General features: G+C 39.1%; 2 protein-coding genes across 3 annotated transcripts in view; both read right to left on the reverse strand.

The window, feature by feature from the left end:
• Positions 1-10,728: 10,728 nt before the first annotated feature.
• VPS26A (VPS26 retromer complex component A) lies at positions 10,729-47,014 on the reverse strand. 2 transcript variants are annotated; one of them, XM_026504357.4, is made up of 9 exons: positions 46,889-47,014; positions 40,998-41,147; positions 30,706-30,781; positions 29,390-29,546; positions 28,630-28,794; positions 26,232-26,338; positions 17,668-17,736; positions 14,539-14,681; positions 10,729-12,595 (listed from the first exon to the last, which is right to left on the reverse strand). In XM_026504357.4, exons 1-9 carry the CDS (start codon positions 46,889-46,891, stop codon positions 12,482-12,484), a joined length of 984 nt encoding a protein of 327 aa, XP_026360142.1. In that variant the 5' UTR covers positions 46,892-47,014; the 3' UTR covers positions 10,729-12,481. The 2 variants fall into 2 exon arrangements, with proteins under 2 accessions (XP_026360142.1, XP_026360143.1); XM_026504358.4 differs by lacking the exons at positions 30,706-30,781; positions 46,889-47,014 and having other exon boundaries at positions 40,998-41,105.
• Positions 47,015-62,960: 15,946 nt separating this feature from the next.
• The window catches only part of SRGN (serglycin), an 11,542-nt gene continuing 2,413 nt past the window's right edge, over positions 62,961-72,089 (reverse strand). Inside the window, exons 3-4 of the mRNA XM_026504356.4 lie at positions 67,094-67,241; positions 62,961-63,855 (exon numbers count right to left, since the gene is read on the reverse strand). Coding sequence (XP_026360141.1) covers positions 63,618-63,855; positions 67,094-67,241 — 386 coding nt within the window. The 3' untranslated portion in view covers positions 62,961-63,617. The remainder of the gene's footprint in view (positions 63,856-67,093; positions 67,242-72,089) is intronic.

The following is a 72,089-nucleotide window of genomic DNA, read 5'->3' on the forward strand; positions in this document are numbered from 1 at the left end:
GTAAGCAATTTGGTTATATTTTGTCATGATCTGAAATATAGACACAACACTCCGCTTCAGTAATGGCACATGTTTCTCCTTGTGCTGCTGTCAAGACATCTAATACCATTCTGTTTTGTAGAACTGCTTTACACACTTGGGTCATTTCAGTGATTAATAATGTAATGCTATTTTGAGGGGCGCCTGGGTGCCTCAGTCAGTGAAGTGTCTGCCTTCGGCTCAGGTCATGATCCCAGGGTCCTGGGATCAAGTTCCATGTCATGCTCCCTGCTCAGACGGGAGTCTGCTTCTCCCTCTCTGTCTGCCCCTCCCCCTGCTCGTGCTCTCTCTTTCTTTCTCTCTTTCTCTCACTTTCTCTCAAATAAATAAATAAAATCTTTAAAAAAATAATGTAATGCTATTTTGAGAGTCATTTAATGTCTTTGTTGTGTATTTATCAAGGACCTCCATGTGCCATATGATGTCTTCTAAACCTACTGATGGAAAAGAAATAGATGGCAGATGGCCATACCCATGGAACACAGATCTTGTCCATCATTGTTTTAGATGTGGAAGATTAGCTGGACTTGTGCTAGTCTTAGTGCTATGGCTGTGCACCCAGACATAAGCTATAGTACATCTTCCAGTCCAGCCTGGTGGACGCCATGGCCACAGATTTGGCCCACATAACCATTGTGTTCCGTTAGGTGCTAGCCATCTGATGCCTGGTTTCCTGTTCAGTCAGCACACCAATTGGTTGCCTGTAAAATCATGGTATGGTCATAGGCTTCTGGGGAGAGCCATCCCATTTGGCAAATACACTGGGCCATGGATCAAGGGTATGGCTTTTCTTCCCAGCATAACAGTGTCTTTTGCCTCAGCTGTCCTATTGTGGGAGTAAGCCACATATATCCATCCCATATTTGATAGAATCCTTCCTAAGTATATCGATGGGAAGTACTACATAATCAGGGAACTTGTTTTCATAAGCCTATCTGTGGTTTTGCATATTCAGTTAAAATTTTGATAGTTTAAGGATAAGAGAAAGGCCTCTTAGGGCCTGGAGAGTTCCATGTAACATTTGACATAGGCCAGCAAGAAACATTCTTTTTTGTAATAGGAATAATCCTATATGTGTTAGTATTGGAGTGATGTATCATATCAGCTATGTATTGATGTAAATAACGCCGATCTATACCTTATGATACAGAAACCCACCAAGGGAGGCCTGAAGTGCTTGATAGGGGCAGTAAGCCACAAATCCGAGGCGAAGATTGGTTTCGTAGCTCAGTGTAGCGTTGTGCCCGTTGTAAAAAAAAGGTTACCATTTAAGTATGGTGTGCATGTGTGCTAAAACTTCGGGTATATTAGCAGAATTGTTTGGGATATATACAAAACATTTAGTCTCAATATTAGCATAGTAGCTCTTTCTTTGACTTGCAGTCAGGATATCAAGGGCCATTAGGTTTTGGAGGGCCACTTTTCTGATTCATGGGTGACTTCATGCTCGGTTTGGTTAAAGGTGGCTGCTGTATGCTTGGCTAAAGTTTCTGTTTGTAATTTCACATCAGTAGAGGTGGCTGCCAGGACAAATACGGCTAAGGGATACAGCCATTAAGAAGCCTTCTTTGCCTGATGTCTAGCCTTGACAATATTCTAATTAAAGCTGTACTCTAGGAAACGCTGGCAAGTGAGAGATGACTTGTCTGGGGAAATAAGGCCATCCCAAGTATATTCTCCAATCTAGTTATAAGGAAGGTGGGGCCGTCCATTATCTCCACAGACTAACAGGCAAGAAGATTGTCTATATATGAGCCATTATGGCAATCTCTGTGAAATTTACTTTAAGTTGTCTAGCTTAGGCAAACAACAAACATTTAAAGACAATTAAAACTAGAATCTGGGGCACCTGGGTGGCACAGGGGCACCTGGGTGGCACAGCGGGTAGGCGTCTGCCTTCGGCTCAGGGCGTGATCCCGGCGTTCCGGGGTCGAGCCCCACATCAGGCTCCTCTGCTATGAGCCTGCTTCTTCCTCTCCCACTCCCCCTGCTTGTGTTCCCTCTCTCGCTGGCTGTCTCTGTCTCTGTCAAATAAATAAATAAAATCTTTAAAAAAAAAAACTAGAATCTAACATCAACAAAGAAATTATTATTATTGAATAACTGAAATTTGGAAATATAATTTTTCTCTCTAAATTCACCCTCATTTCAAGATATAGCCAAATGAAGACTAATTCATTTGTAAAACAAGTCCAGTCTTACTTACATAAGTTCCACAAGAATAGTGATTGATCACGTAGATACCTTAAAATCTACTTTTCTGGAACTTTTCATAAGGAATCTCTAGATTGAACTTTTAATAGCCTTTCAAGGCCAGAGTCAAGCCAAATACTTGTCATCAGACTTGCCTAGAATACCTGTAGATTAGAATGTATTCCTCTTCTCAAGGTCCCCAGAATATCCTGAGGTTCCTGCACCTCCCAGGAAGTGACCTTCTTAACTCACCTGATAAGGTTGCTGGGAACTCTAAGCAAGATATCAAGCCAATATTTCCAGCAGGCTCCATGGGCTCCATAAGGTCAACCTTAATTCCTTAAAGCTGTCTGATCTTACCTGAGTCTATGCATGTCTCAAATATGACATTCCAGTCACAGTGTTGGTGATATAACAAATGTTTCCAATGGTGTCCTGTTATAAGGAGAACAGATTCTTACTGAACTTATGCAAATGACTGTAATAGCCATGAAAGAAAGAATACTCACGGAGAATTTCTGAATTCTGGAGGGTTCAGGTAGGGAGAAAATCTAAATGCTTCAGTTTGTTCACAAAGAAAACCTTTTTCACATTTCTGTAAGTGATGGGTATCTTAAGAGAAAATTTCCTTAAATCTGGAAGAGCAAATGTTAGAGAACAGCAATGTTGAAAACAAGGGGCACCTGGGTGGCTCAGCTGGTTAAGCATCTGACTTGATTTCGGCTCAGGTCATGATGCCAGGGTCCTGGTTGAAGCCCCATGTTGGGCTCTGTGCTCAGCAGGGAATCTGCTTAGGGCTTCTCTCTCACCCTCTCCCTCTGCCCCTCCCCACCTCACATAAAGAAATAAATCTTAAAAAAAAGTCACAAAAACTATAATTATCTTCCTCAATTCATTTAGTCCCATATTACTAATTCTAGTTGTTTGGATGCAGCTTTTTTTGGTTAGTTCTGGAAATTCTTACCCAGTTTAGTTTTATCTTTTTCTGAGTTTAATCATTTTAAGAATATCAAAAACTGCATTTCTTGAAAGTCCTTTTTTATGAATCTCTTTGAAGATAAAACATATTTTGCAAGAGCATCAGAACAATAACTATAAATGACCCAAAAAGCCCTTCAGAAATAGACATGGTTAAAGATCAGATATGAGAGTTAATTCTAATGCAATTGACAAGGAAATCTGGTTATTTCTGTGACACACAACATTTCAATGACCTTATACCAGGACTTATTAAAACTTAAGGAATTTTATGTGTATTTTAGAATGGTTATAGAATTTACCCATATACTACAACCTAAGTCTTATCATCATTGGTTTGACAATGCTTCCCACATAATTTAACATACCAAATGAACAAGCCTTAATAAGTCAAAAGATGTCATTTACCATTTAAATCTCAGGAAGTTTGTTAAAAACCTCAGAAAGTTCTAAAGCACATAATTAGAGGCGCCTGGGTGGCGCAGTTGGTTAAGAATCTGCCTTCGGGGGCGCCTGGGTGGCACAGCGGTTAAGCGTCTGCCTTAGGCTCAGGGCGTGATCCCGGCGTTCTGGGATCGAGCCCCACATCAGGCTCCTCCGCTATGAGCCTGCTTCTTCCTCTCCCACTCCCCCTGCTTGTGTTCCCTCTCTCGCTGGCTGTCTCTATCTCTGTCAAATAAATAAATAAAATCTTTAAAAAAAAAAAAAAAAAGAATCTGCCTTCGGCTCAGGTCATGATCCGGCGGTCCTGGGAACCAGCCCCACATTAGGTTCCCTGCTCAGCAGGGAGTCTGCTTCTCTCTCTGTCTCTGTCCCTCCACCCACTTGTGCTCGCGCTCTCTCTCTCTCTCAAATAAAATCTTCTAAAAAAATAAAGCACATACTTAAGTAGGATTACAGATCATTAAAAATTTAATATTTATATTTAACCAAGGTGACGATAAGGGATTCTATGGGACGTTATATAGTTTTTTTAACAAAACTTAGGTCCTTTAATATTGAGAAGTTTTAACTTCAAGTATTCAAGACCTGATACACACAAAACATAGAAGCTTTGGTTTTCTGGGCAGATAAAGAAAAACTTCATTTACATTTTCTTATCAAGAACAGACCAACAATCCAAGAAAACTTTGTCTTCTTAACAGACAGGAAAGCAGAATTTCGATTTTATACCAGTGTACTTTTAAAATCCATTCATTTCGAGGTGCCTGGCTGGCTCAGTCTGTGGAGGATGGGACTCTTGATCTTGAGGTTGTGAGTTCAAGCCCCACGTTGGGTGTGGGGCTACTTAAAATAAAATCCATTCCAACATGAATTCTTTTTTTTTTTTTAAAGATTTTATTCACTCATTTGACAGAAAGAGAGAAAGCACAAAACGGGGAGCAGCAGGCAGAGGGAGAGGCAGAACCAGGACCCTGGGATCATGACCTGAGCCAAATGCAGACGCTTAACAGACTGAGCCATCCAGGCACCCCTCAACCTTAATTCTGACCACCCATAAAATTCTTTTCCAAAGATTTCCCTTCACAACCTTCTACAATATTCTTTTTTATTTATATTTTGTACTAAGCCTTTTTTCTCTGAACAACCTGTCTCATTTTAAGGCAAAATTACTTTCTTTTTCCCTCAACAAAACATATTCCCATCCCTTATAACTTTCTCATGTATCTCCTACTTTCTTATAAGCAAAGTTGATTTCCTAATCTCCATCAGTCTTAATTACATTTAGCAGAATTTTAACTTTTAGAAACATTCATCTCCAGTGAAAATTAAGTAGTAACCAATTGTGAACTGTCTGTTATACCAGGATTCTTTTAGAGCTGAAATTCACGAATACATTTCATGATTCTAAAAACAGTTTTTCCCATAGTACAATCTAAAGCATAAAGCACATTTGCCAACAGACCCAGGTATCCTCAGTTTCTCTGCAATAAGAAGCCAAAAGCAGACAACCCTAGGTTCAGTAACCAATGCTGTAATATTTTATCTTATCTGGAAAAGACTCAGCTATCCAATGAATGCAATTTGTCATTTAACTTAGCAAAACTTCACACTTTCAGGTTACCAAAGACTTTGAAAGCTATTTAGAAGTTTTATCTATAAACCTTTTTTAGTTAGCCTACTTGGTTTTTTTAACAACTACCCATGAAAACTCAGATGAGACAAACACAATTAACCCTCATGTTAAGTCATTTTTTGCTGACACCTTGCAACAGAGATAACATGAGCTTATTTGAACCTTAGTAAATCTTGGTAGAAGGAAGTTTTATATTTAATGCTGATAACTTTAAAGACATGTCTACCTTAAACTAACAAATTTAAATTAGCTTAAATACCAAATATGCTACACTGGGTCCACTAAAAGTCAATCAATTTGTTCCCCACTGTCAATTTTTACCTGGGGCACCTGTGGGGAAATCTGAAGTGGGCAGAAGTGGGGTGCTCTTCGCTCCTTGATAGTGAGGGCAGGAGCGGCAGGAGCCAATGGCGCCAGAAGCAAGGAGTGTGGTGCAGGAGCCGGTTCTGTAAGCCGGCTCACGGTGGTGCAGAAACGCAAGGGGGAGGGAGAGGGGGAGGCAGAGCAGGTGAGGTGGGGCCAGCAAGACTGGAGGCGGATAAAAGCCCAGAGGGCAGAGAAAGAGGACTCCTGGTCCTAAAGTTCCTCAGCTCCGACAGATGAGCAGATAGACGTTTTCTTTTTTCCACCAACAAAAAGTGAGGGGCACCTGGGTGGCTCAGTCGGTTAAGCATCTGCCTCCAGCTCAGGTCATGATCCCAGGATCCTGGGATCAAGCCCCAAGTTGGGCTCCCTGGTCAGCGGGGAGCCTGCTTCTCCCTCTCCACCTCACCCAGCTCCCTTGCGCTCTCTTGCTATCTCTCTCTCTCTCTCAAATAAATGAAATCTTAAAAAAGGGGGGGGGGGAATAGGCAGTCCATGTTGAATCAGAGAAGACAAGGAACCTCCCCCAAACAAAGGGAGTTTTGGCAGCTGCTTGGGAATATTCCTTGAAGTCCCTGTCCCAAGGTGAACTAACCAGATCGTTGGTTCCAATTATCATAACCATTAATCTGGGAAATGAATGATGGAGAAAACTCCATGTACAACAAGAGTCAGATAACATTCATCCAGTCCTCTCAAGAATATATTCCAGATCTGACACACAAAAGAAGCAGCAAAGAGACTAGTGACTTAGGAAAAACAGGCAGGCATGTAAGGGTCTTGACAGCAACCTGTTTACAAGAGAGCTGCACATCTTGGGAGTTGGGTTTATTTTATAGCCCGATAGCATGCGGTGCTTTTTATTGAAATCCAAATTGACACCAGTATGCTAGGAGACAGCTCAAGGGGGGATCCTTTAGGATCAAGAAAGCTGATCTCATAGTCCATGCCTATAAAACGAAGAAAGTACATTAACTACCCCAAATCCCTTTCGGCTTCTGAATGGTATCCCATCAGGAATATTGCCAACGGTTCCCGGGGTTCAGAGTGGTGAGAGGCATCCCTCTTCTCGACTGCTCTGACACCTTCGTACTACCTGAGAAGTGATGTTGACCTCCCTTCCCTTCCCCATTGCATCCTAGACCACAACAGGGGCTGGTGAATGGGCTGAAACGCCAGAGACTTGGGCTGCCACTTTCCACTTGAGGGGAGCCGATATATTTGGCCACCAATATTAATACCCTTTGAAAGCCTCTGGATCTAGTATTAACGGATGGGGTAGAGGTCCTGGCCTTTGTTAAGAAGGGGCAGCTATTTTACATTAAGTGTCATGTATCTAAGCTAAAAGTACTTTCATTCTAAGAGCAGGACTGAGAATGCCAAATAGCTCACGGGTAAGGACAAATGAGAGACATGAAAAAATGAAAGTGTGGAACCCCTATCCAATCCAGGCAACTTTCTCATGAACGTCATCCATGATCCAGTCCCAAGGGAGTGGTCCCCCATTGGGCGAGTGCCACAACTGGGTAATAGCCCTGGTCCCTTTCAGGAAGCACACGGTCAGACGTGTCCTGGACTTGATGCTCATGGAGGGTTCACACCGGGTTATTTAGGAGGAGACCTTACACAGGAGTCTTAAGACTGGAGGCCACCCTAATGGCATGTATGGTTGTCCTATGCCTGAGAAGAATACAAGTATTAACATGTAGAACAGGAAGGGCCTGATTTCTGAGCCCAACACCATTACGGCCAAGGTACTGGTGTCCCTCCAGCCAGGTGGCAGGAGTTTGTCCCTCCCTGTAGTGTGGGCATTGGCAAGAGGTTCTCTCCTGAGCACTCAGCAAGACCTGCTCCAAAGAGTTGTACTATTCAGGACATCTCTGAAAAGGAACAAGTAAGAAACAAAGACTGGGGATAAAGAAGACTTACCAAGCCGCATCAGGGCTCTTGGATTCATTCCATAATCCCCGTCAGGCCACCAAAATTGTGGGATCGTTGAGCTTGACAGTCAAGAAGTAATTCTTGAGACGTTTTAAGGTGCAACTTAGTAAGTTTAAGTAGCTCAGGGACAGGACCCCTGGATAGAAAGAGCTGCACTTTTGCTGTATGACGCTGGTGGTAATACGCTTAGTGTTCAAGGGGGACATGCAGGGACTATTAGATCCTAAGAGTTTTCCTTGAATTTCTTCTCATAAAACTACTTTCATAAGATTTCTCTGTTGGTTATCATTCAGCAATATTAACTTGGTGAGATGTACAGGCAGTCATGAGACTTTTTTTTTTTTTTAAGATTTATTTATTAGGGCACCTGGATGGCTCAGATGGTTAAGCGTCCACCTTTGCTCAGGTCGTGATCCCAGGGTCCTAGGATCAAGCCCTTCATCGAGCTCCCTGCTCAGCGGGGAGCCTGCTCTCCGTCTCCTTCTACTGCTCCCCTTGCTTGTGCTCTCACTCTCTCTGTCAAATAAATAAAATCTTTTTTAAAAATAAAGATTTATTTTTTTCTCACTCTGTCAAATGAATAAAATCTTTTTTAAAAATAAAGATTTATTATTTGACAGAGAGAGTGGGCAGAGGGAGGAGCAGAGGGAGAAGCAGACTCCCCACTGAGCAGGGAGCCCGATGTGGGGCTCGATCCCAGGACCCTGAGATCATGACCTGAGCTGACATCCAGAGTCGGTTGCTTAACCAACTGAGCCACCAAGGTGCCCCTGTCATAAGACCTTTTAAGAATGTAGTAACCAGTACATTTTTTACCCTTATTGAAACTGTGCAGGCTATAGGTCAGCCTTCTGGGCTAATGGGAATTTTTCTGTTTCTGTCCCTCATCAGAACTTTTCTAAAGGAGGACACCTAATTTTAAATAAGGTTCACTTATTTATTCAGATGCTGAGTGTATATTATGTCATAAGCACAAAGTACACTAAAACAAGCCTGAGCCAAGCAGCTTAAAATCCGTACACTTGAAGTCTTTTATAAAAGTGTGGTAAGCGCAGTGCTGGAAGTGTGCACAGCACACCCTGGCAGCACGACAAAGAACTTCTAGCTCTTCGACTTGGAGATGGAAATGGTGTCTGGCAAGACTGGCCAGCTGAGCCTTACACAAAGCTGGCTGGAGGGCAGGCAGGCAGGAGAGTGGGCATTCTCCAAGGGGTCTAGAAGAACTGGAGCTGTTTGGTAGTATGAAATTTAAGCTTTCTCCTGGAATGGAGTGACAAGAATTATGCTCATAGAAGGCCCCAAGCCTTAAAAAGGATTAAAGGGTGCACAATTTCCTCATTATGCCTTTATTTGATTTGAAACTTAAAATATGTTCTATTCCAATCCAGGCTAGTACGAGCCCCTGGAGAGTGCCTTTATGTCTGTTCAACAGACTCTGCTGAATATAAAAGGAATGAAATTAAGACGTTACTGACTCACCTGGTACTTAGAATTGAGTATTCCAATTACTTGGTCCATATTGATGGAGGAGTCTGGAATATGGCACTGCGGCATAAAAATTTTGATTAGAAGCACTTGAGTTACTGAAATCCTCTAATCTGCCTAAAAGCAAAGCCTCCCAAAAGAACTCAGTTGTCATAAACCCCCTCTCAGGGAGCAACCAGGAAAGATTATCTCATCACCAGGTACTGTGAGAAGTTGGCACCACGCCTAAACAGACTTTGTCACAAAACTATTATATCTACCATCAATTCTCCTAAGGGCCTATTCATCTTTCTTAAGTCATCTGCTTTCCCATAAGTGCTCTTTCTATCCCCAACTTCCCCTATTAAGAAGTCATGTGTAAGTGTCCTTCACCCCCTTTCCCCTATCAAGATGATATATAAGGCCCCAAATTCTAACTACCCCTTCAAGTCACATTTTTGTGAACTCCCTCATACTCTTGAAGTCAGTCTTTTCTCTTGCTTCTCTCTTGTCAGTTTAATCAGCAGGCTCCCAAACACAGAATCTAAGAAAGTAGAGGAAAAGTTTTTCCTCCCCAACGATTCAAAACACTGCCTGCCGCTTATTTCTAATTATGTACTTTCCCCCTTTTATGATTTCAAAATAATAAAATTCCTTTGGGAGCTGCTTCTCAAATTTAATAGAGCCTAAGATAGAATTGGTTAAGTGTTCTAGTTTTTAATCTCATGATTGCATTTAAAAGGAATTGTGATCCTTGATTTCTGTAATTTGTCACTGTGGTTTCTTTAAAAGCTCAGGGTGCTGGATTTACAAACTCTAAAAACCTTATTTTAGGTGCTTTTTATTTAGAATTTAACATATTTTGGATGTTAACCTCCGTGTTTATGTATAACTGAAAAACCTTGAACATGACAAATTAATGCTTTTTGGTTGTTAGAATTGAGAATTACAAGGTAAAGTAGATAGGAAATATGTGAGTAGGGAAAGTAATTTACCAATAACTCTTGAAAGAAAACTTAAGAGGGTGTAAATTGAGCATGACTGCCTGATCAGAAAGGTTAAGAATTGCTAAAATTCTAGTTTTCCTAAAAACTGATTTGTTCATGTTTGTTTGTTTTTTAAGATGTTATTCAAGAGAGAAAGCACAAGCGGGGGTGGGGGGGAGGTGGGGCAGAGGAAGAGGGAGAAGCAAACTCCCCACTGAGCAGGGAGTCTGACGTGGGACTCGACCCTAGGACCCTGGGATCATGACCCAAGCTGAAAACAGAAAAATATAAGTGAATATTTAAAAAAAAAATTCACATGCTCTACCAATTGAGCCAGCAAGGTGTCCCTGTACTTTTTATTAAAGACACAAATTTCTTTTCCAGTTTATTTCTCGTTAACTGGCCAAGTTTTTACTCACCAAATACTGATTTCAAGTTTTTATTCTTCAAATTGGTTATGCAACAGTCTTAAGCAAAGTGAATAAGCATCCTATTTGTGACAGTGTTTTAAGCCACCTAATTAAAAGCATTATATAACTATTTGAAATTGAAACTGACAGTATTTATAAAAACTTCTTGTCACAAATATAGCTTCCTAAACTATGAGCAATCCTGTCCTCAATGATAAATCTGACAATGATATTTGAGAGTAGAAGTATTTTAATCATTCCAAGAGCAAGCTCGGTATCATTTCAAATTCTTTATTATACATCATGGTTGCACAATTTGAGGCTGGTTAAATACAACTGGTTTTCAAAATTTCTTCGAATAGTTTCTAGATTACTACATGCAAGTGACCATGAAAATATTTGGCATTTTTAAATTCTGAAACTCTGAGCAGGCACTTACATGAAGGAAAACATTACCATTCACAGATAGCCACATTTAAAACAGATGCTCCAGCACAGGGTACATGGAACCTTTTGCCAGGAAAGAAGTTGGTTACCGACCATTTTATCAAAGTGCCGTAGTAGTAAACAGGTTTAAAGAAATGTAATTCGGGTTACTTAGCTTACTCATAAAGTAAGGTTAACTGACAAGACTTGCGCTGAGGTGTATAAAAAAATATTGGTACAAAAACCAGTGAACCCTAAGTGAAAGTAGTTTCACACAGCAGGCTTCATTTTAGTTCCTTCACCCCATGTTTAGTGTATCTGAGATCAGACCCCATGCATATGAACAGATGACTAAAACCTTCTTTTTGGAACTTTGAACAAATGACTTTAGTGTTAACAAAATTTAAACAGCGTGGGTGAAATTACATTTGAATTTGAACTAGCCAAAGTTCCAGTTTAACAAACATGAAATTGTCCAGATGTAGATAACCACATGCTTCACAGGTCCTCCTGAGTTCCCCATCCTCAAATTTTCCCCTGGAAAGGGAAGAGAGCATTTGTGAAGTCAAGAAAATTATATTTGTATGTATGCGGTAAAAATATGCCTTAATTTAAAAAAAAGTAGTTACAGAAAAGTTATATAGTTTTAACAAATTCTAAAATGCCAACAGAGAGTCAACTCTACGTTGCAGAAAACATACAGTGGTACCTGCTGGACAGTGGTAGTGAAATAGTTACTTAATATGGCAAAAAAAGAAAGAAAGAAAGAAAGAAAGAAAAGAAAGAAGAGAAAGGAAGGAGGAAGGGAAGGAGGAAGGGAGGGAAGAAGGGATGGAAAGAAGGAGGGAGGGAGGAAGGGATGGAAGGAAGGAGGGAGGGAGGGAAGGAAGAAGGGAGGGAGGGAGGAAGGGGAAAGCTAGCAGGCCACAATGACATGCCACATAATCTCAGGGAAAAATTTTAACATTCACACCACAGAAGACTTCAAAGAGGATACAATTCAGGAAGCCATGGAATGGCAGAATCAAAAGCACCTACAGTGAAACACTCCATATGTATTTCTCAAATACACCTATAGAAACATAAACGTATTTCTCAAAAATATTGAGATACCATGTTTTAAATCTTTGCAGGATGTAAGGCCCACTCAATTTCTCTATTTTTATTTGAACACAAAATATTTAATTTTTTGCATGTAGAGAATAAGAGGTAATTATTAGCATGAAAAAGGAGAAAAGTATTTATAATCAACATTACGAAGAAAAGCAAAATTACAAATACCAGCCTACTCACATGAAAATCTTTAATGTTTATGTTTATGCATATCTGAGTACTTATTATCAGGTCAAAGTGTGCAGTAAAAAAAAAAAAAGGAAAAAACGGCAGCTTAGGAAAGTTCCAGTGTTTCAAAGAAAGCGCTTTTTTTTAATGTATATACATGAAGAACATTTAGTTGTATCATAAAATAAATGCAGCACTGTAAGATAAAGGAAGACTATCATAAATGGAGTTTTGGCCTTTCCCCCCCTACAAGCTGCAACCATCTTTAACCTGCTGAACTTGATATAGGAGGTTTTTGTTTTTCTTTTTTTCTCCTATTCAGTTCACATTTCAGGCTGTTCAGCAGATGCCTGTGATTCTGGTGATTCAAATCGCTGGTGAAAGTTTGTTCTCTGTTTCCTCAATTTTTCAGGAGCTTTTCGCCATAAAATGATCTCCTAGTAAAACAAATGCAAGACATCAACAAATTAATATTCTCATATTATGCCTTAAATTTTCACCATGGAAATAATGCCCCTTCAATTTAACTATAACAAAATGAAATTCTTCCCAACAAAAGTTGTTCTCTTTGCTGAATGACCTACTTTCTTCCAATTCTAATCGTGGACCCCTCCCTCTGCCTACCCTCCTCCCCTCTCATCAGCACCTATGCACACCACCACCACCAATCCAATCTGGTGCAAGATTCTAGCTACTACTGCTTTCATAATTCCTAAAATCTGTCCTTAGTTTGCTATTTTGCCCCTATTCAAGTTTAAACCTTTGTCACTTCAACCTTAGACCCTAAAAGCACTGTTGGTAGATGGCTCTGCCTCCAGTGCCTGAGGCCCCTTTCTAACCTATCCTTCCAATCATTACCAGAGTAGTCTAAAACACTGCTTGGATTGCACTTCAGTAGTTCTCAGCACCTCTAGGATAAATCTCAAACCAGGCATTCAAGATCCTTCATAACCTTTATCCAATTTACCCACATCACTCTGTTCCGCCACCAGGCAAACAGTTAACTTCCTGCTCCCAATGCACTCCAAATAAACTTGCCCTACAATTTCTCCTATATATGCTTCAAATACTTATTCCTCTGCCTATCCAAATCTTGTTCCAACCAATCCATCCTGAAATCTCTTTTAAATTCCTAAAATTTAAAAAAAAATTCTAAATTTGCTTTACAAAGCCACGACAGGCTGTTGATGTTGGTGACCAAACATCCAACTGAATGCCTGTGGGAAGCGATGTATTCACGCAACAGGGCTACAATGTGTGACTGATTTGGGAACTGTAAAGTTTTTATCATCTATTAATCTACCTTTTCTGGGGGGGGGAGAAGGGGCAGAGGGAGAAAGAGAATCCCAAACAGGCTCTACACCCAGTGCAGAGTCCAATGCGGGGCTTGATCTCATGACCCTGAGATCATGACCTGAGCTGAAATCAAGAGTCAGGCACTTAACCGACTGAGCCACCCAGGCGCCCCTATAAAATCTATCTTGAGTTACAAATTACCTATGTTTAATTTTACAGCATTATGGCAATATCAGCAGAAAAGGTTTTCTCTCTTCTAAGTTATTGTCAAACTGTAAGTTTTCTGTTAATTAGCTTTTATAATTTTTCTCTTTCCACATATATGCAATGTAAGGACCTTGAGGACAAACTATGTTTATAAAAGGTAGTTTTTGTATTCTTCGCAATACTCAGTGCGGAATAATTTCTAATTTAGTTCTGAGTACTCAACTGACATTCAAATATTTATTAATCTGATTCATAATACAAAAGACCATTCCAATCAGAATCTTCATTGAAAATTCACCAAGGCTTTTGATTTTCAAATGAGAACTAGTTTTATGATAAACATTTTATATAAAAAAAGTATTAGATATGGGTCACCTCAGGTAAATTTACAACAGAATGGAAAGCCAGAATCCATCAAGTTACTGAAATCATCCAAAGTGATAACGGAAATCTACCTTTGTTGATCAAGGAAAGATAGTCAAGACACTACTGAATGAAAAACCAAATTAAAGAACACACATATGATCTAAATACACATATACAAGTTTGTCTGCAAAACTAATCACAATGGCGGTGGAATTTTTGTTGACCTGTTCTTTATTGCCTGATATTTTTAACAAACAGTAGGTATTATTTTTATTAAAAAAAAAAAAAAAAAAACTTCAGAAGAAAAATAAAAGCTCTGCCAAATTACAGCCCGTTCTGGAGTCCTGCAGAATGACAGGGAAGAGATCTATCACAACACTATTCCATTCACACCTACTTCCTTATCATAGAAACTCCCACGGCTCAGTACTGTAAAGCTTAGAAAAAGGAGTGCTTTCCAGGTGATTTAGAACTGCCATAGAACAAAACATCAGCCTTGGTGGCACCATACCTGCTGCTTGAAGTACCTTCTGTCTTCCTCATCAACAAGGACTAGATTCAAAAAGTACCTTACTGAAAATTTTTTGTTCACATCTCTCATTGTTGGAGTTGGGTCATATCCCGCTAAAAATAGTCTTATTGGAATTGATTCACCTGAAAGAAAAGCAATTTCCATTTAATTCTAAAGATGATTAGATATGGTCACATAACATCTTTAGAACTAAGCATTATAGAGAAGACACTAACACTTTAGTTCTTCACGAGATGGCAGCCTAACAAAAAACTTATTTATTTTTTTAAAGATTTTATTTGTCAGAGAAAGAGAGAGAGAGAGAACAAGCAAGGGGAGCAGCAGGCAGATTCCCTGCTGAGCAAAGAGCCAGATGCAGGACTTGATCCCAGGACCCTGGGATTATGACCTGAGCTGAAGGCAGACCCTTAACCGACTGAACCACCCAGCCATCCCATCATAACAAAAACTTTACACCAGGGTTTCTCAGCCTTGGCACTACTGCCATTTTGGGCCTGATAATTCTTTGTTGTGAGTAAGGTCCTATGCCCTACAGGAAGTTTTGAAGCACCCCTGGCCTCTATTCACTAGGTATCGGCAGCATTCCCCAAGGGTGGCAACCAAAAATAACTCCGGGCAACAGCAAATGTCCAGGGGATGGTAGGGGGAACAAAACCGCCCCTAGATGAGAGTCTAGAGTCAGAATGCCTGGATTCAGATGACAACTCTACAACTAACTGGCTGTGGGACCTTGGCCAAGTCACTTAACCATTCTGTTTCAAGTTCCTTATCTGTGAAATGGAGAGTAGCAATAATATCCATCTTGTAGAGATTTGTAAGGACTATATGAGTTAATATACGTAAAAAGCTTAGAATAGTGCTAGCAGATAAGTGCTGTTTTAGTAGTTTTGTTACTCCTTCATGAAGTTTTCATAATTTCTAATCATGTATATAAGTTCTTCAATACTTATTAACTAATTCATCCAAAGCAACAAATACGTTCTGAATGGTTATTCTTTGTTACCAAAAAGACTACTATTCAGATTCTTGTGGCTTCTTCCTAAGGGTAACTATTTGCATATTCTGTTTTGAATCTTTTGTATGTAATACTTTTCTTGTGCACATCCATTTCCTGAAAGATATATGACCCGTTACTTTACATAAAACTTTGTGGCTGCTGAAATTTTACAAAGTAATGTTGCATAACAGGAGTGTACACACACACACACACACACACACACACACACACACACGTCTTGAAGTTAGAAAGACCACGGGGCGCCTGGGTGGCTCCGTCCTTAAGCGTCTGCCTTCGGCTCAGGGCATGATCCTGGGATCAAGCCCCACATCAGGCTCCTCCGCTAGGTACCTGCTTCTCCCTCTCCCACTCCCCCTGCTTGTGTTCCCTCTCTCACTGGCTGTCTCTCTGTCAAATAAATAACATAAAATCTTTAAAAAAAAAAAAAAAGACCTGGCTCCAACACCAATTCTGCAATGATTAGCTATTAAAGGAAACCAGATTATGTCACCACAAAATCTGCCTCTTTGACATAAAAATTATTTTGAGCTGAAGGCAATTAAGCAGCAGCAAAGAGCAGAAAAGGCTCCCCATCTTCTGCCTAAAGGCAGGCTATAAATTCTCCCTTTAATGAAGATAGTCTCATCAGCCCAGGGATGGCTGATCAGGAATCAGCAAATAAACCTTTTTCCATTTGTTTCCTCCCTTAGATTTATTTACCTTCACACAGCTTGCCACACCTCTGGAAGCCTGCAACTACTTTCCTTTGTCCGGCTAGATCTCGAAAATTATTGTTCTTTTGAAGATGCTATATACGCTGAAAATCTAAGCCCTGTTTTGAATTATTTTTTCTTGAGATTTTTCCCACATGATGTGCACTGCACGCATTAATAAACTTTTTTCCCCTTTATTAATCTATCCTTCTGAGAGTCCCAGCTGAAAATCTAAGATGGGTAAAGTTCTGCCTCTCCTACACTTTACCATTAACAAGTTTTTTAACCTCTTGTATCTCAGTTTAATCTGCAGAATAAGAGATACGTAGTACAATGCCTCATCTATAGTTGGCACTCAGTAAATGATAGCTACTTTTTGAAATAATTACTAACAGAGTAAGAAAAAGCCAAAGATATAATGTAAAATGATAAATACTGGGGCACCTGGCTGGCTCAGTCAGTAGAGCATGTGACTTTTTTTTTTTTTTTTTACGATTTTATTTATTTGACACAGAGAGAGAGAGAACGCGCACGCGCGCACCCGCACACAAGCAGGGAGAGTGGCAGGCAGAGAGAGGGGGAGAAGCAGGCTCCCCACTGAGCAGAGAACCTGACATTGGTCTGGATCCTGGAACCCTGGGATCATGACTTGAGCCAAAGGCAGACGCTTAACTGACTGAACCACCCAGGCACCCTGAGCAAGTGACTCTTGATCTCAGGGTTATAAATCTGAGCCCCATGTTGGGTATAGAGAGTACTCAAAAAAAAATTAAAAATCTTTAAAAAAGTAAAATTATAAATTCTGGCTTCATTATCTTGGATACTGAAGATAATAATGGAACTGCTTGTTTTCTTGGGGACAAGAAATCCCACAGAAATTAATGCTCAACTATACAGCGCCTTGTATTCAGCATGAGAAAAAGGCTTACCAAGATAAACTATCATAACAGAAGACAATCAAAATATTACAAATTCAGAACTAAAGAAGAAATAATATATAAATGTCTCTTCTAAATACTAAATTTAAAATTTTCTTTCTTTCTTTTTTTAAAGTAGGCTCCATGCTCAGCACGGAGCCCAGTGCCAGCCTTGAACTCACAACCCTGAGATCAAGACCTGAGCTGGGATCAAGAGACAGAGGCTTAACCAACGGAGCCATCCAGGCGTCCCTAAATACTAAAATTAAAACTGAGTAAAAAATTAAACCTTATCTCAGACTAGGAAGTACTCTTACAGTTTTTTAGTATCTATACAAAGATGATCTTAAAAACACTGTTAGAATCATTTAAGAATTCACAGATACTTTTACACTGCAAAAATACTTTCAAACTAAACTGCTATGAACACTGCCGTTTGTACTACCTATCACACAAAAGAAGTAAATGAAAAGTATGTTACCTTTTACTGGTGCACCATCCATTATTTCATATTTAGCAATTGTTTCTGTTTCTGTGGTGGTACTGGGTCCTAGCACAATAATGTAAATGACATTAAAAAAAAGAATGTAAATGACATTAAGTTAAATATTTCCAGAATATAATTTCCAACCTCGTATCTTATTTTCCAACTACATTATTTTAGTAAATTTATCTTCCCATTTTGTGAAAATCATTCTATTTCTTGATACACACCTAACATACTTATCACTTGACTGAACGTTTCACTCTCTTACCAAATATATAGTTCAGAAAGAATCTTCTCCATTGAGTTCCTTCTTTCTAGTATCTACTAAAACAGAAACTAGCAATACACGTAAGAAATAACCACTGTCATGCTAGTTTTCTCTGCAACACCCAAAATGTCTTCTTTCAGAGTTAGTTAACTCTAACATGGAGAAAACATCAAACTGAGTACTGGACTGACATAGTTCTTTTAAATTTCGGTGTTCATCTTCTAAGAGATTATCTGACCCCAGACATCTGTAAAAAGTCAATGATATGAGAAATAAAAAAAGTATACCAAAACATACATTAATGATCCCAATGTTGTAAAATATATAATATGCAAAGACAATTAAACTCTGTTCTGAATGATGAGTACAGATTATTTTTTATTTAAACTTTTCTAGAATCAGCAACATTTTTAACCAAAAAAAATGTTTAACTAATTTCCTTTTAAACAAGAAAAAAGAATCTGACATTTGATTTTAATATCTTTAAATCACTTAAACTTTTATTAGCAGGTGAAAATGGAGAATAAGAAATCACAGATGTTTCTAATTATGTTTCCAATGATAAATTCTTAAAACGTGTTGCCTAAAATTATTTTCAGCAAAAATCCAACAAATGAGACAAATTAAATCTACACACTAATTAAAATTAAAAAGCAATTATAAATAATTCTGGGGCAACTAGTCATCTGGAAAAAACTAAAGTTGAATCCATAACAAGACAAATTCAAAGAAATTAAAAGTTTAAACAAAATCCCCAAAGTATATTATTTTAGGAGAATCAAGCACAATTACTTTTAGAACATCAGTGTGAAAAAGGCATTTCTGTGGCACAAAACCTAGAGTCTATAAAAGGAAAAACTGGTAAATTTGATTACACAAACAAAAAGAACTTCTACATGGCAAAAACCATAGTAAGCAAGACAAACTGGGGAAATTTTTGCTGCGTTTATTTTTTTTTATGTTTTTTTATTATATTATGTTAGTCACCATACAGTACATCCCTGGTTTCTGATGTAAAGTTCGATAATTCATTAGTTGCGTATAACACCCAGTGCACCATGCAATACGTGCCCTCCTTACTACCCATCACCAGCCTATCCCATTCCCCCACCCCTCTCCCCTCTGAAGCCCTCAGCTTGTTTCTCAGAGTCCATAGTCTCTCATGCTTCATTCCCCCTTCTGATTACCCCCCACTTTCTTTATTCCTTTCTTCCCCTACCGATCTTCCTAGTTCTTATGTTCCATAGATGAGAGAAATCATATGATAATTGTCTTTCTCTGCTTGACTTATTTCACTTGTGGCATTATCTCCTCCAGTGGCATCCATGTTGCAGCAAATGTTGAGAACTCGTTCTTTCTGATAGCTGAGTAATATTCCATTGTATATATGGACCACACCTTCTTAATCCAGTCATCTCTTGAAGGGCATCTCGGTTCCTTCCACGATTTAGCTATTGTGGACAATGCTGCTATGAACATTGGGGTGCATATGGCCCTTCTCTTCACTACGTCTGTATCTTTGGGGTAAACACCCAGTAGTGCAATGGCTGGGTCATAGGGTAGCTCAATTTTTAACTTTTGTTAAAAGTTTTCCAGAGTGGCTATACCAACTTGTATTCTGACCAAAAATGTAGGAGGGATCCCCTTTCTCCACATCCTCTCCAGCAATTGTTCTTTCTTGCCTTGTCAATTTTTGCCATTCTAACTGGCGTAAGGTGGTATCTTAGTGTAGTTTTGATTTGAATTTCCCTGATGGCTAATGATTTTGAACATTTTTTCATGTGTCTGTTAGCCATTTGTATGTCATCATTGGAAAAGTGTCTGTTCATATCTTCTGCCCATTTTATGATTTATTTGTTTCTTGCGTATTGAGTTTGAGAAGTTCTTTGTAGATCTTGGATACCAGTCTTTTATCTGTAGCATCATTTGCAAATATATCCTCCCATTCCATGGGCTGCCTCTTAGTTTTTTTGACTGTTTCCTTGACTGTGCAGAAGCTTTTTATCTTGATGAAGTCCCACAAGTTCATTTTATCTTTTGTTTCTCTTGCCTTTGAAGATGGGTCATGAAAAAGGTTGCTTTGGACAATGTCATAGAGGTTGCTGCCTACGTTCTCCTCTAGGATTTGATGGATTCCTGTCTCACATCAAGGACTTTCGTCCATTTGGAGTTTATCTTTGTGTATGGTGTGAGAGAGTGGTCAAGTTTCATTCTTTTGCATGTAGCTGTCCAATTTTCCCAGCACCATTTATTGAAGAGACTGTCTTTTTTCCACCAGATGTTTTTTCCTGCTTTATCAAAGATTAGTTGCCCAAAGAGCCGAGGGTCCATTTCTGGGCTCTCTATTCTGTTCCATTGGTCTATGTGTCTGTTTTTGTGCCAGTACCATGCTGTCTTTGTGATCACAGCTTTGTAGTATAGCTCGAAATCCGGCATTGTGACGCCCCCAGCTTTGTTTTTCCTTTTCAACAGTTCCTTGGCGATTCGGGGCCTTTTCTGGTTCCATACAAATTTAAGGACTATTTGTTCCAGTTCTTTGAAAAATGTCATTGGTATTTTGATCGAGATAGCATTGAAAGTGTAGATTGCTCTGGGTAGCATGGACATTTTAATTATGTTAATTCTTCCGATCCATGAGCATGGAATATCTTTCCATCTTTTTGTGTCTTCTTCAATGTCTTTCAAGAGTGATTTATAGCTTCTAGAATATAGGTCCTTTACGTCTCTGGTTAAGTTAATTCCAAGGTAACGTATGGTTTTTGGTGCTATTATAAATGGGATGGATTCCCTAATTTCTCTTTCTTCAGTCTCATTATTCGTGTATAGAAATGCAACTGATTTCTGAGCTTTGATTTTGTATCCCGCCACATTACTGAATTGCTCTCTAACTTCTAATACTTTGGGAGTAGATTTTTCTGGGTTTTCCATATAGAGTATCATGTCATCTGCGAAGAGAGACAGTTTGACTTCTTCTTTGCCAATTTGGATACGTTTTATCCCTTTTTGTTGTCTGATTGCTGTTGCAAGGACTTCTAGTACTATGTTGAATAATAGTGGCAAGAGTGGGCATCCTTGTCATGTTCCTGATCTTAAGGGAAAGGCTTTCGGCTTTTCCCCATTGAGAATGATATTTGCTGTAGGCTTTTCATAGATGGTTTTTATGAGATTGAGGAATGTACCCTCTATCCCTACACTCTGAAGGGTTTTAATCAGGAAAGGGTGCTGTATTTTGTCAAATGCTTTTTCTGCATCTATTGAGAGAATCATATGATTTTTGAATTTTTCCTTCTCGATAAAATCTAAGACACTGATAGATTTGCGAATGTTGAACCACCCCTGCATCCCAGGGATGAATCCCACTTGGTCATGATGGATAATCCTTTTAATGTACTGTTGGATTCTATTGGCCAGGATCTTGTTGAGGATTTGGGCGTCCATATTCATTAGGGAAATTGGTCTATAATTCTCCTTTTTGATGGGGTCTTTGCCTGGTTTGGGGATCAAGGTAATATTGGCCTCATAGAATGAGTTTGGTAGCTTTCCTTCTGTTTCTATTTTTAGAAATAGCTGTAGGAGAATAGGTATTATTTCTTCTTTGAATGTTTGATAGAATTCCCCAGGAAAACCGTCTGGGCCTGGAGTTTTGTTTTTTGGAAGGTTGTTTATCACTGATTCAATCTCTTCATAATTAATTGGCCTGTTTAAAAAATCAGTTTCTTCCTGTTTCAGTCTTGGTAGTTTATAGGTTTCCAGGAAGGCCTCCATCTCTCCAGATTGCTTAATTTATTGGCATAGAGCTGTTGATAAAAGTTTCTAATAATCCTTCCAATTTCATTGGTGTTGGTTGTGACCTCTCCTTTTTCATTCATAATTTTATTAATTTGGGTCCTTTCTCTATTCTTTTGGATAAGCTTGCCAGTGGTCTGTCATTTTTATTAATTCTCTCAAAGAACCAGCTTCTAGTTCTGTTGATCTGCTCTACTGTACTCCTGGTTTCTAATTCATTGATTTCTGCTCTAATCTTGCTCAACTGCTTCCTCGTGCATGGATTAGGCCTGTCCCTCTGTTGCTGTTCCAGCTTCTTGAGGTGAGAATATAAAAACTGCATTTTAGATTTTTCTATTCTTTTGAGTGAGGCTTGGGTGGCTATGTATTTCCCCCTTAGGACTGCCTTTGCAGTATCCCATGTTTTGGACCGTTGTGTTTTCATTCTCGTTGGTCTCCATAAATTGTTTAAATTGATTTTTGATTTCCTGGTTTATTGAATCATTCCTGAGCAGGATGGTTCTTAGTCTCCAAGTGTTTGAGTTTCTTCCAAATTTTTCCTTGTGGTTGAGTTCCAATTTCAAAGTGTTGTGGTCTGAGCATATGCAGGGAATAATTTCAGTCTTTTGGTATCGGTTGAGACCTGTTTTGTGACCCAGAACATGGTCTATTCTTGAGAATGTTCCATGGGCATTAGAATAGAATGAGTAATCTTTGGTTCTTGGGTGTAATGTTCTATATATATCTATGAGGTCCAACTCGTCGAGTATGGCATTCAAAGCCCTTGTTTCTTTGCCGATTTTCTGCATGGATGCTCTATTTCTGATAGTGGAGTGTTGAGGTCCCCTACTATTAACGTACTTTTATTTATATGTCTCTTTATTCTGGTTAAGAGTTGGCTTGTGTATCTTGCTGCTCCCCTGTTGGGGGCATATGTATTTATAATTGTCATATCCACTTGTTGGATACATCCTTTAAGAATAATATAGTGCCCTTCTGTGTCTCTAACTATAGTCTTTAGTTTAAAATCCAATCTGTCTGATAACAGAATTGCTACCCCAGCTTTCTTTTGAGGTCCATTGGCGTGAAAGATGGTATTCCATCCCTTGACTTTCAGTCCGAATGTATCTTTAGGTTCAAAATGAGTCTCTTGTAGACAGCAAATGGATGGGTCATGTCTTTTTATCCAATCTGCAACCCTGTGGCGTTTATGGGAGCATTTAGGCCATTTACATTGAGACTGATTATTGAGAGAGATGATTTTAATGATGCCATGTTGCCAGTAAAGTCTTTGTTTGTATTGGCTGTGACTTTCTGTTCTGTATCACTCTTGGGGACTTTTTACCTTTATAGAACCCCCCCTTAATATCTCCTGTAGGGATGGTTTCATGGTTACAAAATTGGTCAATGACTGGCGATTCTGGAAGGTCTTTATTTCTCCATCAATTCTGAATGACAGCCTTGCTGGATAAAGGATCCTTGGCTGCATGTTTTTCTGTGAAAGAGCTTTAAAAATGCCCCCCCAACCCTTCCTCTCATTCCAGGTCTGTGTAGACAGGTCTGACATAATTCTGATACCTTTGCCTTGGTATGTGAGAAATTTCTTTTCCCTGGCCGCTTTCTATCCTTGGATCTAATATTTGCGAATTGCACTATGACGTGACGTGGTGTAGGTTTGTCGTGGTTGAGCTTGGGAGGGGTCCTCTCTGCCTCTTGGATACGAATGTTTGTTTCCCTTACTAGATTAGGGAAGTTTTCAGCTACAATTTGTTCAAATATCTCTTCTAGACCTCTGTTTTTCTCCACCACCTCGGGGATGCCGATGATTCTGACATTGGAACGTTTCATTGAGTCAGTAATCTCCCGTAACCTACATTCTTGAGCATGGATTTTTTTGAGTCCAGATTCTATTTTAGCTTTCTCTTCTACTAACCCATCCTCCAATTCGCTGATACGTTCTTCTGCCTCATTTACCCTGGCCGTCAGAGCCTCTAGTTTTGACTGCATTTGGCTCATAGAATTTTTAACTTCTGCCAGATTTGCTTTCATTTCCGCCCTAGAGATTCTATATTCTCATTAACATTTTCGTTAATACTTTTTTCAAGTCTACACATCATCTTGACCATTGTTACTCTGAACTCCATTTCTAATAATTTGGTTATATCCATATCCATTAGTTCTGTGGCAGAGGCCACAGACTCATTGTCTTTTCTTTGCTGGGGGGGATTTCTCCTTCTCGTCATTCTGATGAGGAGAGGTTGCAGGGTTGTCCAGAGCCCAAATTATTGACCGCGACCCAGGCCGTGCACCTTTGTTTTATAGGGATCTTAGGGATGTGGGCTTCTTGATGTTTCAGCCTGCCTTCTGGGGGAGGGGCCTGCCGCACTGATACTCAGGCAACCCTGTTTGGGTAGAGTCTCCCTGTCCCCTGCAAGGGGGGATGGGGATGGGCACACTGTGAGCCGGTGTTTCCAGGCTTTTGTTCTCTGGTGGCTTTCCCTGGCGGTTTGCTGTGCCTCTTCTGAGAGTCAGAGCAGCAGTGGCCGAATCTCAGCCTCTGTCTCAGAACAGAGGGATCGTGGACCGTTCTCCACTGATGTTCTGGCCACTTTAACTCTGTTTCTGTTGGTACTGCTCAAGCCTGCAGCGTCCCAGCATGTGCACCCCACACCCAGTGTCCCAGCCCTCACTTCCAGGGCCTGCGTGTCTCTCTAACAGGCGTGTCTCTCTAACACCGCCAGCCGCCAGCTGCCCCCCGTGCGCTCCCGGAGCTCCCGGTCTCAGTCTGTTTCCAGTGAGCACACCAGAGCTCCGGTTTTCAGTCTGGTCGCACGCGTTCCCCAGCCCACGGTTTCAGTCTGCTCTCTAGCGGATGCCGGTCCACGAGTCCGCCCACTCCGCCGTGCAGGTGGCTACCGCTTCCCGGCGCCCAAACGCAGCGGCTCCCTCCCCCTTCCGTTTATCTTCCGATATCTGTGCACGGTTTCACGGCTCCCCGCTTCGTACCTCAATACTCAGCGGTGGAGATGTTCATTTGTAGAGATCCAGATGTATCTTCCTGCGTCTCAGGCTGATTCCGTGGATGTTCAGGATGGTCTGGTACCTATCCAGCTCGACTCAGGGGACCGGCTGAAAAAGGGGTCCCCTACTCCTCCGCCATCTTAACTCCTCCCCCGTTTGTTTATTTTCAAAGACTTTATTTATTTGACAGAGAGAGCAAGCAAGAGAGCACAAGCAGGGAGACCAGTAGAGGGAAAGGGGGAAGCAGGGTGCTCAACGCGAGGCTGGATCCCAGGACCCCGGGATCATGACCCAAGCTGAAGGCAGATGCTTAATCAACTGAGTCACCCAAGTGCCTCTTTTGCTGCTTTTAATACAGAAAAAGGAACTGATTTCCCTAATATATAAGGAGTTTCTACAAATCAGTAAGAAAAGACTAATAATCCAATGGAGATGGAACATAGGATATGGATAGGCAGTGTGTACAGAAAAGAAATACAAATAGCTTTTAAACACATGAAATGATACTTACCTTCATTCGGAATGAGAAAACTAAATTAAAACTACAACAAGGAACTTTCTTCCCCTACCCATCAGATCAGCTAAAAAGTTTCTAATGCTGTATTGATAAGAATAGGAAGAAAAGGGGCGCCTGGGTGTCTTAGTTAAGCGTCTGCTTTCAGACCAGGTCATGATCCCAGAGTCCTCATCAGACTCCCAGTAGGGAGTCTGCTTCTCCCTCTCCCTCTGCCCCTTCCCCCTGCTCATGCTCTCTCTCTCACTCAAATAAATACATAAAATCTTAAAAAAAAAAAAAGAGTAAGAGGAAAAAGAGGCATTCTTCTACATTCCTTGCTGATATTAATACAAATTGGTACAACCCATAAAGAGGACAAACTGATATGTATCAAAATTACAAATGAATACACTCTTTTGAAATAACAATTGTACTTTTAATATTTTTAACTCACACACACACCTACCTGCACACATGCAAAATGACATTATTAAGTGAATCACTGTTTGGAATAGCAAGTGAGTAGAAACAACCTGTAGCAGACTGGTTAAATTCTAGTATATGCATAGAAAGGAATACTATAAAAAAGATGATGAAGCACTCTACACATTGATACGGAAAGATCTCTATGATATATTAAGCGAAAAAGCAAAATATATATTGTACATACACATTTAACTTAAAAGCAGGGGGAAGGGTATAATATAGAGATAGTTATTGCATACATATAAATATCAAGAAGCATTTTAAAACATAAACATATGACCTATGAGTAGCTGGAGTACACAAATAGGATACTTTTTACTATAGTCTTTTATACTTGATTTTTGAACGATGTGAATTTAAAACCTATTCAAAAATTAATTTTTAAAAAAGCATAAATATTATGCAATATTAAGTATCAAAGTTAGTATCTAATATGTGTATGTATTATATATCTAAACAATATTTTAAGATTCAAAAAATTTTAAAACAGGAATTTTAATTCAAATACTCTTTTTGACTTACCAATTCCTGTGATCTCTTTTTTGATCAGTTGCAACTCCATATGTTGGATTTTTATTCTTACTAATAAAAAGTAAATTTTTCCAACAATCACATCCTTTAGATGATACCTTTGGGGAAAGAACATAACTCATTTACCAAATATCAGTTTAAAAAAACAAAAAAAAAAGGGGCACCTGAGTGGCGCAGTCAGTTAAGCCTCTGACTCTTAGTTTCGAATCAGGTTGCAATCTCAGGGTCTTGAGACTGAGCCCCACGTTGGGCTCTACGCTCAGTGTGGAGTCTGCTTTGGATTCTCTCTCCTTCTCCCTCTGCCCCTCCCACTCATGCTCTCTTCCTCTGTCTATAAAATAAATAAATAAATCTTAAAAAGAGTGAAACAGACATCTTTATGACAGTAACTATTTAAGAATACCATTTTGGGGGCAGCTGGGTAGCTCAGTTGGTTAAGCATCTGCCTTCAGTTCAAGTCATGATCTCAGGGTCCTGGGATCGAGCCCTGCGTCCAGCTCCCCATTCAGTGGGGAGTCTGGTTGTTCCTCACACTCTGTCCCTCCCCCTGCTCATGCTCTCTGTCTCTCAAATAAATAAATTTAAAAATACCATTTTGACTATTCATATTACTTAATGTTCTTTTTTTTTTTTTTTCAAAAAAGTATTCACCATTTTACTATAAAAATAGGAATCAAGATTTTACTTGGCTATCAATATACCTCAAAGGGGAGAATTAGCCTGATTAACTTTACTTAGAGGTTAGTCCTTTACTTAAGGGTACTTTACTTAGAGGTAAGTTTCCAAAGAATTTAAGCACAGAAAATTAAGACTGTTATGCTTGCAATATTTATTTGGTGTATAAAGATGTTTCTGAACATTAAAACTCTATACAAGAGTTTAGTGTCCTTATTACTCTAAGTGCTAGAACAGTGCAGCCACCAAAGCACTTGCCCACAAAGAGAGACTCCACAGGTTGAGTTTGTTGCTATGATATCTAGTCATCAAAGTCCTTTCCCATGTACTCTGAAATGACATGCCAATAAACCCAGAAATTACTACAATCCCCAGAGGGCTTTTTAACCTTCTTCCAGGTTTTAATCTCAAAATAATATTCCAGGAGTTGATCAAAGTAATTATGCCGGCCTGAAGGGAGGCTTCCAGTGACAAGCATTTAGGTCCTAAACAATTTGACAATTTTATTAACAATATAATTTAAGACTCTGAAGGCATGCTTATATCCATTTTTAGGGATATAAACTGGTGAGTGACAACTAATAAAAGTCATGTAACAGAAGAGTACACAGGAAGGGGATAAAAGAACATATATCCATTTCTTCAACAAATAAACTTTAGTGGAAAAAAGTAGGAGGGAAACTTATAAATTAAAAGAAATTTAAGAGTCAAACAACCAAATGCAATGTGTCCGGATGCCCTGGATTCCAACAAATATTGTTTGGATACTGATGTGAATAACATGCGTGTGGGGGGAGAAAAGACATTTTATGAGCCAATCAGGGAAACATGAACATTGACTGTATATGTACAGGTATTAGGAAATTATTAATATTTTAGATATAACAGTATTATATTTAAAATGATACACAAGTTTTATGGACGAAATTCTATGTCTGGAATTGGCTTCAATATTATCTATTGGGAGTGTGGGGGCTGGATCCAGATAAAACAGATCTGACTGTGTACTGACAAGTGCTGGAACTGGGCATTGGGTACCTGAGGATTCACTGTATTGTTCATACACTTTGGTCTATGCTTGAATTTTTCCATAATAAAGTTTAACAAGGCATTAAACAATAAAAACAGGAGCCCGTTTCTGTAAAAATACAACATACATAAACATAAATATATACCTTTCCCTCTCTCGTGAAAAGATACGCAAGAGATATTGTGATTAAGGGGCAAAATTAATTTAAAAAATAAAATTTAAAATGTAATCTTTTACACTGCCAAAGACCTGAGCCAAAGGCAGATGCTTAACTGACTGAGACACCCAGGTGCCCCGTCATTGCCAACATTTTCAATAATGAAAATGTCCTGCTGCTTATGTAGTCAGAAAAAAGTATTCTTGTTTAGCTTTAAAGAGATGACTAGGCTAAAGTTATACCAACCCAGTAAGGAAAATTTTTACAGACAGAAGGGATTAGTTGCCTTCTGAGATGGTAAGATCCTCTACAAAAAATGACCAGGCAGAGACTTAATAGGAATTGAATATGAAAGACACCTGTACTGGGTCAAGAAGATAGTCTTTCCACTCAGAGATTTTGTTGGGCTGTTAACATCAAATTAATGTCAATTCTATCCCTACTTTGACCAATTTACAAAGACCTGAAAAGCTTATTTCTTAATTTTCCCTGAACATTTAAAGTTATCTGTTTTTAAAGGTACTTACTTTGATTTATTATATTCAAATTCTATGTGTAGACAATCTTCAATGCCCACTTCCATCTTAATAGAATTGTTAACGTCAGGGTATGTGGCAAGCTGGTGAACAATAAGATCATATTCTTTTATCAAATCTGTCAGTCTTCTTACTATTGTCACTTTAAGAAAATACCTACAAAGTCAACAGAGAGAGAAGTTAAATCTCCTATGATAAATTTTAGTGTTTTAAATAAGCAAACATTAACTGCAACTCCAGCTTTCTCCCTCCCGATCCTTTGGGATCAACTACTTCATGAAAGAGTTCTAATCTTTAAACGCCCCCACCATCAAAAAAAAAAAAAAAAAATACAAAGTGCAATTTTAAGAAGAGCGTATGTACTTTTTAGATGCATTTGAAGTGCTATGGTCATGCCTTCCTGAGGAAATCTCTATCACTTCTTACCATATACCAAATGAGATTTGCTGGGAAACTAATGGATTTTGACGTAATTCTGTTTACAAGACAAAAGGAAGTACCTAGGGGATGAGTCATACAAAGGAAGTATATTACTAAAACTTCCCATGATGGCGTTCTCTAAATCTATGATAGAAGGCTCTTATTACCTCAGGTGAACATTAGCTATACAAAACAAAATATTTGGCAGAATTCTTAAAAATCTGAAGTCCATCAGTCCAGAATTATAATGAGAAGTTCTAATAAGACATTCAATAGTAGCCATTACTTTCTGGTTTTGACACCATCTACAGTTGTTAATACACATTCATACCTCAAGCGGACATTGGCACCGATGTAAGATTCATATGGCTTTTCAACTTGCATAAATTCAAAATCATAACTTCTGCTCTGAGTCAATTCTCCAGGCAAGGCTAGTTCTTTGACTAGGTTTACAAATTCATGAGTATTACTCTTGTCATTGAAAAGTTCTACAAAATTTTAAAAAGCAAAAAAGACCAATTACAATTAATATCTATTTCATTAAAACCCAAACTTCTACCTCCAAAGCAAATAATTTTTACCAAAAGAATTAGCTGGATTTGTCTCTAATATACTACACCTATGATATAAATTCCATTATCTTCCTCATTATGCTCCACCGAGGCACAAAAATATTCAAGCCACACAGCACAATGAAAATTTCTATTATAAAAGATGTATTCATTCCTTTAATGTAGTTAGGGCTTGCCCAAAATGAAGCTACTTTAACAGACACATTTCCAGCAATTATTTGAACTTCCTCCCTTCAAGGCAAAAACCATTTGTTGTTTTGCTTTAGTTAGGCAAATATATTACTTTGATTAATACTATAATATACAAAAGACTTATCAACTACAGTGAATTAGTATAGCTTGCCCCTCAACTATAATCTCATCTAGAATAAACACATAAACACGTATCTACTGATTCCAATTTTGATACTTTAAAAATGTATAGTACATCTTAGAAAGCTAGATTTAAAACCTAGCTACATATACTATATTAGAAAGACCCATTTTCTTTTCTGTTTTTCAATCTGTAGTACCAAAAGATTTATACAGTTTAACTCCTACTAAACCAAGAATGCCTCTGAAATATATGTGTGGAAATGTACACAAGCTGATCTACGTCAAGTAGAAATTACACCTTTCCTTTTCACATGGAATTTTTTGACAGGTGAGTCTGGCTACAAGCACACACTAGGTTAGGAAGACAAATGGCATGGGTAATTAGAAAGTGAAGGATGAGGTGACACTGGTAATTGTAAAGCTGGTGAAAAATGTAGGCAGATGGAAATTTCACTGAGTCAACTAATTTACTTGAATTCTTTTTCAAGGCTCGTAATTTACATAACTCCTTTCATTTTTAGTAATTAAGTTTAATAACAAATAAAGGCAGGATGAGTCAAGTATCATTTAATACAATTCAAAGAAACATGATTTAATGTTTATAAAATAAATCTTCTCTTTTATTATGTAAAATCGATTCCTTCCTTCCACGAAGCTGATCTCTATAATTCAAGATTTTAAGTGCCAAATCCAACCCTTTCAAACTCAGTTATCATTTAAAAAAAAAAAAAAAAAAAAGTAATACTATTTTAAAACTCACCAATTTGACCTACAAATTCAATTCTAATTCCTTGGTGCTCTAGCCTCTTTCCAGGTTGCTTAAAGGCTAGGTTTACCTGCCAAAACATGAAATTGTAAAAGATGTTAACAATCCTTTGAGTGGGCCTACTAATAGATTCCTTCCAGATGAATACAATATATAAGTATTTCAGGTATTCATTTCTTAAGTTTGAGACACCACCACATACCTAGATCATTACGACTTTACAGCACCAGAGAAGGTATAACTTACTCGTATACAATCACTTATACATACGCTTAAAAGCACTTGCTTTGTTAGGAAGGAATCCTTTATAAATTGGAGAACTATAAAGACTCAAATCAAAAAAAGGGGGAAATTTGCAATCAGTCAAATGTGTTTTCTGGTCAAATAGTTAAACAATTCTATACAACAGCATTTAATGTAAGGTAATCACTACTAATTTCAAGAAGTTACCTAAAAGATCACTTTCAGCTCTTTTTAACCAAAAATATATTATTAGAATTCCTTTTTTATGTATTATTAATAATTCTTAACCTTAAAAGCAATGTTTATTCCCCTGAATCTGCTACTCACTCTAAAAACAGAATGTCTAAAGATTGAAATTTTGAATATGATTTATCTTACATATTTTTGAAGTAAAATATATAACCTTGAAATCCTAAATTCACATCTGCCAAATGGAAGCCTTAATTTTGTAAATTTTAATTTTATAAATTTTTTAATTTGACAAAATATCTATAAAGTACATACATATTAAAAAATTTTTCCAAATGTTTAAGATTAGCTAACATACAAAAAAGCATACTTCCAGATTTATTCTTTACTATAAGAAATAATGTTAACATGACTCTTAAAAGCTTTTTTAAATAATGCTTCTCAAAAGGTAACAGTAATCAAGTGCCAATAAAAACAGAAATCCAATTACTTCTGTTTGTAAACTATATTAACTAAAATATTCACTTTTCTATATCTTCCAGAATGAGTTAGTTACTTGCCTTCCAAATTAATATCTCAGAGAAAGAAGTAAATAATTAAATAAATTGCGGTAGGTACATCATATAATGGAATATTATTAAAGTTTAAAAATAATAAGATCAAAGAATTTTTAATGATGTGGGAAGATGTGCATGATATGTTACATGAAGAAAGCATGGTCAAATTGTATACAAGCATAATGCCAATTACATTTTTTTAAATTACACAAAAGAAATACTCTTAAAGCAGTTACTTCTGGGATGTATAATTATGAGTAATTTTGTTTTCTTCTTTGTAGTTTTCAAAGGTTTGGTTTTTTTTTTTTATAATAGGCAAATAATACTTTCAAATTCAGAAAAATACCCATTTTAAAGGAAAAAAAAGTATACTTAGAGGCTTCACATACAATAACAAGTAGAATTTTAGGTTTGAACCACAAATAATACAAGCCTAACTCCCAATTATTTCACAAGTCAGGCAGTAATTACAGCTATTCTCTAATTTACACTAATAAAGCACATAAAAACAGAACGCTTTTTAAAATGTCTATTTGGCAACAGATTTGGGGAATATTTTCATTGGAACATGGCTGTGTCTGACATTTTTAAATTTGCAGTTCTTCAAAAAACACTTTGAAACCATACTATTAAGATAGAAATTTAAAGCTATTCCATTTTTCTATCAAATTGCCTAAACTCTGAAATTGTCCTTAGTCTCCCACTGATGTCAAAACACAGTTGCTTTTAAGCCTAAAGCAAGATATTCTAGAATCTGAAGGATCGAGTTGGAAGGCATAATGAAGCATTTTTATTTAAAAACTGTTCTGCAAGGGAACATAGAAATATAAGTGAAACTATGATTGTGAACTTAAGTTAAAGAACTTTAATACCGTTATACTTTCGTAACTTTTATTATAATTTCAAACTTATAGTTTCATGAACAGCACAAGAAAATCCCACATATCCTTTATTCAGATTGTGTTTATATTTTGTCCCATATGATTTATCATCTTTTTTCTTTATATATAGACATGCATGCATACATATACAACTTTTTTTTCCACAGTTGCGAGTAAATTGGAGACATCGTGCTCCTCTACCCATGAACACTTCATGTGTTCCATAAGAAAATAATCTCTTAATCGCAGTGCAATTATCAAAATCAGGAAACCTAAAACTCCATAGTTTATATTCAAATCCCAACAACTATCCCAATAATGTACTTTACACCATTTTTCCTCCTATCCAGGCTCCAATCCAGGATCACATTACATATAGTTATGTCTCTTTAGTCTCCTTTGATCTCAAACATTCCTCAGTCATTGCCTTTCTTTTTTTTTTGAGAGTGCATACGCAAGCAGGTGGGGAGGGGCAGAGGGAGAGAATCTCAAGCAGGCTCTAGGCTCAGCACAGAGCCTGCCATGGGGCCTGCCAGGGAGCTAAATCCTGACTCTCAGGACCCAAAGATCATGACTTGAGCCAAAGTCAAGAATCGGATGCTTAACCAACTGAGCCACCCAGGCGCTCCCAGTTATTGCCTTTCTTGACTTTGATGTTTTTTAAGAATACAGGTCACTTATTTTGTAGAACAACCCTCAATTTGGGTTTGTTTGATGTTTTATCACAGTTAGACTCAGCTTATGCATTCTTGCCAAGAATACCACAGAAATGAAGTTGTGTCCTCCTCAGTGTATCTTATTAGGAAGTACATCATGCCAAGTGGTAATTTTAACTTTGATCACTTAGTCAAGGTGAGCTACCAGGTTTCTCCAATTTAAAGTTACTATTTTTTCCCTTTGCTATTAATAAATAATTTGAGAAATGTGAGACTATGTATACCTGTTTAAAAGGCCATGAAAACAAAACATAGGAAACTATATATAAAATATATTCACTGCTCTAACAAGCCAATCTCAAAGCTCATTCTTCAGCATATAATATTCTGTAGATGTCTCAAATAATGCCGTCTTCAGGAGCTGTTTAAGGAATAAAATTCATCTACCCTGCATTTAAGACAAATATCTATCAATGTATATACACCATTTATAGTATCTTACAGTGAATTACCAAGGTATCTGCACTTTATTGTTGCTGGATATTGTGGTTATCCAAAATTAATTTCCAACTGCTGCCAGAAGAATGTGGTCCATATTCATGTTGATGAAAGATACTGCAACAATATTCTTTGTTTAAACAATTAACCTGTAAAGCCCTACAATCTCAGAATAAACATATGCCTTTGTTCACTTTTGTAACAAGGAATACAGAGTTCACTACAGGTGGCTTGGCACCGGCACCACCACTTCAAGACAATTTACTTATAACTGATCAATCTAAAAGAACCTTAAGGAATTACACCTTATGAACCCACCACAAATATACCCAAATTGCTATCAAATTTTTCACAATTATTGTGCCTCACTAATTAAACACGCAATCAGTAAGACTCTCTCAAAATTATCCAGAAGGTATACTGATACAAGCTATATTTCAAAAATAGGAAACCTAGCTCAAATATATTCTTAAAGCATAAAAAAATTAGGATACAGTCCAACTGTTCTAGACTTAAGAAAGAATTGTCACTTGAACATGAACCAAAGCAGTAAATATTCTACACAAGGATTAAAAAAAATCTGAGTAAGTACCTTTTAAGAATTTCTCTATTTATCTTGTAATAATCAACATAGTCCCACTCGTCTTAAGAAATGCTTCAAAAATGGGACACCTGAGTGGCTCAGTCGGTTAAGTGTCTGCCTTCAGCTCAGGTCATGATCCCAGGGTCCCAGGATTAAGCCCTGCATTGGGCTCCCTGCTCAGGGGAGAGTCTGCTTCTCCCTCTCCCTTTGCCCCCCAACCCCACTCATTGCTCACGCTCTCTCTCAAATGAATAAATCTTTAAAAAAAAAAAAAAAGAAAGAAATTATTCCAAAACTCTCCAAAAAACTTTAAACAGCAATTAATTTTAACTTTAAAAAGTATATGCTACAAGAGTCCCCAACAGTCCCCAAACAATTCAATGGGGAATGAATATTCTTTTTAACAATAGTGCTGGCACAACTGAATATCAACATACAAAAGAATAAAGCCGGATCCCTACCTCACACCATATACAAATATTAACTTGAAATGGATCAAAGACCTAAATGTAAGAGGTACAATTACAAAATTCTCAGAAGAAAACAGGGGAGTAAATCTTCACTGCTTTGGATGGACAATGGTTTCTTAAGATAACACCAATGCATGAGCAACCAAACAAAAAAATAGATAAATTGGGACTTAATCAAAATTTAAAACTTTAGTGCTTCAAAGAGACCATAAAGAAAGTGAAGACAAGAAGGAAGGAAGGAAGGAAGGAAGGAAGGAAGGAAGGAAGGAAGGAGACAGTTCAGAGAACAGAAGAAAATATTTGTGAAATATACTGATAATGGACTTGCATCAAGCACATAGAAAGAACTCTTCCAACTCACAATAAAAAGACAACCAAATAAAAAAACGTGAAAGTATACGAACAGACTTTTCTCCAAAGACTTCTTCAGCAATCAGCATGTGAAAAGATGCTCAGTATTAGTCATTAAGGAAATGCAAACCAAAACCACAATGAGATACCACTTCATATCCACTAAAATGGCCATAATAAAAAATATAGACAATATTAAGTGCTGCCAAGAAACTGGAGAAACTGGAACCCACATACATTGCTGGAAAGAATGTAAAACAGTGCAGCTGCTTTGGAAAAGACTGGCAGTTCCTCTAAAAGTTAAACACAAAGTTAACATGTGACCCAGCAATTCCACTCCTACATATACACCCAAGAGAAATGAAAACACATATTCACACAAAAACCTGTGCACAAATGTCTTCTTAATAGTCAAAAAGTAGAAACCCAACTGCCTGCAACTGATGAACAGATAAAGGAAATGTGGTATATCCATATTCCACATGGATATGTATTGGAATATTAGTTAATCATAAAAAATGATGGTTTGAGACATACTACATGAACAAACCTTGAAAACATTATGCTAAAGGAAATAAGTTAGACACAAAAGGACAAATATTATATGACCACCTTTAAGAAATAACTAGAACAGTCAAATTTACAGAAAAACAAAGTGGACCAGAGGTACCCAGGGACTGGGAGAAAAAGGAAATGGGCATTATTTAACAGGTACAAAGTTTCTGTGTGGGGTGATGAACAAATTTTGGAAATAGTGGTGGTGGTTGTAAAACCCTGTGAATGTAATTAATGCCACTGAATTGTACACCTAAAAATGGTTAAAATGGCAAATTTTATTATACATATTTTTTACCAATTTTTTAAAAAGGAATGAACCTTTAAAGCATCACACTAAGTGAAAGGAGCCAGGCATAAAAGGCTATATATTGTAGGATTCCATTTATATAAAATGTCCAGAATAGACCAATCCTTAGAGAAAGAATCAGATTTGTAGATTAGTGGTTGCTAGGTGTCTCAGTTCATTCAGGCTGCTGTCACAAAATACTGCAGACAGGGTGGCTTATAAACAACAGAAATTTATTGCTCACAGTTCAGGAGGCCAGGAAGTTGAAGATCAATGTGCCAGGAGATTTGGTGAGAGCTCTCTTTCTGTTCACAGATGGACTATCTTTTCACTGTGCTCTTACAAGGCTGAAGATATAAGGGATATAAGAGCACTAATCCCATTCATGAGGACTCTATCCTCATGACCTAATCATATCCCAAAGGTCCCATCTCCAAATACCAACATACTGAGGATTAGGTTTCAACACATAAATTTTATGAGGGCATAAATATTCAGTCTATGGCACTAAGGAAGTGAATGCTAATGGTATGGTGTTTCTTTTGGGGTGATGAAAATGTTACGGAATTACTGGTGACAGCTGTATAATTCTGCAAATATAATAAAAACACTGACTTGTATTTTTAATAGTCTGAATTTCTTGGTATATGAATTATACTCAATAGGCTATTTTTTTTTTAAAGAAAAGAAAATAAATGTTGCAAATACACCAATGGAACAGAACAGAGAGGTTGAAAAAAAACCACACAACCTCCGTTTATGACAATAGTGATATTGCAGTGCAGTGAAGGAAAGGATAAATGCTCTGTTAGTGAGATAGCCAGAAGGGAGTAAAAAAAAAACTAGGCTTAACTCCTAGGTCGCAAAGACAAAAGCAACTCCAAGCAAACTGAGGATCTAAATGTGAAGTATAAAATAAAAAAATTTACAGGAGAAAGAACAAGAGAATATCTTCGTGCCCATAAGGTAGGCAAAGATTTCTTAAAAGGATACAAAACACACTAACAAAAAGGAAACACAGCATTTATCATGTATTAAAATTAAGAACTATTTAACAAAAGACACTAGTAATATAGTGAAAAGTCACAGCAGAAAGTGAGAGAAAATATTTACAACACATATACAAAGGACTCTACATTGAGAAGCATAAAAGCCCCTTATCAAGAACACACACACAAAATATTACACATCAGTAAGAACAAAAGTCAATTGAGTAGAAAAACTGAGTAGAAAAACCCAAAAACTTGAATAGGCACTTCATAACAGAGATCAAATGACCAATAAGTCTATGAAAGGCTGCTCAACTTCAATGGACGTCAGGAAAATAAAAATTAATACCATGTAACAACCAAGAGAATGAAACCATAAGAAGAAAAGCCATAGACTAAGAGAAATTTTTGAAGAAGACACATCTAGTAAAGGACAGTTATCCAAAACATACAAAGAACTCTTAAAACCCAACAAAAAAACAAACAATCCAATTAAAAAGTAGGCAGAAGATCTGAACAGGCACCTCACTAAAGAAGATATACACTTGGCAAATAAACATAGAAAAGATGTTCAACGTATTATCAACTATACACCTATTAAAATGGACCAAATCCAGAACATTGACAACACCAAATGTTGGCAAGGATGTGGAGGAACAGGAACTCTCATTCACTGCTGAAGGAATGCCAAATAGCAGCAATACACCAGAAGACAGTCTGGCAGTTTCTTACAGAGCTAAAGATAGGCTTACCATACAATCCAGCAAGCACACTCCTAGGTATTCATCCAAATGGGTTGAAAATTTATGCCTATACAAAAACCTGCACAAAGACGTTTATAGCAGCTTCATCCGTAATTGCCAAAACTTGGAAGCAACCAAGATGTTCCTCAGTAGGTGAATGGACAAATAAACTGTGGTACATCCTGATAATGGAATATTACTCAACTCTAATGAGCTATAAACCTGTAAAGACACAGCTGAACCTTAAATGTATATTTCTAAGTGAAAGAAGCCAATATGAAGAGGCTAGATACTGTATGATTCCAACTACATGACATTCCGCAAAAAGCAAAACTATGGAAACAATATAAAAGTCAGTGGTTTGGCAGGCAAGATGGGAGAGATGAATCGGCAGAACAAAGAGGATTTTTAGGGTAATGAAAATACTCTATGATACTATAATGATGGACATATGTCACACATTCATCCAAACCCACAGAATAACAACACCAAGAGTGAATGAACCCTCCAGTAAACTATGAACTGGGTGATTATGATGTGTCCATTCTAGGTTCACACTTGGTAAAAACTGGGCCATTCTGGCGAATGACGTCGATAATGGGAGAGGCTATGCTTGTGTAGGGGAAGGAGGCATATAGGAAATACCTGTACTTCCCTTTCAATTTTGTTATAAACCTAAAACTGATCTAAAAAAATAATTCTTAAAAAAAAAGACCTGGAAAAAAAGTGCGCAGACAGAAATTCACATGTCAAGAATATCATAAAAGGAATTTATTCTTGCTTTGGTTGGGATGTCAGACTCTCAGAACTTCAAAATTATATCTAAGGTATGAAGGATTTTTATGCAGAGACACTATCATGCAAAACCAAGTCTGGAAACCAATTATTCAGTCCAACTTCTTAATTTTAAAGTGAGATCCAGAAAGTTAAATGACTGCCGAGAGCTACCTACCAAGACAGTGGTAAAGTCAAGACTAGATCTTCCAACTCTAACCCAATGATCTTTTTATTATACTCAGATATTTCAGAAAGCCTAGACTTGTTCTTAGTGAACATGAGGGGTCACAGATAACCAATGCTTGTTTTCTTCTCTTTCTCTTAAGCTTTCTTTTCAAATTACTCATAAGTTACCTATTTAATAACCTATTCTAAAGTTATGCCAGGAATCAATATTAACAGCAGTTACAACACTTGCAAAAAAGAGAAAACCAAATATCATGTACCCCCCGATAAAAAAACACACCGCCACATATACTCTTGCCAAAAGAATTGAACTTGACTCTGATTAAGCTTCTAGATCCAGCTATCAATTTACAGGCAACAACTGTATCATAAGTATGCAATCACAGAGAACTCTATAATTCAAGTGTCCCAGGTTCTTCAAAGTATAAGAAAAGAAAGGCATGAAGAGGGAATCTGAGATTAAGAGAGATTTAAAAGCCATATTAATCTTTTTAAGGGAGCAAGACTAAACAATTAAGAAACACAAGGAATTTTATGATTATAAAAGTCAGCATAGCAGTTTCTTTTGAGAGGAAGAGGCTATGTTTGGGATCAGACACAGGGGTAGCTGGCAAAGTTTTCCTTCTTGACTTGCATAGTGATTACAAGAAAACATGCCTTATGATTATTTATTTGTTTTGTGGTTTTCAATATGTGTTTTATTTTACAATAAAAGGTTAAAAATGAAAAAATCTCAGGTCAATAAATAATCAGGTTACAGATAGTTATCTTTTGAGCAACAGAAAATACTTACCTATAAAAGATTTATAATTTTTTAAAATGTAATCTATAGTTATTGATTAGGACTACATATGACCTCTAGCAATTCTGAAGGCACACTATTTTCTATAAACCACACTGAAGTAGCTTTTATTCCCTTTACTCCCCTTTTATTCCCATCTTCCTTTATTTGTCCTATAAACATCAGCCATGAACTCCTAACTAGCCCAGATGACATAAGATCACTTTAAACCAGACAATGACTGTTTCCTACAAGACTTAAAAACAAAAAAGGGGCACCTGGCTGGCTCAGTCAGTAGGGCACATGACTTTTTCTTTTTTAAAGTGGGCTCCATGCCTGGCCCAACGCCAGACTTAAACTCACCACCCCTAGATCAAGACCTGAGCTGGGATCAAGAGTCAGATGCCCAACCAACTGAGCCACCCAGGCACCCCTAGAGCACTGGACTCTTAATCTCAGTCAGGGTCATGAGTTCAAGCCCTATGTTTGGCTTGGAGCCTACTTAAAAAAAAAAATTATGATTAATGAGTATTAATCATATTTGCTAAGGTGCAAGATTACTTTTATACATCACTTGATAAGGAAAGGGGGAAAAGCAAAACTTTACAGAAGGGCTCACAAAATGTACCTGACCATACACAGATACATTCCAAATGTACATTAAGCCCTTTACAGAGTGCCAAGAAATGAGATCAACAGACACAATGATAATAGCGCAGACATATGTAAAAAAAAAAATTATGATTAATGAGTATTAATCATATTTGCTAAGGTGCAAGATTACTTTTATACATCACTTGATAAGGAAAGGGGGAAAAGCAAAACTTTACAGAAGGGCTCACAAAATGTACCTGACCATACACAGATACATTCCAAATGTACATTAAGCCCTTTACAGAGTGCCAAGAAATGAGATCAACAGACACAATGATAATAGCGCAGACATATAAGCTATCAAGAATGAGAAAGAAACATTTAAAGGTATACTAAAGAGTTAACTCCAATCTCTGTAACTCAATTTAATGTAAAAGGAGAAACAAACTGAGTGGATCGTAGCCCCACTGAAGAAAGTGAAGCAAAACAGACACATAGTCACAAACACAAAATTCTGCTTGCAACTTGAGATTCTGCCCCTGTAACCCTTCCAGTTTAAGAATCTTTCCTGTAGGGGCGCCTGGGTGGCACAGCGGTTAAGCATCTGCCTTCGGCTCAGGGCGTGATCCCGGCGCTATGGGATCGAGCCCCACATCAGGCTCCTCCGCTATGAGCCTGCTTCTTCCTCTCCCACTCCCCCTGCTTGTGTTCCCTCTCTCGCTGGCTGTCTCTGTCTCTGTCAAATAAATAAATAAAAAATCTTTAAAAAAAAAAAAAAAGAATCTTTCCTGTAAATGCTCTAAAGAATCAAGGATTTTAGGTGACCTTCTAAAAAAACTTCCCATCTCTAACAAAGTCATTCAAATTTAGAAACAGTACAGACAACTTTGATGACTAATTCTAATCTCCTACAACTAGGTATTTCTTACAAATGAAAGAATTACCTTTCCTGAAACAGATTCTCCATCATAGAAAAGATAATGTTTTTCTACTTTGCCATCTTCAGTCTTCATTTCGGCCATTTTCCTGGTTTCCCCATCATTAAGGACAACATCGATCTCACAAATGGGTCCAAAAAAGCCTCCAAGAAAACTCTGAAATAAAAGGAAAATGCTCATAATTATGTTTTGTAATTACATTTTGTAATTCAAATCTAATGATCTCTGACCTAGTTAGTATGCAAATCTGCAAGTACAACATCGAAATAAGAACTTATATCAAATTCTACATCAAAACTAAACAAATTTAGCATAACAATGTACATACAGCTAATACTGTACTGTACATTAAAATTTAAGAGGACAAATTCATATTGTATGTTTTTTACCACAGTTTTTTAAAAGACAAAAAGAAAACTAAAATTTAAACATGCTATAATTTCAATCATTTCCATAGGTAACCACTATATATAATCAATTACTACCATATACCAGAAACCTAGAAAATTAATTCTTAACACCTGGATTTGAAAAGTTACCTTTAGTTATACTTCTATGTTGTTATGTCATATGCAGAACTCATACAATCCAAATTATGTGTACAAATCCAAATGAATTATTACAATGTATATTTACTTTAAAATGTACTGCTAGATAGGTCTGAACAGGATGTGTTACATTGTATAAACCTTTGGAATAAAACTGGCTCTAATGGAGGGGACTAAATTTCTGTGAATTTTTCCAAAGAAAATGTGTAAGCCTTGTTATGTAAATCCTGAATATGACAGAAATATAAGGGACAAAGATGAACTGTTTATGAATGCCAATACACTAGTTGGTAATAATATGGAATCCATTAGTAATTCCAATATCAGATACAGTTGTGGATCATTTTCGTCACTAAAGCAAGCTAGTCTTCTAGCCTTTTTTAAAATTTACGTCAACAGTCTTCTACGCTGTCATCCTACATCCCTTCTTAGTCTCCCCTACACAACCATAGTAATCTCTTAAAAACATAAACCTGATCATTTTCTGTTTAAATTCCTTCAGTGGGCTGTTAAGAGTATAAATTGGAACAACTACTTTACAAAACAGTTGGTCAGGCTAAAGATACACATATCCCATGACCCAGCAATTATACCCTTAGATATCTACCCTAAAGAGAAACTCTTACACACATGAACCAGGGAAAAAATATAAAAATGTTAATAATATCATTGTTCATAAAGCCCCAAATAGGAAACAATCCAAATATCCATCAACAAAAGAATGGACACATAAATTTCATTCTACATTCATACAGTAGGCAAAGGAATAAGACACAACTATACACAAGGATAACTTTCACACATACTATATAATTCCGTTTATTAAAAAGCCAAAAACACATAATGTACAGTATAGCATCAGAAGTCAGGAAGTGGTTAGAAGAAAGCATAGAGGGAGTTTCTGGGGTGCTAATTATGTTGTTGTTTTTATCTGAGCACTTCACACACAGATTTGCTCACTTTGTGAAAATATATCAAGCTATACACTTAATTTGTGCACTTTTCTGTACTTCAATGAAATGTTATTTTAAACACACGCATGCGCACACACACACACTGTATTCCCTAACATAGCCTACATATATCTAGTTCTATCCATCTCTCCAGCCACACCAGCTTCAAGTTATTTATCCAAGTTAATCAAATTCGCCAGGTCCCTTCTTGTCCTAGACCAAGTATCCTTAACCTAACTAATTCAGCCTCTGAGTCTCAGTCTGACTCATTGCCATAAAGAGGCCTCCCATACCTTCCTAAACTGAAACTAGAGTCACCAAATTTAGGCCTCACAACACCGTGTAGTTTTATTACTTCATTATTTGTTATAACGTGTACTTATTCAACACGTGAATCCCTGACTGAACTGTAAACTCCCTGAGAACAGATAGTTTATCCTTTGCTCATCACTTAAGACATAGTAGCTACGGTAGGGTGTGGCATTTAGTAGAAAGCATTCAAATACCTATTGAATGTTAAATTAATTTTGAATAAAACACATACTGTCCTGATAATAAAAAAACAAATGGATACACAAAAGAAGTGAGTTAAATCTGGAATATTCGGAAAGACAAGACCTCCCCCAGGAAGTTAGCTTTGGTGCAGTAGCTAAGTCTAGAGCAAGAAACTTGCATCAGGCCTCAGTTCTGTCCTCAGGTGGCAGAGTAACAGCAAGCAGGCTAATGATCCTCTTAAAACTCTGCAGGTCACAGGGTGATACCATGATCAAAGGAGACAGTGTTTTCCTTAATTCTGGGCTTGCTTTTTTGTTATTATTAATCCTATAATAACAAAAAGATTATAATTTCAAGAAATCGACTCAGAGAATTGCCAGATTTGTACTTTTGACATACTACAAAGACACAAACAGCATTTTTTCCTTTCAACAATGTTTTAATCTTTTCTGGCAATATTATGAATAACAAAGTCAATTTTAACCAGAAAATTAATTTTAATCAGAAAACTATTCTGAACTTAGAATGAAAAACATCAATGATAGGTCACATGCAATGCCCCTTCCCAGTTAGCTTTCATACTCCAAGTTTTACACTCAAAACTTGCTCAAAATGGTGTATTTTTTCCTAAGGGCTACAGGCATGAGAATGGACAGCAGCTCAAAATCAGGCTGCTGATATTTACTAATTCTCAACTAAACTACAGAGCCAGCCACGTTGGGGGGGCGGGGGGAGTTGCTATGGGAAGAGCAATTCTGAAAGGGTTGAAGACAACAGCCTCATTTAAGATATAAAATAGAAGCAAGAAAATAAAATTTAATTTTCTCATTCCCCCTTCATACATCCCAGAGCTGCTTCTGGGAAAAATAAGATTTGAAAACTATAAAAATTGTTTTACGGATAAAAGGAAATATTATGGTAACTTTTTCCACATATGGATACTTAACACACAGAGCTGAACTTGGGATTTGAAAGCTGATATTAAAAGATCAAGTAATCAAAAATAACAAAATCAAAATTGCCACTAATTAAAGTGGTGTAAAAGAGACTGAAGTCTTATAAAATCTCACAATTAACCAATAACATAATTATAATTACACAGTCTTATTTTGACACCATAGATAAAAAGGAAAAATTCCTAGGCATTAAAAATACATGAAAGCTACGTTATCCTCTATTACTTTCTGTATGCATGAAGCATTTCATAACTAAAAATTTAAAAAGCAGACTTACTTTTCAACACAATCAAAACACTAAGATGGGGAGAGATCAGAAGGTATTTTTGAAAGTCTAGTTACAGCACATGCACAATAGGTTGAGTAATAAGCTACGGTACCTTAACAAGGCTGAGAGAGAATTCAGCACTAGGTTAACACCCAGTTTTTCACACTAGGACACGTCAAAAATGAACTAGTCTTACTAAAAGCCTCCAGAAAACTGTTGATGTCTTACATTTAACAAGCATATGACAAAGAGAAAAATTATCTGAGAAAAAAGTTTGTCCTTTTTTTTTTTTTTTTAAGATTTTATTTATTTATTTGACAGAGAGAGACAGCCAGCGAGAGAGGGAACACAAGCAGGGGGAGTGGGAGAAGAAGAAGCAGGCTCCTAGCAGAGGAGCCTGATGTGGGGCTCGATCCCAGGACTCTGGGATCACACCCTGAGCCGAAGGCAGACACTTAACAACTGAGCCACCCAGGCACCCCTAGAAGTTTGTCTTTTTTGTTTTCCTTTTAAAAGGAGTTGAAAGAAAAAGATTTCTCTACCCAAAGTCTTGCTTTTGAAGTTTTTATTGCAAGATGTGCATCTTCTGTCATTTCAAACAAAAGTCATAAAATTAAAATCTTTTTTTAAATTATTCACAAATTATAATCATTCTCCTGATATGTAAAAAGGAAACAAAATACATAATTGACAGGATGGTGAAGACTAGCAGATGGAGAGGGAATGAAAACTGTAAAGAAGGTTAGACAGACTCTTGCTGAAATTACAGAAGAGACATTTTGAAGCGAAAGACTACTCAGTTCTGGCGAAGACATCTTCAAGTGAGCATTCAGAATGAGATTTTCAGGATCAATATTAGACAATAATATAAAAGTTAAAACTCAGGAAGCCTTTAAATAACTAGACTCCAATATATATGACTATTAAAAGATTATGGCATTGTTTTTACAGTTTTCTACTTGCGGCCTAACCCTCATATAACCTTTAGGTTAATTTAAGATTTTTCATATAATTCATAAACCTGTACTGAACATCACCATCCAGCAAATACCATGTGGATATGTTAAAAGTCAACAAACTTTTTAGCCCTCACTGAAGAAATTTCACTCCTTCCAGTGGATGCAAAAAAATGCAACTCAAGGTGAATGGAAAGGGAGACTCTCGAAATTTACACAAGCAATGAAACAGCAAATTTTCATGCATAGATTACATTTATGCCCATTTCAGTGTTACAAAGCTTTACGATTTAGTTTATGTTTGACGAGTAACTTGAAAATAAATTGCTCTTAAACTAGTACAAAAGCTTATTAAAAGTAATTTTTAAAATAAGCCAAAGACTTTTAAGTCTTCTTGGCAAAGTATATTCAATTAAAGAAGACTTCCTTAACTCCCTGACTAGGCAAGGTCTCCCAAAACTTCCTTGTTAGATTTATCACAACTTATTTCCACGTTAAACAAATAGTTACACAAATAGATGTTTACCTCCCTCTAGATTGTAAGCTACAAGAGAGCAAGGGCTGTTTCAGTTTTGCTAGTGGCCCTTGGTACGCCTAAATAATTTGTTGCATGGGGGGAAAAAAGGCCCCAAGTTTAAGAATGAATATGCTTGTCTTTACTTTTCTGATTTTAATCAAATCAACACGCCTTCTGAGTCTAAAATGTATTTATTTTAAAAAACTTTTTTAAAAATAAACTTAGCTTCGTCTTCAGCCAAAAGTCTCAAGCAGTTTACTGAACCAGTGAGTTTTGGGAAAGCTGATAGTATCAGGAGAGCACACAGTAGGCGCTCAACGTATGCTTGCTAAACGAAACAAATACCATAAAGTGAGCCAAAAAAGATCCAATCTGGAGGAGATGGCCAACACACACAAAGTTAAACGCCTCGTGCCCACGCCTGTGCTTCCCACTAACTGGTTAGAGTACTCTGACTTCCCTCCCTTCTCTGTTCCCTAGGCCATTTCAACAGCCCAAAGTGTTAAGTTTCCAGAAAATGGCTTGGGGAAGGAAATGAGAGCCAGAGCTTAAACTGGCGGGCACAAAACCAGTGTCTTTTGAATTAAAGATGTCCCCACTTTAATGTCCTTTCCTTTTTCTCTCCCATTCTACAAGTGTCAACATCAAGGCTGAACTGGGGTCAAGATATCGCCGAATGTCACCACACAGAGATAAAACAAAACAAAAGCCCGGAGTTTATCAATCTCGTGACACACTGGAAGAGAGTGACCCAGTCCCTCCCCCCCACCCAGCCCGGAACTGGGGGACTCCCGGGTCACTCCACCTGAAGGGAAGCGAGGCTGTCCGGAAGGAGCGGAGGGACTGGCTACCTTGGAAGGGGAGGCGGCACTGAGCCCCCGCACAGGCGGGGTCCGAGTACCCAGCCAGGGCCCCCACAGCCTGTCGAGGAAAGCGGGCAGAGGCTCCGACAGGGCCAGGAGAGCGCGCCGCCGCCCGCAGGTGCTCGGGCCTCTACGAGACCGGGAAGAGGCGGCGCCGCCGCCCGCCCTTTCCCGATCCCGCGGCGGCCAGACAGGCCTACCCCGGCTCCCCGCCCTGCTCGCTGCCCGCCTCCTGCCGTTGCCCTCCGCTCCACCCGCGACACCGAGCCCGCTGTTGGCCGTTCCGCCCCGCGCTCTGCGGCCAAGGCTGGAGGCGAGCGCGCGGACCGCCGCGCACTCACCATTGTCAGCGCCGCCGCCGCCGCCGCGTCCCCACCACTTCACTCCTCTTCCCTCAGGAGAACTCCCAGTCCAGATTCCCTCCGCCCCAGCGCCCGTCACGTGACCTCGAGCCGCTGGCCGCACGTGACCCCTCCCTTCCTTTCCTCTCCTCCCCCTGCTCCAGTCCCCTCCCGGCCTCTTGCCCCGCCCCACTGGCCAGCCTGGCCCTTGAGGGGCGGCAGTTTGGAGGCGGGGCCTCGTGCTCCACCCTATAGCTGAGGGGGCGGGGCCACCGAGATGCCGTAAAGTGGGAGGGGCCTGAGTGGACGCAGGCTCCTCAGGCCTTCCTCGCCCTCTCTTCTGTCACGTGAGGGGCGGTTCGCTGACGGGCTTCTTTGCCACGGCCAATTCCTCTTCCCTGTGAAAGTTGGAGTAACTGGAAAAGGAGAAAGGAGGGAGGGTTTGTTCTGCAGGCTCTCTCTCCGGGTGGGTTACTGCGCCGCCGAGGCGAAGGGGCGCTCTTACCCGAGGCGCTACTTCCTTAGGCCTAGCAAGATACATGTTCTCTTAATCCAGGGAGGAGGCATTCTTTCATCTTTCTGGAACTCTGCCCGGCTCCGTCTCCCACTGAGAGCTGCTGGGCTTTGAGAACTTGCCAGCTCTATAGCCTCTGAAGAGCCCGCCAGTGGGAAAAATGTGAGAGTGCTACATCCGTTGCTTTGTAAAGTACACGGGTAGCTTGAGACCTAGCCACCTGAGCTGTGCTGTCCTGCCAGTACGTGAGGTGGGTGGGGGGCTTCCTAAAGCAGGTGGTGCAGCTAGCCAGTACTCTGGCTCTGACCGCATCCTGACATTGTGGTCTAAGTCTACAGGCCCTCCAGATGAATGGGATGCTGTGTTGGTTTTTAAAAGCAGTGTTGAACCAGCACAGTGTATACATGACCAAAGCAGAAAAAATGATCATCTGAACGCACCATCATAACAAAACAAAATCAAGTTTGTGAGACAGGGCCATAAAGCAAGTATAACATTTTAAAAGGCTTGAAATTAGAGCATGGTCTCTAACCACAATAAAATTCAACTACAGATAACAAAAAAAATCCACAAATTTATGGTAACTAAGCAACATAATTCTAAACCTCTATGTCAAAGAAGACATCAGTTGGAAACTTAAAAATAGTTTGAACTAAAAGAAAATTATAATAGAATTTATGGGATACAGCTGAAGTAGTAATTATAGGGAGATCTGTAGCTTCAAATGTATATATTTGAAAAGAAGAGTTTTAAAATCAGCCATTTAAGTTCACATCAGAAAGTAAAACCATACGAGCATGTGGAGGGGAGCAGGGGGTATATGGGAACTGTGCTTTCCACTCAACTTTGCTGTGAACTTAAAACTTCTCTAAAATGATTTAAAAAAAATTAAAAACCCTCACGTGGTTGTTTACATTATCTTCAACAAAGGCGCCATGACAAATCAATGGGGAAAGGACAGTCTTCTCAACAAATGAAGTTGGGAAAACTGGATTTCCACTTACAAAAGAATGGAATTGAACTCTTATCTTACATCGTATACAAAAATTCACTGAAAATGGGTTTAAGACCTAAAACTATAAAACTTGTAGGAGAAAACATAGGGGGAAATCTTTGGAATCGGCAATGATTTCAACAAAAATGACAGACATAACACGCAACAAAAGCAAAGACAGACAAATGGAACTGTATCAAAAACTTTTGCTCATCAAAGGACACAACAGAGTGGAAGGGAAACCTATGGAAATGGAGAAGATATTTGCAAATCATATATCTGGGAAGATATCCAGAATATATGTTACTCCTACAACTCAACATATATTCTTAATATCTAGAATATATGAAGAATGACTAGCACTCAATTACAAAAAATCAAATAACCCAGTTAAACAGTGGGCAAAGGACTTGAACAAAGTCCGAAGATGATCTACAAATGCCCAATAGCATGTGAAAAGATACTCAACATTCGGATAAATGCAAATCAAAACCACAAGGTAGCATCTCACACCTATTAGGATGGTTACTATAAACAAAAACAAAAACAAAAAATAACAAGTATGGGTGAGGATGTGGAGAAATTGGAAACTTTGTGCACTGTTGGGATTGCAATATGGTGAGCCCCCTATAGAAAACAGTATGGAGGTTCTTCAAAAAATTGAGAATAGAACTGTCATGACCCAGCAATCTCACTTCTGGCTATATATCCAAAAGAATTGAAAGTGGGTTTCAGAAATATTTGCATATTCACGTTCATGGCACATATGAACACTCACATTCATTCATAATAGGCAAGAGGTAGAAGGAGCCCAAATGTCCACAGACAGATAAATGGAATATTAATCCATCTTCAAAAGAAAGGAAATCCTGTCACACACTAGGACATAAATGAACCTTGAGGACACTGTGCTAAGTGAAATAGGCCAGTCACAAAAACACAAGTGCCATATGATTCCACTTATATGAGATATCTTAGACAAATTCATAGACACAGATAATAGAATGGTGGTTACCAGAAGCTGAGGGAAGGGGGAAAGAGGAGTTACTATTTAATGGATATAGAGTTTCAGATTTGCTAGATGGAAATGTTCTGGAGGTCTGTTTCACAGCAATGTGAATATACTTAACCGCTACCGAACTGTACACTTAAAAATCATTAAGATGATAAGTTTTATGTGTTCTTTACCACAGTAAAAAAAAATTAAATCCAGAGCAGAAAGAAGGAAGACAAAGATAAGGACAGAAGTCAATGGAATAGAAATAGGCAAGCAATAGAGAAGATCAAGTAATGCAATAGTTGGTTCTTTTAAAGATTAATAACGTTGATAAGCCCCTGGCAATACTAATCAAGAAAATAATAGAAAATGTAAATTAACAATATTAGGAATGGAAAAGAAGACATCACTTCAAAGCTTACAGACATCAAAAGGATCATAGGGAAATATATGAACAACTTTTATGCCAATAAGTTTGACAACATAGGGGAAATGGACACCTTCCATTAAAACAACTTTCTGAAGGGGCACCTGGATGGGTCAGTTGGTTAAGCATCTGGCTCTTGGTTTCTGCTCAGGTCGGACCTCATGGGTTGTGGGATCGATCCCCACGTTGGACTCCATGTTCAGCAGACAGTCTGCTTGAAGATTCTCTCCTCTGCCCCTCCCCCATTTGTGGGGATTTTCTCTCTCTCTCTCTCAAATAAATAAATGGATGTTTAAAAAAAACTTTCTAAAATTAACATAAGAGGAAATACAAAATCTGAACAGTCTTACATCAATGAAATTGAGCAGAAAATTTAAAATCTTCCCATCCCAAAACTCCTCTAGGCTACAGAATTCACTGTTGAGTTCTACCAAAATGTAAGGAAGAAATAATACCAAGCTATCTACACAAACTTTTTAAGAGAATATAGGAGGAGAGAACACTTGCCAACTCCTTTTCTGAGGCCAGAGTAACCCTGATACCAAAATCTGACAAGGACATTACAGGAAAGAAAACTGCATATCAATATTCTCCATTAACTTAGCTGCAAAAATCCTAAAAATCCTAAACCAAGTTTATAAAGCAGAAATTTCTGTAAAAACCATGACCTGTGGGTTGTCCCCACACTGTAGTTAAATGTGTTCCTTTGTGTACCTATAAAATTCCTATTTAGTGGAATGGGACAACGTCTTTATACATGCTTTAAAGTTCATCTCTGGGGGCACCTGGGTGGCTCAGTCAGTTAAGTGTCTGCCTTTGGCTCAGGTCATGATCCCAGGGTCCTGGGGTCAAGCCCCCGCATTGGGCTCCCTGCTCAGTTGGGAGCCTTCTCACTTTTCCTTTTCCTCTCTCTCTGCCACAACCTCTGATTGTGCATCCTCTCTCTCTGTCAAATAAATAAAATCTTCAAAAAAATAAAAAAATAAAGTTCATCTCTGTTATTGTTGATGCTCAAATCAGCATTAAAATATAAATACATATAACAAATATATTAATATTTATTTAAATATTAAATAAAAATAAAATAAATACATAAATATAAATATAAATTTTATATATATAAAATGTGTGTGTATACACACACACACACACACACACACACACAGAGTAACTGAGAGTATTTCCTGGAGCCAGATATTTAGATTCTGGGATCCAAACAGGGATCCAAGCATTTGTTCATTAAACATATACTTAATGAGTGCTCACTAAATGGCAGGTGTTGTTTTAGGCTGTGGAGATAGAGTCAATTAGAAAAGAAGACGAAGAAAAGGAAGAGGAGGAGGAAGAAGAAGAAGAGGAAGAGGAGGAGGAAGAAAGAGAAGGAGGGAATGGAGGCGGAGGAAGTTGTCCTTGTCCCCAAGGAGCTTATATTGTAGTGTAGGAAATGGTCAATAAACAAGTAATTAAATATAATATTTTGAATTAGAAGAAAGCACTAAAAAGAAATAAATATGGTGACATGAGTGGAGAAGAGCTATTTTTAGTTAGGGAGGTGGGAAAGTGACATTTAAACTGAAATCTGAAAGGAGAAGTCACCTATTAGAACTGAAGGAAGAGGTCCATCCCAGGCAGAACAGTGAATGCTAAGGTCCTGAGCTAGGAAAAAGCTTAGTTCTTTCCAGGAATGGAAAGACAGTGTAGCTGGAGCCTAGTGAATGACAGGGACAGTAAAACAGGATGAAGAGCAGTTAGAGAACAATTGAATATAATAAGGAGATCTGTAGATGTTGTTCTCCTCTCTAGATCCAAGGAGGATTGTAGGGTCACAATTTTAAAGCAGCATTTTCTGATTTAGCCTGTGCACATTCACCACCTTGCAGAGAACTGTCTTCTTCCATCTTCATTCCAACAGAGGACTCTGTTAATTCCCTTTGAATAGTCTCTCTTCACTACCAGATTTAGGGAAGGAACCAAAAGCTACAACTTCATCCCATACCTCTGACCAACTGCAATACCTAAAATCCAGTAAACCTGCAATAAATATTTTGACTTAATTTTTAAAAAAGATTTTATTAATTTTATTTGACACAGAGAGAGAGAGCACAGGCAGGGGGAGCAGCAGGCAGAGGGAGAGACAGAAGCTAAGCAGGACCCTGGAATCATGACCTGAGCTGAAGGCAGACGCTGAACCCACTGAGCCACCCAGGTGCCCCGGACTTAATTTTTAATTAGAGCTGTAGACCTACTTGGAGATCAACTAGTCCAACTCTTTTATTAGGATCAAAAGACTATACAATGGGTAAATGGAAAAGAGCTGATGTCCTGACTCCCACTCCTGTTCTCTTTAACTTCTAAGCTCCGCACTTGACAGTCAAAGCACATTTAATAAGTCAGATAGAACCTGGATGGGGTCCAGTGATTTCTAAATTTCTAAAAGCTATTTTAAAGCCGTATTAGGTATTAGTATATTATTCATAACAGTACTGACACTGATATTGTCATTTGAGTCATGAGAAGAAAATCATAAAAATGCAAGTCTTCATGAAATAAGACATTATTAATGAAAGAGGAAGACGATTTTTTTTTTTTTTACTTAGATTCGCCTGTCTTCTTGACTGCTGTTCTGGTTCCCACCTACTCTTGTCTGGGGGCCTAAATATCAACACATGGAAGAGAATAAATGAAAGAAAAGTAGCAGCAGCAAAGAAATACTGGTGAAGCCAAGTATGAGTAAGAGCTGGCAAAAAAAAAAAAAAAAAAAAAACCCTAGCGATGAAGGTCACGCCAGACACCAATTTATATTAATGACTTGCTCTGATCAAACCCAGTAACTGTACTATTGTAATAAATTCAAGGAGCAAAGGAACCATTGAGCAAGTTATTTATTTATTTATCTCCCTATCTACTTACTTGGCAAGCCAGAATGTGAAAGCTAGATGATAAGACGTACAGTGTTTTGCCAGGCAAGGACTGTGACATCTCTACATTTGCTCTTTGCAAGAAAAAAAAAGACGTGGGGGAAAATGTGACTAACCTACAAGCATTGACTTTCATAAGCAGACGTACCCGGTTTAGGTAAAAAAGTATTAGGTGAGAAGATAAATTGAGTGTTTTCTCTATCTACCAGGAACCACTTAGGAGAAAAATAGCTCTTTATTGAAATTTATGAGGACTAAAAAGTCATATTAATAACTGTGGCAGTGTAAAGGAGCAACTATTTGCAGAGTTAACAGCCAAAGCTAAGTAAAGAGAATCAAGTACAAATACACCAAAAGAATGAAAAAAATTAAAATTAATTTAAATTATGCTGGGCGTAAAAACACTTTTTTCCCCTCAACTTAGACGATAGATATATATTCTAAATAGAATGTATTTAAATATACTTATAGCATATATATGTAGAAAATAAATATGGAATATATAAATATGTTCTCCTTAACTTTAGCCAGTACAGTTGTGATCATGGTAAATACTCTCTATTTCCTTTTTTGAGTTGCCATCGTCAATGGCAAAGTGTTTCTCTCAAAACGTATAGTTCTTTTCTTGAGTGTGTTCGTACTTAATGTTTTATTTACTGTTCCCTTTTCCTTTTTTATTGAGATATGATTTACATAAGAGGAAATGTGCAAGCCTTCAGTGTACAGTTTGATCAGTTTTGACAAATGCAAACATTTGTTTAACCTACACCTCTCTCAAGGTATAGAATGCTGCCATCAAGCCCAGAAAACCTTCTTGTAACCTCTCCGTCAATCCTGTCTCCAAGAAGCAAACACTATTTTGATTTTTTTCAATATTGGTTAGCTTTGAGTGTTCTGTAATGTCACAGTAATGGAATCATACAATAAGTACTCTTTAAAAAGAAAAAAAGATAAAATCTTTAAAAAAAAAAAAAAAGAAAACATCCGGTAATCAACATATAAACATTTAAAATGTAGATTTTGGGGGCGCCTGGGTGGCTCAGTCATTAAGCATCTGCCTTCGGCTCAGGTCATGATCCCAGGGTTCAGGCTCCCTTCTTGGGGGGGGAGGGTGGCTTACTTCTCCCTCTCCCACTCCCCCTGCTTGTGTTCCCTTTCTCACTGTGTCTCTCTCTGTCAGATGAATAAAATCTTTAAAAATGTATAAAATAAATAAAATAAATAAATACAATGTAGATTTGTACATAAATCACTGAGGTAATTTCCTCTGTAACAAATCACGTACCAACTAGCCACATGATTGTGATAGTAAAGTTCCAAGTTTCTATGGACCAATGATAAACGATAGATCATACTATATCATTATAAGCTGGAAACATAACTGATAAGACTTAAGTCCAAAAATAATCATTGGTTTAGTGCAGTGGTTCTCAAGAAGAGGGGGTATTTCTCCCTAATGGGCATTTGCCAATATCTGGAGCCATTTTTGATGGTCAGGTCTGTAGGAGTGCTACTGAAATCAGAAACGCTGCTCAGCACCTTACAAGCACAGGGCAGCCCCTACAACAAAGACGGATCCTGTCCAAAATGTCAGTAATGCTAAAGCTGAGAAACCCTGGGTTAGTATAAACCTAAGAAGACAGAGTTCTGAAAGATCAATTGTATTAATATTTTAAGCCATGACTCCAATGATAAAACAGACTACTTGCTGAGGGAATGGAGACAAAAAGCTTTTGCAAAATCAATCATTGTCTTTGCTACCTTAGTTTTTTGTTTGTAATTATTATAGATTTGGGAAAATACCTATAATGTAAAATGTTTTATAGCTACTTATGTGTTTCCCCCTCTACATTGTGAGTACTGTTTTTTATAAGATTTTATTTATTTATTTATTTGGCCGGGGGGGGGGTGCAGAGAAGGAGAGGGAGGGAGAGAATTCAAACAGACTCCACGCCGAGCACAGAGCCTGACAAGGGGGCCAATCTCATGACCCTGAGATCCCGACCTGAGCTGAAATCAAGAGGCAGACGCTTAACCAACTGAGCCACCCAGGCGCCCTCATTGTGAGTACTCTTAACTGTTCATTCCTGGTGCCTTGATTCTTTGTAGGTTTTTGTTGATTGTATAATATGAGAAAAAGTGACCAAGAATTAATTACTCAAAAGTACAAATTAGAAGAAATCCTAATGCCTCCCCCTCCAAAAAGCCCCATAATTATGACAAATTATTGACAAATAGACCCCCAAAGGTAAAAGAGTAAGAGTTAGAAAAAAACCTACGTGGGTCCTACTTCCCTTATGTGCCTGAGAATATTTACTTCCACTTATCTACCTTCCTTTGTGTCAGGCAAAACTGACACATTCATTCTCATTCAATCTCTGTGAGACTCTAAACTCAAGGACAAAGGCTAACTTGTATGTCTTTGTTTCCTTCTGTATCTCCAGCCCCTAGCACAGTACCTGGCACGTAGGTGGAATCTTTAAAATAATCTTATGAAGTAGCTCTAACACATGTTTTCATGATTATAATTGTGTTAGTGGCTTACTACGTGCCAGGCACTGAACTAACCCTATATCATCTATTGCCTCATTTGATCTTTACCACAACCTTATGGGCAAATATTGTTAACGTATAATATAGATAATGATAATAACCTATGTTTATTGGGACACCTGGGTGGCTCATTCGGTTAAGCATCTGCTTTCAGCTCAGGTCATGATCCCAGGGTCCTGGGATCGAGTCCCACATCGGGCTCCTTGCTCGGTGGAGAGCCCTTGCTTCTCCCTCTGCCTGCCGCTCCCCCTGCTTGTGCTTTCTCACTGTCTCTCTCTCTCTCTCTCTCTGACAAATAAATAAATAAAACCTTTAAAAAAATTTTTAAATAAAAACTTGGAGCTACAAAAAAAGTCAACCTAGACTATATTCTTTCTTCAAATGTATAAAACATAACACTTAAATAGAAAACACAAAGCAGTATGTGTATTTTCTAAAACATGCCTTTTCCCCTCTGCTATACTAGTTACGAGAGCCAAAAAATAGGTCTCATGACAGTAACACCCTACTGAGCATAAAAACTCACCAAGTTCCTGTTAAATAATCACAGGTAGATTTATTAATGGAAAGATCCGGATATAACTTAACAACTGTCACCAAAAGTGAAGTGCTATAAAGATACTTTCTATGAGTTGGGTTCTATGAGAAGACCAAATTCACAGAGCAAGTTTATCAGGGGGTGTTCTTAGGATCAACAACTGTGCGGAATTGGAAACTACCTGAATGATAACAGCCATAGCTTAAAGTTCAGTAGGATTCTAATTATGTCCCCTGGTGAAGAAGTTTCCCCTAAGGAGCTGTAACATCTAAATCTGCAAAACACAGAGTTATAGGGATGGGAAGCACAAATTCCCCGAGTGGGTTTGATGTTAATTATGTCCTATCCTACTTCCACTTTTTGGTTCCTGGAACCATGTATTCTACATATGACAGACCCAGCACAATATCAAGTTTATTGATTTAGCACATATACTGTATCCTAGAAGTTGGTATCCCAACCTCAATGTATTGTATTGAAGGTGGTATCTTGGCTGTACCTTCAACAGGCTATCGTTCTATCGTGTTAGTGGCATTTAGGGGACATGATACATGATAGAACCAGTGGATCCCATCGTCATGTGCTACTGTGAATTCTTTGCCGTGAAGTGGGTCCTTTGGTTTGATGCAATCATGCTTGTGGATCAAGCGTTCTGTAAGCCCTTAGATATTGATGTTGCTGGAGGCCCTGTGGGTAAGAAAGGCAAATCCATACCTAGAATACATGTCTGTTCCTATTAGAACAAATCTCTAGCCCCCCTGGATGGAAGGGGCCTAAGATAGTCAACTTGCCACAGAGGTCTCCTTGAAGAATGGGGCCCTAGCAGTGACACAGCATGAGCTCAGCTGGTAGCAGATGGGACGCTTGGCAGCTTCAGGAGCTCGATCAGCCTTGGTCGGTGGGAGCCCACGCACACCCTCTGTCCCGGCCGTTATGGCTACTCCTTCGTGAATTTATTGTGCCAGCATTAGAGTGGCTGATGACAGAAGCTGACTGACATCTGCCCAAGCCATTTAGCTACCTGATTGTTTAATGCTTCTTCTGTGATGAATGCTTCTGATGGGCACTACCATTTGATAACAAAGATTTTCACACTCTGTATCTGATTTTAAGCCATTCACATGCCTTTACCCCAGACTTCTCAATCCCCACTATACAATCTTCCTGTTTTAGGCCCCTGATCAGAACACTCACCACCACCCATGAAACTGTAAATATTCTAATCTTAGGCTACTTCTCTTTCCACACGGAGTAAATAACCAGGTACACTACCCAAAGCTCTGCCCGCAGGGAGCATTTCCTCTCACAGCTATTTTATTTTATTATATCATAATGACTTTCAATACATACATATTTTTTAAGATTTTATTAGTAAGTAATCTTTTCATCCAATGTCAGGCTCCGACTTACAACCCTGAGATCAAGAGATCATGTTCTACCAACTGAGCCAGCCAGGCACCCCAACAATACATATATTTTTAATTGAAGTACAGTTTACATACAATATTATATTAGTTTCAAGTGTATGACATACCAGTTCAACATTTGTATGTATGATGAAATCCTCACTGCAATAAATGTAGTTATCATCTGTCACCTTACAAAGTTATTACAATGTTATTGATTATATTCCCTACCCTGTACTTTATATCCGTGTGAATTATTTGTTTTATAACTGGAAGTGTGTTCTTCTTAATCCCTTTCACCTATTTCACCCATCCCTTCACCCCTTTCCCTTTGGCAACCACCAGTTTGTTCTCTGTATTTACATCTGTTTCTGTTTTGTTTTGTTTTTAGATTCCACATGCAAGTGATATCATACAGTATTTGTCTTTCTCTAACTTATTTCACTTAGCATAATACCCTTTAGGTCCATCCATGTTGTTGCAAATGGCAAGATTTCTTTCTTTCTTTCTTTCTTTCTTTCTTTCTTTCTTATGTATTTTAGGGGCACGTGGGTGGCTCAGTCGGTTAAGCATCTACCTTCAGCTCAGGTCATGATCCCAGGGGTCCTGGGTTGGAGCCCCACGTCAAGCTCCCTGCTCAGCAGGGAATCTGCTTCTCCCTCTCCCTCTGCCCCTACTCATGCTCTCTCTCTCACCCCCTCTCTCTCAAATAAATAAATAAAATCTTTTTTAAAAGGGATTTTGTTTATTTGAGAGGGAGAGAGCACACACAAGTGGGGAAGAGACAGAGGGAGAAGGAGAGAAAGAGAATCCCAAGCAGACTCCCCACTGAGCGTGGAGCCTGACATGGGGCTTGATCCCACAACCCTGAGATCACAACCTGAGGCCAAAACCCAGAGAGAGATGCTCAACTGACTGAGCTACCCAGGCGCCCCAGGCCTGCATTCCTTTTTACAACTGGGTAATAGTCTACTGTGTGCATGTGTGTGTGTGTGTGTGTGACTTGCTAGTTGGTGTTGACACACACACACCACCCCCCAAGCGCACAACTGGATGCAGAACCCTTACGAACTACCTTACCACTAGAGATGACGTTTCCGTAACTCTTTGCCCACCAAGCTCCCCTGGATTCCATTCTGACCTTGTTGCCTATGGTGTAATTGCACTGCCTGGCTTCTGATGGTTGAGCACTACCACGTGGCCTCTATTATTTTGTTATCTTCTCATTCCCATTGAGATTAGTGAGCTCAGTCCTATAAGCAACACCTGTGCCATTAACACTGCCCTTCAGAGGAGAGCGACTACCGATAGCTCACACATGTTGTCTGTCTCACCAGCCTATTCTTTATTGCTTTGGCCTCCTGCAGAACAAAGTCATCTGGTGACTTTTCAAGGCTTACAGTCTGTCCATGTAACATGCTCATTTCCTCCAACCTTTTCATGCTTCTTCCACCGCCCGCCATGACAGTTGCAGCATTTCTACTCCACTTGAGAAGGGTCGTCACTTTCTTCCAGCTTCTGAGAGCCTTTGTAGCAGTGCATCAACACCTTCTGGAGTTCTTGCTGGGGTGTTAAAACCTGGATCCCAGAACAGTACTTCTAGATTGGTAAACACTACTTTATCCTACGTTATGTTTTACTTCTATCCCATCATCTAGCACTCTTGGAATTAAGTCCCATATTCACGGTCTCAGCTGCTCAATTACATGATGGCTGGGTTCTGCAGAACCTTCAGAGTATACTACCTTTCTTTCTTGCAGGCCTGATGTTTCCCCGTTCATTTTTTTGTAACCTTCATTATTGACCTCATGGCTAGGAGGGAAGTTGAGGATAGACCTTGAGGGCCCATCCATGTGGTATTGAGGGCACATGCCTCTTAATCATCTTCAAGTCAGAGGAAAGCATTAGTTCTTAAGGAGTGAGCCTCTTCTTAAGTTCAGAGGGCTTGAGGGAATCTGGGGCATCAAGATCTGAATGTATCAACCTAGATGTCTTCTCTCCGGGTCCCATTTTCTCCTAATCAGGGCCCTGACTTTACATAACAGGCTTGGCTAGGTCGACAATTTAACATTCTTGAACTCTGCTAGTCTTCGGACTACATCACGGGCCTGGTTCTCAGCTTCTTCTACCCTTCTACTGCGGAAGAGAGTTTCTCAATACAAGCATAACCACCCTATTGTGCTTCACTTTCTTGCAATTTGCAGGTATTGTGTTTTTTAGAAATTGCTTTGTGGCAACCCTGCACTGAACAGGTCTATTGGCACCATTTTTCAACAGTGTTTGCTCACTCTGTATCTCTGTGTCGCATTTTGGTAATTCTCACAATATTTTCATTATTATTGTATTTGTTATGGTGATCTGTGATCAGTGATCTTTGATGTTACTATTCTAATTGTCTTGGGGTATCATAAATTGCACATATAAAAGATGGCAAACTTAATCAATAAATGTTGTGTGGGGGCGCCTGGGTGGCACAGCGGTTAAGCGTCTGCCTTCGGCTCAGGGCATGATCCCGGCATTATGGGATCAAGCCCCACGTCAGGCTCCTCCGCTATGAGCCTGCTTCTTCCTCTCCCACTCCCCCTGCTTGTGTTCCCTCTCTCGCTGGCTGTCTCTATCTCTGTCGAATAAATAAATAAAATCTTAAAAATAAATAAATAAATAAATAAATAAATAAATAAATAAATAAATAAATGTTGTGTGTATTCTGACTGCTCCACCCACCAGGCTATTCCTTGTCTCTCTGCCTCCTCCAGCTTCCCTATACACTGAGACACAGCAATATTGAAATTAGGCCAGTTAACAACCCTACAATGGCCTCGAAGCATTCAAGTGAAAGAAAGAGGTGCATGTCTCTCACTTTAGATCAAAAGCTAGAAATGATTAAGCTTAGTGAGGAAGGCATGTTGAAAACCTGGGTGGGCTGAAAGCTAGGCCTCTTGCACCAAACAGTTAGCCAAGCTGTGAATACAAGGGGAAAGTTCTTGAAGGAAACGGAAAGTGGTACTCTAGTGAACACATGAATGATAAGAAAGCAAAATAGCCTTATGCCAATATGGAGAAAGTTTGAGTGGTCTGGATAGATCAAACCAGCCACAACATTCCCTTCAGCCAAAACCCAGTCCAGAGCAAGGCCCTGACTCTCTTCAATTCTGTGAAGACCAGAGAGGGGAGGAAGCTGCAGAAGAAAAGTCTGAAGCTAGCAGAGGTTGGTTCTTGAGGTTTAAGGAAAGAAACTGTCTCTATAACATAGAAATGCAAGGTGAGGGGGCTCCTGGGTGGCTCAGTCAGTTAAGCGTCCAACTCTTGATTTCGGTTCAAGGGTTGTGAGATTGAGCCCCAAGTCAGGCTCATGCACTGGGCATGGAGCCTGCTTAAGACTCTCTCTCTCTCTCAAAGAAAAAAAAAGTACAAGGTAAGGCAGCAAGTGCTGATGTAGACGCTACAGCAGTTTCTCCAGAAGATCCAGCTGAGATCATTCTGCTACACTCAATAACAGATTTTCAGTATAAAGAAAACAGCCTTCTACTGGAAGAAGATGCCATCTAGGACTTCCACAACCAGAGCAAAGTCAATGCCTGGCTCAAAGCTTCACAGCACCGACTGATTCTTTTGTTAGGGGTGAATGCACCTGGTGGCTTTCATTTGAAGCCAGTGCTCATTTACCATTCCAAAAGTCCTAGTGCCCTTAAAAATTATGTTAAACGTACTCTGCCTATGCTCTGTGTATGGAACAAAGCTTAAATGATACCACATCTGTTCACAACATGGTTTAGTAAATATTTTAAGCTCACTGTTGAGACCTACTTGCTTAGAAAAAAAATATTTCAAAATGTGATTGCTCATTGACAAGGCAGTGGGTCACCCAAGAGCTCTGGAGGAGATGTACGAGGTTCATGTTATTTTTATGCATCACACAACATCCATCCCACAGACCTGGATCAAGGAGTCATTTACACTTGAAAGTCCTATTATTTAAACAAATATATTTCTTAAGGCTTTAGCTGCCATAGATAGTGATCCTCTGATGAATCTGCACAAAGTAAATGGAAAACCTTCTGGAAAGGATTCACCATTCTAGATGCCATTAAGAACATTCATGATTCATAGGAAGTGGTCAAAATGTCAACCTAAATAGGGCGGGATGTGGAAGAAGTTGATTCTGACCCTCATGGATGACTTTCAGGGGCTGGAGACGTCAGTGGAGGAACTAACTGCAGACGTGGCAGAAACAGCAAGAGAACTAGAACGAGAAGCAGAGCCTGGAGCTGGGCCTGCGTGGCTGCAATCTCATGGCCAAACTTGAACAGTCGAGGAGCTGCTTCTTATGCATCAGCAAAGCAAGTGGTTTCTGGAGATGGAGTTTGCTCCTGGTGGAGACGGCTGAAGTGACAACAAGGGATTTAGATTATTCCATCCACTCAGTTCATAAAGCAGGGGCAGGGCTGGAGAGGATGACTCCAGTTTCGAAAGAAGTTCTGCTATCCAACAGCATCACGTGCTACAGAGACATCGTCCATGAAAGGAGGAGTCCATCGATGTGGCAAAATTGTCTTCTTTTAAGAAATTGCGGCAGTCGCCCCAACCTTCAGCAACCACCACCCTGATCGGTCAGCAGGCATCAGCATCGAGGCAAGACACCTCACTAGCAAAAGGATTATGATTCACTGAAAGAGGATGGATAGCACTTTTTAGTAATGAAATATTTTTAAATTAAGGTATGTACATTGTTTCTGTAGACACAACGTTATAGCATCCTTAATAGACTAGGGTATAAACATAACTCTTATATGGAATGGGAAGCCAAAAAATTCATTTGACTCACTTTATTGCACTATTCACTTTAGGGTGGTGGTCTGGAACCGACCCTGCAGGGTCTCTGAGGCATGCCGGAAAGCTGTGGGGGGCAGGGGGGAATGCATGGCAGAAGGAGAGGGAGAAGCAGACTCCCCGTTGAGCAGAGAGCCCGAACTGGGGCTCAATCCCAGGACCCCAAGATCATGACCTGAGCCAAAGGCAGACACTTAACTGACTGAGCCACGCAGGTGCCCCCAAACCCCATTTTCGCATCTGCCTTCTACCCCTCCTGGCACCAACTGTCACAGGTTGGATTCTCCACGGAGCGATGCAGGAAGTTTCTAAGGGAGCACTCTCAGGATAGGATATCTGGAAGGGGAATGGAAGGAAGCAAGACTAAGTAGAGGAAGAAACTGCACTGCAAAGCGGTCCCAAGGAAGCGTTGGCTGACCTGTCAGGGAGCTCGAAATCTGCGATGGCCCTTCTGCATTACCCCAAGTTCGGGGGAAGTGCCTGGCATTCATACATTCACACGAACCAGTCATCAGATGCAGGCTGCCCTGGGAAAGGGTGTGGCCTTGGACAAGGTGGCTCTTTTCAGCAGAGATTGATTTAAGTCCTCCGTTCTGAAGAGGTGATCTGGACAGTGCAGAACAGGATTCATGACAATGATGCCGACAAGCTTTTCAGAGCTCAGGGGAACAGAGATGGGAAAAGCCTTCAAGAAGAGGAAGTGCTTGGACAGGAATAAGCATCTTTCTCTACCATAATTGTTTGATTTGCTAGTGAATAGGATTTGATTCTAGTTACAAAATTTGCTTTGTAAAAAAATCTTACAGATATTTTGTTGTTAAGACTTCTAGAAACATCTGAACAAAAATAAATATTTACTGAGTTTAGAACAAGAGATCCCAGACAGCTTAACACATTGATTATAGTTCTGCTTTAATAGGGTAAGATTTGAAAATACACAGATATCGAGGGGAAAAAAGTAAAGCAGTATCAAGTATTGAGAGCACAATTATGCTTTAATTTGGGTCTTCAGTTTCTAATCATAACAGCAATCATACTTCTCAACAATGTCCACCAGCAATACAAACACATCCAATGGTAACATGAGAGCAATACACTTTACACTGGACTTGTCAAATACCCACTCTATCAATTCACCATGTGTTTCATCTGAGTTTTTCATAAGAAAAGAGGCATATCTATAATTCACAATCAAATAGTCAGGTTTCTGAAGACTTAGATATGAAATACTGCCTGTCATTCTGCTTCTCAAACTGTAAAAAAACAGTATAATTTATTCTTCAAAGCAATTTTATAGACATGGGTGGTCCAGCTAATTTCATAGTGATGTTGGCTGAATATGATACAAAGGAAATACAGGTATCTTCCAGGACAATAGGATAAAGGAAGCTTTAAGAATTCACGAGGAAAAAAAGGTGATAAAACCTAAACTTCTTTTTCAGATGTTTTAAAATTTCTGTAAAACTTTTTGTTCCAAAATTAACCATTTAACTATGGTACATAAAATATACTGAATGCATTGTCTGACATGCAGATAGGAAACCCTCTCCTTTTACATAATAAAATCTCCTTCTGGTCCATCTTGGACCAAGTCCTGGTTGTCTGATGGCAGATTTCTCTTGAGAGGCCTGAAGTTGTAATAAAATGCACTGTTTTCATCTACTGGTTGGTATTCCTGTTCAATTTCAGTTAAGAAGCCACTTCCAGAACCACTTCCAGATCCAGAGCCAGAACCAGAGTAGTCCTCAGAAAGAGGGAAGACATCATTCCAGTTCTGGGATCTTGTCATTCTGAAGACAGAAAAATGAAAGAAAAAAAATGGTAAAGTTTGAGACATAGGAAGATAATCATTAATAAATGTTTTAAGATAGAAAACTAACGCAGTCTCCCAGTTGCTCAAATTAAAAGTTAAAAGTTTCCCAGTTACTCAGGACTTTACAACAAAAAACAAATCAGACCTTCCTACATGTTTGCCTACACTTACTGTACTTAACTCATTGCATTTATCGATCAACGTCTATGCATTGCAGACTCATAATAAACAGTGCTACTTTTCTTATCGCTAGCATAGTAATCCTATGTTTGGTAAATTTACTTAAGGAGTGTTTTTTTTTTTTAAGATGCCTTTCCCATTTTCTTCCACTAAAGAAAGGACAAACAAGTGTAAGACAGCCTAGATAGATGACATTTTTTCCTAATTTAAAATTTCTACAAAACTTCTAATAATTCACAGTGCTTCCACGAAACTCATTCTTAAGAAATTCTTTGTAATAAGTTAAGCATTATGTTTGCCACCAATTAACTAATGCAATTTCCTCTCAGAAAAGTAAGTGTATTCATTGAGAAGGGGTCAGTTGGTGGTTAGAAGTCCACTCAGCACCAAAGACCAGAGCAATGGTGTTACCCCCTCAGTGGTAGAACAAGGCAACTAAGTATCAGAGACAAAAATTTAGTTTCATAGTCCATGGGTCATTTTTTTCCAGGAAAAAAATGAACCACAGGCCATATAACAGATTAGAGCTTCATTCATGCATGCATTCAGTAAATATTGAACATCTGATCCCTGTTCTAAGTGCCTGGGATAGAATGGGGACTGACAGATGAGGTCCCTGCTCAAGAAATTTAGAACTTGTTGGGGGAGACAGACAATAACAAGCGAATAAATCAGGAAAACATGAGGCGGTACTAAATGCCATGCAGAGGAGTGAAACAGACTAATGTAATAGACGGTGACCACGGGGTTAGTTTAGACTGTGAGGTTAGGAAAACGGATCCGGGCCGGAAACACAGCTTGGTGGTTCCATACGCGCGCACGCACACGTGCACATGCGCACGCACAGTGGAAGCCATAGAACAGGATACGGTCACCTAAAAAAAAAGCATGCAGATAGAGAAGAGCCCCAGGACAGAGCTAGGGCCACACCAACATATTAAATATTGAACAAAAGAGAAAGAACAATCAGGGAAGTAGAAGAAAACTCAAGATTAGGTGGGACCATGAAAGCCCAGAGAAGAAAGCATTTCAAAGCGGGAGAAGGGGGGTGGGGAGGGCGGTCAACTGTTTTTGAAGGTAATTAAGAAGTTGAGTAAGGAGAGAAGAAGAGAAGTAAACAGTGGATGTGATAAGCAGGAGTATTTGTGACCTTAAGAAGCATTCTGAGTAGAAGGTGGGAACAGAAGTTCAAACAGAAGGGGAGGAGGAGTGGGAAGACAGGAAGCATCCCTTTCAGTGTGTGTTACTGGGAAGAGGACCAGAGAACAGGGCAATGGCTGGAAAGGATGCAGAGTCAAAGAAGAGATTTTACCCAACTGTACAAGACACTAAAGAATGTCTGCACACGGATGGAAGAAGATACTGGGCTCAGGAGTAATCGCAGAACTGACGTCCCAGAGAAGTGAAGCCAACTAGGGGATAGCGAGGAAACTCAGAGATGAGCGACGGTAAGGAAATACTTCTCTCTCGGGGCTAAAGGGGCCATGGAAGAAGGTGGTGTTACCTGAGCCCAGCTTCTGGCGGGAGCTGAAGCCATGGATGAGACACTGCCTGGCCAGAGTGCCACCCAAGGCAGGGACTGAGAAGGCACATCCTGGTCTCTCTGCCTCCCATGCTTCCCGGTCTCCCTCCCGCACCTCCCGTTGGCCAAACTCAGCCACAGACCTGGGAGCCTAAGAAAGGCAGACCATGGGATGAGCCCTCACCCCTCACCCAATACAGAGCAAGAAGGGAAAAGAAAGATGGATAGGAGGGCAAAAGGGCCCAGGACCAATAGCAGAGCAGGGACTGTTCATTCATAAGTGTCAGGAGTGTGAGAGTAAGAAGAAAACTTTCCTGGCTGAGTAAAGGGGAAGAGCAAAGAGATTGAAGAAGAGAAGAAATGGTGTAAAATAGTTGTTTTGGAGAAATCTAACATTTAGATTTAAATGAATTACTATGGAAACTCCTGAGTTAAAGTCATGGCGGACACTACAAAATCCGTTTCGGGCTTAATGCTGTGGACTAAACGTGGAAGCAAGGGAGTGGCATTTTGAGGCTGGTGATGACATCTCTCACGCAATGAATGCCAGTGATGAAGAGAATCACTGGGACCCTCCGAGGGATGATAGCCTTACCTGGTTTGGGCGTGATGATTTACCCGGCTTCGAGGAGAGTGATTTTCTAGGTTTAATCCTCTAAGTCTAAGGATTAAACCTTTTATGATAATCCTTTTCATAACACGGTTTTGCTGCATGTTATATAACTTTGATATTCACTGAGATCGTTGATTCTAAGACAATGCCATTTTGGTTACTTATGAATTCCCGCTGGATCTTTTTAGCAAGTTTAAAGCAGGTTTTATTTGATCAAGAAGAGGTTTGGCTTTCTCTTTGACAAGTCTTGGCCATTTATTCTGCCTTTCCCTGATTTCTTTTGTTTAATCACTACCGTCTCATATCAGGACATTTTTATCACCCCTCCCCACTCTCTCTCCTCCAGCCCCCAGTGACCACGCATCTATTTCCCACCTCCATGGATTTCCTACTCTGGACATTTCATATCGATAGAATCATGCAATATGTGGCTTTTTGTGTCTGGTTTCTTTCACTTTGCATGATGTTTTCAGGATTCATCCATGTGGTAGCATGTATCAGTACTCTGTTCCTTCTTTTGGCCAAATAATAGTCCACTTTAGGGATATACTATGTTTTGTTTATCCATTCAGTTGACAGACTTCTATTGGATTTCAGTGTCTAATGTGCTCTACTTACATAAATACAATAATGTCCGATCATTTCCAATACTTGTTGGTGAAAAGTGCTCAATTTTTGCCTCTGCCCCCACAAAAAGACCTTGCAAAAGCATAGATGAATCACGCATTCTTGCACATCTCATATGCCAGTAAACACAGTCCTGTTTTACCATGTCCTGTGCAGTGAAAACCAACCATCAAAACAAGAGCTTGAAGAAGAACACTCTTGACAACGCTCCCATCTCCAAGCCAAGATCTCAACAGAGGCTGGTGAAAGTAAAATCAGAGAAAGTTCACTTACGAAGAAGGGTCTGTCCTCGGAGGAAGGATTCTGTTGGATTCACCAGGAAGTAGGTTGAACATCGGTCCCTTTTCATCAATGCAGTTTGCAGAATTACTGTCAGGACTGCAGCGTACCCACTGGTACCTGGCTTTCCGCACAGGAGAACCTGTCCACACAAGGAACCCACGTGGTTCATAAGTATCTCTTACACCACTTCTAATCACTCTGTCCCTAAGGATTTTTGATTCAATTGATTCTAAATTTGGCAGAAGGTAAGGTGTGGGCAGGTTTTATGACTATAAATATAACAAGAGTACCCACTGTGTGCCAGCCTTTTATATACATTGTCCTCACAACAACCCTAAAAAGCAGCCCAGAGTTTAAGGTTAGAATAGGCTTTGGCAATTAGCTACCCAGAGTAACATCCCAGCTCTGCTACTGGTGAGCTGTGAAAGCTTCACTTCTCTAAAACGTAAGTAAATAAATCTACTAAAAAAAAAAAAAAAATGAGACAGCTCTCTGGATACTGATACAGATTCTCCAGGGTAGATTAAGTTAAAAAAAAAAATAAGGAACACTGTGCATTGTGTTAACATCTGCGCGTGTTTGTGTTTTTAAGACTATATTTACATATATGCTTACATCTATGTAGCTTGAACCTCTGAACAGATACGAAACAAACTGCCTCTGTGAGGGAATTGGTAGGCAGAAGACAGTGGAAGGAAGGATACTGACTTTACTGCATATCCTTTGAAGCTTTATTTATTTATTTTTGAGAGAGAGAGAGAGAAAATGTGCAAGCATGAGTGAGGGAGGGGCAAAGGGAGAAGCAGGCTCCTCACCGGTCTGGGACAGCCAGTCGTCCCAAATGGGTTAGTTCTGTCACTGCCTGGAGACCGGAGGTAAGGCAGCAAGAGAACATCCAATGTCTGCCCCTTTCTAGCTGTGTGCCCTTGCCCAACTTACTTAACCTCCCTGTGTTTCAATTTTTTCATCCATGAAATGCAGACAGTAATAGATTTAATAATGAGATATAAACGCTAGGTTCTCAGAATAACACCTGGCACCATGGTCAGAGCTCTTTAAATGCTAGTTTCTTTGATGAGGAGGAAGACCACAATGACCAATCTCTGCTAGTGGACAGCTTATAGAGATCAGAATTTAAATACTCATTCTAGGGGCGCCTTGGTGGCTCAGTTGTTAAGCCTCTGCCTTCAGCTCCGGGCGTGATCCCAGGGTCCTGGGATAGAGCCCTGCATCAGTCTCCTCTGCTGGGAGCCTGCTTCTTCCTCTCCCACTCCCCCTGCTTGTGTTTCCTCTCTCACTGGCTGTCTCTCTCTCTGTCAAAAAAATAAATAAAATCTTTAAAAATAAATAAATAATATTCATTCTATCATTTAGTACCTGATTCTCAATTTCTCATCTTTCAAAGATGAATAATAGTGTCCCAAAAAGTTCCCGTTCAAACGAGATAAAAGTATGTAAAACACCTAGCAAGAATCTTTGTGCATGGTATTTAATACGCTTTATTTTTCTTTCTCCTTCTCTGATCCTTTCCTGAAGCCGCCTAAGTTTCGCATTCGGTTGCTACCTAGAAGCCCGGTATTGCGGGTGGGCTATATATCCAACATGTCCAGCAGAGGGCGACAGCTCCACACTCTGTGCTGGCTAGAACAGTGCTGTCCACCTGCGTTAAGACAGCCACCGATGGAATTTTCAATGTTCTAGCAGCCGTATTTTTAAAAGTAAAAAGAGACAAGTGAAATCAATGTCAACACATTTTACTTAATGTATTCGGATATTGCCACTTAACATATAAACAATATAAAAGTTATTAATGAATATTTTACATTTTTCTTTGCATGTTAAGTCTCCAAATCTGGTATATATTTTGCACTTTACAACACATTTCAGTTTGGACTTGCCACACTTCAAATGCTCGGTGGCCATCGCTTTGGACAGAGTAGGTCTAGGTATTCTCTTTTACACGCAACTGATGTGCTATCAAACCGAGGTAATGTTTGCATAGATAGGAAGTTAAACGAAAAAGTAAAACTAACACTTTATGAGGAAGCATCCAGGTGAAAGACCATATCTTTTCACTGGCATAACAAATGCAAGTTTGGCAAATTAGTGAAAAGAAATTCTAAAATACACCCCCCCCCCAGAATTCAGAATCACAGCTTTTGAAATTTATAGAGGGACTTCTTGGGGGCCTGGCTGCCTCAGTTGGTGGAGCGTGCGACCCCTGAGCTCAGGGTTTTAAGTTCAAGCTCCACATTGGGTGTAGAGATTACTTAAAAATAAAATCTTTTTTTTAAAAAAGAAGGGCTTCTTTTGGGGGGTGATGAAAATGTTCTAAAATTGACTAGCTGCATATATCTGTGAATCTAAATTTTGTAAAACATTGAACTGTACACTTTATTTTTTTAAGATTTTATATATTTATATATTTATTTATTTAAGAGGGAGAGAGAGTGAGTGAGTGATCGAGAGAGAGCACAAGCCAGGGAGAGCAACAGGCAGAGGGAGAGGGAGCAGCAGACTCCCTGCCGAGCGGGAAGCCTGACATGGGGCTCGATCCCAAGATCCTGACCTGAGCCGAAGGCAGAAACTTAACCAACTGAGCCGCCCAGGCGCCCCTGAACTATATACACTTTAAATGGTTGAACAGTATGTTTGTGAAGGCTATTTCAATAAAGCTGTTAAAAAACTTATAAAGAAATCAAAAGTAGAAGTCCCCCCACCTTCCAAAAAAGTTTATCTAATTTGGGACTGATCATTTTCAGTCAGTTAAAAAAAAAAAAAAAAAAAAAGCGTGGTTACAGACACAAAGTTCCTGACTTATCTGTTGAAGGGTTTTGGCGGGACGTGAAGTCTCAGCCCCTGCTGTTGCCGGACTACCTTGGCTCTATCTTGCTTGAGAGAAACGTCTTATGATTACCGCAATTGAAAAAAAAATAAAAGGGAGAATGCTAGTGGACACAAAGTTTATCTTCCTCAGAAGCCCCTATCTGCTGGATCTGCTGGTTAATTTTGGGGTGGATTCCAGGGAAAAGAATGGTTTTTATTCAGAATCCTTTTCCTCACTGGCCACCAGCACACACACAGAGTCGCTAGTCCTGCTTTACCAAAATGTTTTCTGTGAATGAACGCTATTCCTGTCATCCCTCTGCATTTTTTTTTACTTTTTTATTTTTAAGGGTTTTTTTTTTTTAAAGATTTTATTCATTTATTTGACAGAGAGAGAGACAGCCAGTGAGAGAGGGAACACAAGCAGGGGGTGTGAGAGGAAGAAGCAGATTCCCAGCGGAGCAGGGAGCCCGATGCGGGGCTCGATCCCAGGACTCTGGGATCACGCCCTGAGCCGAAGGCAGACGCTTAACAACTGAGCCACCCAGGCGCCCCCCTCTGCATTTTTTAAAAAAATATTTTTACTTTTATTTTATTAAAGTAGGCCCCATGGCCAACACGGAGTTTGAACTCACAACCATGAGATCTAGAGTCACATGCTCTACCAATGGAGCCAGTCAGGTGCTCCTCTCTGCATCTTTTTATTTTGTAGTACCAAATTTTCCCCAACATCATCACAATTTACCAATTTCCTATTCTTACCGGAGATTTGCTACAGGTGTGTTGCAGAAACTTAAGCAGAAAATGCCATGCGGGGCAGGGTTATAAAAGACCATTCTGTTCATTGTTTTCACTGAAACAGACATCACTAAGCTGGAGTTGCTTCCTACCGGACAGTCAGTTCCGCAAGATAGATAAGGCTCCCCCACCCTTGCGTGGTTTGATGAGCCATAAATGTTCCAAGTTTACTTTCAATTTCCCCCTCTCTAACCCTCAATTCAGCGGTAAACTTTGTAGCAAGTTTACTGTAGTCAAAGCAAGGTGTTTTGTTTTAAATAAAGAAAATCTTGGGCTGCGTGGCTGGCTCAGTAGAGCAAGCAACTCTTAATGTCGAGGTCCTAAGTTGAGTCCCCCAGACAGAAGATGGGCTTCTACAAGGCAAGGAGGGAGGCTTCAGAATGAAACCAGCCCCACTGACATCTTGATCTTGGACTTCCAGCCAGCAGAACTGTGAGAAAATACATTTCTGTTAAGCCACACCAGTCTGGGTACTGTGCAGCCCTAGTAAACTCATGCAGTAATCTAAGATGTTTTGAATATGTTCAGGAAAAGCAAGCCAAAAGCCTGGTTTGAGCAGTTCAGTCAAACCAATGGTTTAAGTAAACATTTTTTAAAAGATGGGGAAAGAATGCTATGGAATCATATCTGGCATCACACGCAGGTCTGGGAAATAGTGGCGAGGCTCTGCGCATTGCCGCCTTGAGCGGTTCTCACACACGCACAGCCACGGGTGGGCATCTATTTCCCTTCTTATTTGATGCACATCTATTTCCCTTCTTATTTGATGTGGGCATAAACCCTTAATTCCAACACCAAGGGCACTTCTCTTTTGGAAATACCCTAGTTTTTCAGTTCATTCATTCTATCTTTTTTGGTTCCTTTTCCAACGAAGAGCTAAACCTACCAGGTAATGATATAACGCTAGTACTTCATACAATTACATAATGGTTTCTTCACTTCTTTCTGATGAATACCTACTACAAAAGGAATGGTTTTGTTTTTTAAGATTTTATTTATTTGAGAGAGAGAGAGAGAGAGAGAGAGCATGAGCAGGGGCAGAGGGAGAGGGAGAAGCAGACTCTTCACGAGCAGGCAACCCATGTGGGGCTCGATCCCAGGTCCCCGGGATCATGACCTGAGCCACCCAGGCACCCAGGAACGTTTCTGTTTCGATTCTAGTTTTACCCACTGAATCTTAGTGGGGAATTTGATATTTTGGGGAAATCTTGAATATGTAAAGACTGTCTTAGCTCTGGCAGGGGGGACCCCCTCCACCAACTGGTCACTCAAGTTTGTGCTACAAATATAGCCCTCATTACTCTGGATCTTGTCAGAACACATCAGGGAATCATTTCATCAAGCTCAAGATTTTCCCTAAAAG

This window comes from Ursus arctos, unplaced genomic scaffold (genome assembly GCF_023065955.2).
Source record: "Ursus arctos isolate Adak ecotype North America unplaced genomic scaffold, UrsArc2.0 scaffold_7, whole genome shotgun sequence".
NCBI classification, from domain to species: domain Eukaryota; kingdom Metazoa; phylum Chordata; class Mammalia; order Carnivora; family Ursidae; genus Ursus; species Ursus arctos.

What these genes read in the sequence shown, in the direction of transcription:
- VPS26A (XM_026504357.4), bottom strand. An exon ending in TGAATTTGTAGGTCAAATTG is followed by an intron (nt 29,547 to 30,705) that starts GTGAGTTTTAAA and finishes AAAATTTTGTAG; the next exon opens with AACTTTTCAATGACAAGAGT. An exon ending in GGATGGTGCACCAGTAAAAG is followed by an intron (nt 14,682 to 17,667) that starts GTAACATACTTT and finishes CTTTTCTTTCAG; the next exon opens with GTGAATCAATTCCAATAAGA.